At 39.0% G+C, this 57,354-nt stretch overlaps 1 protein-coding gene and 2 pseudogenes across 1 annotated transcript; 2 read left to right on the top strand and 1 right to left on the bottom strand.

Moving 5' to 3' along the window:
- Positions 1-7,574: 7,574 nt before the first annotated feature.
- LOC122741555 (cytochrome P450 2C44-like) lies at positions 7,575-23,353 on the top strand. Its single transcript, XM_043985140.1, has 9 exons — positions 7,575-7,758; positions 13,958-14,120; positions 14,434-14,583; positions 14,947-15,107; positions 17,024-17,200; positions 19,029-19,170; positions 20,349-20,536; positions 21,926-22,067; positions 22,663-23,353. The coding sequence occupies exons 1-9, from the start codon at positions 7,579-7,581 to the stop codon at positions 22,842-22,844; spliced, it is 1,485 nt and encodes a 494-aa protein (XP_043841075.1). The 5' UTR covers positions 7,575-7,578; the 3' UTR covers positions 22,845-23,353.
- Positions 23,354-36,796: 13,443 nt separating this feature from the next.
- On the bottom strand, positions 36,797-38,165 carry LOC122743187 (annotated as a pseudogene).
- Positions 38,166-39,563: 1,398 nt separating this feature from the next.
- Positions 39,564-57,354, top strand: part of LOC122738219 — a 21,578-nt pseudogene continuing 3,787 nt past the window's right edge.

The raw sequence follows: 57,354 nt of genomic DNA, 5'->3' as shown, positions 1-57,354 counted from the left end.
ATGAATATGTTGGCATATTGCTGTGCTGTAAGGAAAGAAAAGAGAGATTGTCTCAGAGAAACAAACATAGGACATGTTAACTGGTATAAAGTCAAATGAGCAAAACGAGAAGATCAATTTGCATAATTAAAACAACTAGCTTTGAAAAACTTAGGAAATTTAATTAGCATACTGACAAACCAGCAGTGCAGGGGTCTCTTGATGAAATGTGCTACCCCCCTCCTGACAAAGAACTGATAGACTCAGGGCACAGACTGAGGCATAGTTTTCTGGACATGGCCAATGTGGGAATTTGTTTTGCTTTACTGCATATTTTTACAAGGCTTCATTTTTTTCTATAGGATCTGGAGAATTGAAGAGGGAGGGAAAAAGGAAAGATTTTTGTTCATTGAAAAAAGCAGGGGCAGCTAGGTGGCACAGTGGATAGAGTACTCGCCCTGGAATCAGGTATACCTGAGTTCAAATCCGGCCTCAGACACTTGACACTTACTAGCTGTGTGACCCTGGGCAAGTCACTTAAACCTAATTGCCTCAAAAAAAAAAAAAAAAGAAATTACATCTCTGTCCCTTCTCTGTTGTTGCCATTATTGTTGCATTATACTCTAAGCCAGAGTTGATCTCTTGCTTGATCCTGCTTTTCCCCCAAATAGAACTTCCAGAAACAACCCTCTCTGTTCTCATCTTCCCTAACCAGACATTTTTGTAGAACAGTGCCATGTTCTTAAAACTGCTCTCTGCTACCTAGCTTTACTTCTGGCCATTTTTTGAGATTTCTTTTTAAAATTATAGTTTAAACCCAATTCTTCTGCTCTTCTACCACCTTCCATACTTCTTTCAAAGAAGGAAATGAGGTTAGCCTGGCATTATCTGTTCTAGATGAAGACATGGGGACTCTTTGTAATCATTGCATCCCTTGGTGTTTATCAGATGTCTTTTTATTGATCTCTTCTCAAATTTTCCCAGGAATTAACATAAAGTTCATTAGTCTTGATTTTACATACTTCTTTTCTTTTCTTTTTGAAAATTTCCTTCAGAATCATATGCCAGTTCTTTCAGGACCAACTAATATAGTTCACCTGGATAAAGTGGCTTGAATTCATAGAGAGCAATTGGGTTTTCTTTTAGCCATTCCCTAATTGATAATTGGTCAAAGGATATGAACAGATAGTTTTCTGTGTGTTTCCTTTTAAAGTCTAAGTTGGCTGATGAGTTCCCTGTGCATCAACATTGGTCTCTTTAGACAAGTCCCAATTTTCCTTCTCATTGGAACTGTTTTCTATTGTTTCTTTATTTTATGCTTGAACATCTCCCATCCCTCCTGGACTGACATCCTCTATAGAATGTTACTCTGTCAAATCCACCCATGGGGAACCAGAAGTCTATTAATTTCAAACCTGCAGAACTGACCAGTGGACTAATAATGACTAAAGCCAGCAATATTTTACTGAAACTTCCATCCACACACAAGGCAACTGACCTAGTTCTGGGGCAAGAATTTCCAGAGGTGTGATCTAGTGATACCTCCTTCTTCCTCCACCCCTCCCCCCATCCCAGTTTAGAGATTAGGAAATTTGAGTACAGAGATCAATTTACACAAGGTGATACAACCAATGTGTATCAGATAGAGTTGTGATCCTTTGTGAACTATTGACTAACCTAAATCAAGATGAACTTTTTTTCTTTATATTATAGAAGGAATGGACCCTGGTGACCACACATGGACTGTTTTGAACCTGGCATGATCTTCTGATCTGTGTATCTAATCCAGCACTGCTATTATTTAATTCCTGCTCATTGATTCCACACAGATGAAAGATACATGGTTCAGGGACAAGAAAGAGTGACCTGGGTTCTGGATGGAGCTCACTTTAAAAAATTTGATTCTTCTCCAATTACATGTAAAGACAGGAACTCCCTTTGAATCAACCATCTGATACCTTTTATCAGGAGAGACCCCCTACGGGGAGACATATTCTCAGGAACAATTTTTGGTGCTGACATGGTGAGGAGCCAGAAGGATTCCATTTGGGTGGTGAAGTCTTCCAGGTGTTCCCATTTGAGGATAATGGCACTGGGGCATTGAACCTTGCAGAGCATTCTGGACAAGATGGAATTCTACTTCATTCCAAATTTTTCCATGCTGAGGTTCAGTGAGCTACATCATTATCACAACTCTATATAGTTTTTTAAGCTCGTACACAAGGATAATTATGGTGGCCAGCAGTGCACATAGTGAAGAGGCTTGGTATCCTGGTAAGGAACCTGGACTTAGAGTCAGAAGATCTGGTTTCAAATACAAGCTCTGCTGATGACTCCCTATGTGACCTTGGTCAAGTCATTTGCCCTAACTAGGGCTTCAGTTCTTCATATGTCAAATGAAGCCATTGGGCTCAATGACTCCCAAGTTCCTGTCCAGCTCTAGATCAACGATCCTATGATTTTCTTTAGCACTTCATGGTTTATCAAACTCTTTACAGACATTATTTCCTTCAAGTCTCACAACAATTCTGAAGGAAGAATTTCAAGTATTATTAACCTCATTTTGCAAATGAGGCTAATGGTTTAGTGACTTACCCAAGTATGTATAGTCAGGAAGTAGCATATCAGGATTTGAATCCACATCTTCCACCTCTACAAAAAGCTCCTGCATTGAAAGGCATTCTGCACTAATTCAGATTGGCACTTTCTATACAACAACTCACTCTCCTAGAGTTTTCTATAGGCACTAAAAGGGTAATTGACTTTTCCAAGGTCATACTGCAAGTAAGTAACCCCAGTTTTCCTTGACTCCAAGGACAACACTTTATCCACTATGCCACACAAGAATAAAATGTGGGATTGAAAGTATAAAAAGACAAGAAAAGAGCTAGCAGTTTAAGGTAGCCTGGTGGTAAGCCTATCAATCACAGAGAATTTATCAGCTCCTCATCCTGTGGCAATTCTCTGTCAACAAATAATGAGACACAGCTTTCATTCATGGGGAAGCTAAAAGAGCTAACCTGCTTAAGACGATTTGATATATGATTAGATTATGTAAATACTATTATCTGTCCCATTGTGCAGGTGGAGGCACTGAGTCTCAGATCAAATGACTTGCCAAAGGTCATTTAAAAGTGTTGGAGATGAGAGTAGAACCTAGGTCTTTAGACTCTAAAAACCTACTTTCCAGGGGTACTAAATAAACATTGATTGAATGAAATTGAATTAGATTGAAGTTTCCTAGCAATGGCTCAGCAGAACTATTCTCCCTTAAAGAAAGGAGAAGGGAGCACCCCACCTAAATTCACATTTCATATACCCCACTGAGAGCATTGTGTAGTTCAGATTATCAAGGCTTCAAAAGGAACCTACTTTGTGAGACTTGTTGGGCCAAGTGCTGTTGACACAAGGCAAGAATAGGACAGTATTGGACATTGAGGACCTTTGCTTCTAATGATACAACAATGCCCACTCAAAGTATTATTTCATTCCTTCATACCCAAGCTGTGCTTTGAGTAGCAGAGGGGCTTCCTGCTAAAGAAACCTCCTCAGGAGGAAGCCTGGTCTGCCCCTAGAGGCTTTAAGTCTTTCTTGAGCTATTGATAATTCACATGTCCTGCCCAGAGTCACACATGCAGAAGGTGTAGACATGAAGTATAGACCAGGGAACTAAACAGTGAGAGAGCTGAGGTCTTAAGAGCCTAAGCTCAGGGCCTTCACCAAGGCTTTTTGTAGAAGGTCGTACCCAAGCCAATCCTTGAAGAAATTTAGATTATTCTAAAAGGCTGAAGTGAACAAGGAGTGCCTTCAAGGCATTGAACATAGCCCTTATACAGGCATGAAGACCAGAGAGGGGATCTTATGGAAGGGGGACAACAGTTGTACTAGTTTAGCTGGAACCCCAAGGAAGGAAGAATGGGGACAGTAATGGTGACATCAACCTAGAAAGCTATCCTGGAGCCTTTGCAGATTCTCAGTGCCTAGACATTTCAATCTATACTATACACAAAGAAATGTACACTTGGTATTAGAGACAATCAGGAGCCACTGAAGATTCTTGGGACTGGCATATGATGGATATTCATGATCATAGCTGATTCTCCCCTGGAATTTCTTCCCTCTAGGGTACAACCATCTTTGCACTGCTCTCCCCAGTCTTGTGTGACAGCAAAGAGTTTCCCAACCCAGACCAGTTTGATCCCCAGCACTTCCTGGATAAGAATGGGAAATTCAAGAAAAGTGACTACTTCGTGCCTTTCTCCATTGGTAATAAGAAACCCTTCCCATCTCTCCCTCTCATTCTAATGGGAGAATTCTGTTCCCTTTCTCTCCCTCCTATGACTGAGCCCCCTTATGGTAGTTTTAGGGACACCCTGCCCAACTGTCACATGTGATATACTTTCTTTTCTAGCATTTCCATGGCCTGGCTTTTTCTCAGACCCCTCAACAGATGATCTGAGCCTCTTGGCTGGTTTACCTGCCTCCTTTTTAGTGAAACTATGATTACATTGCAAGACCCACTGTGCAAGAGCTCACTATGGCAAGAGTGCTGTGAAGAGGGAATCCTTTCCTTCCCCTAGTGACCATCAGTGACTAAACTATGACTCATAATAATATTTCTCAACATTTCTGTTCATTTACATCCTTCATTTTTACTATTTCCCACACTATTGTTCTGGTGCAATGAGTCTGTTTCACTTTGGCTTACATTGTGATATTCCATGAAGATTTCTAAGCACAGTTTTTGTTTCTTTCCAGGAAAACGTTCTTGTCTTGGAGAGAGCCTGGCAAGGATGGAGTTGTTTTTCTTCCTTACTACCATTCTACAAAATTTCACCCTCAAACCAGTTGGAGATTCAAATGAACTTAGCATCAAGACCAGTCATGTTGGGTTCACCAATGTTCCACCACATTACCAACTATGTTTTCTTCCTAGCTAAGGAAGAATACAAAGTTAATTTGATAAATTAGTCATATGTTTTCATTTTCTAAACTTAATACTCTCATGTTTTGACTGGAATCCCCTTGAGGGAAAAAATTCTATTGGATTAATCTATTGATTAAAATGAGTCTTAATTTCTAGAGATAAGAGAAGTTGGCAGATTGCAGTGTGGTGACCCATCTACTGTTTGAAAGGGTTTATGAATTGTGAGTCCAATGGCATTTTGGTCTTTGGTCACAAAGAAACAGCCAATGACCATCCTTTTATTAATAACCTACTGACCTTATCAATAAAATCTTTCAATTACCCAGAAACTGTGTTTCTCATATTTTTCCTTATCACACTTGGAGGCTGTGGAATTTAGCCATCACATTCTTGGGAGTTTTCATTTGAGGATTTCTTTCAGGAGGTAATCTGTGGATTCTTTCAATTTCTATTTTATGCTCAGGTTCTAGAATATCTAAAATATCAGGGCAATTTTCCATGATAATTTCTTGAAAGTTGATGTTTAGGGGGCAGCTAGGTGTTGCAGTGAATAAAGCACTGGCTCTGGATTCAGGAGGACCTGAGTTCAAATGCAGCCTCAGACACTTGACACTTACTAGCTGTGTGACCCTGGGCAAGTCACTTAACCCTCGTTGCCCCACAAAAAAAAGAAAGTTGATGTTTAGGTTCTTTTTAGATCATACCTTTCAGATAGTCCAATACTCTTAAATTATCTCTCCTCCATCTATTTTCCAGGTGATTTTTTCAAATGAAATATTGAATATATTCTATTTTTTCATTCTTTTGATTTTGTTTTATTGTTTCTTGATGTTGTATATAGTCATTAGCTTCTACTTGCTCAATTCTAATTTTTAAGGTATTGTCTTTCTCAGTGAGCTTTCCTACTGCTTCATCCATTTGGCAAATTCTGCATTTTAAAGAATTCTTTTTTTCAGTGAGTTTTGTACATTTTCCCCCATTTGGTCAATTCTACTTTTAAAAGAGTTCTCTTCAGTGCATTATTGGTCATTTTTTCCAGTTGGAAAATTCTACTTTTTTAATTTTAATTTTTAATTTTTTTGTGGGGAAATGAGGGTTGTGACTTGCCCAGGATCACACAGCTAGTAAGTGTCAAGTGTCTGAGGCCATATTTGAACTCAGGTCCTCCTTAATACAGGGCCAGTGCTTTACCCACTCTGCCACCTAGCTTCCCTGAAAATTCTACATTTTAAAGAATATTTTCTTTAGTAGATTTTTGAGTGTCTTATTATTTGGTCTGATATGTTTTTAAGGTATATCGAGGACATAATTATTGTAGTTTTACTGTGTATTTCTATCTGAAACCTATTTAGCTTTTCCTTTAAGAACATATATGCTATGCCATTTAATGGATATATGTTATTGATATTATTTAAAATTGGATATTAGATCATAAATCTTCCCTCTTTAACCTTTCCTTTAATTTATCTCCCAGACTAGTAAATGGAAGAAACCTCTGGTCTATAGTTAGAGCTTTTATTGTGTGGTAGTTACCAGATGATGTTGATTAGAGGGATAGGAAAGTAGAAATACAAAGCAAATAGTCTTAAGTCTAAGCTTAGTCTATATTCCGTATAAAACTCACCAAAAGCCCAAGGCCACCTTTGGGGGGAGAGAGAGAGCCGAGTCAAGCACGTGCTGCTAACGGTGAGCCGGGCCGCGTCCAGCTCCAGTCCACATCTGTCTGTGTGTCTCCCAGTCATCAGACCAGGAGAGCAGGCAAGAGATCCCACTTCCGTTCTGTAATGATTGGAATGATGCCACCTACTGGAGACTTGCTGTGGGAAAGCTCCGCCATGAGGAAAATGCCTCAGAGGGCAAGGCCATGTGGCTTTTCCATGGTGTCAGGAAATGATGCTTGCTCATGGGTGCTGCCTATCAAGGCTACCAGCCAGTCAACTTGAGGAGCCTCCTATTTTCTGGGAGGAGACAGGAAGGAGGAAAGAGAGCCTGCACGGAGAGCTCTGGCTCCTTTGGCTTCCTGACTTGATGGTGGTGGTGGCGGCAGAGGACTTCAAAGGAAATTTGAGGAAAGATAGGAATGCCAGGATAGGCCTTTTAAGCTCGCACCCCGGAAGTGGAGTACTTAGCAGCCGGGAGGGCGTGCGTAGCCCATGCACGGCCACCGTCAGTCTCCTTCCCGAAAGGGTGGTCCTTTAAAAACTGGAGTCTTTCCATATTCACTAACCGACTGTTAAAAAACTTTTTACCACAGCACCAACCCTGGAGTCAAGAGGACCTGAGTTCAAATCCAGCCTCAGACACTTGACACTTACTAGCTGTGTGACCCTGGGCAAGTCACTTACCTCCAAGTGCATCACACCCCCCAAAATGGACATCCTCAGACTGCCAACAATGTGAGTTAGACAAAATTCTTCCCTACTCCCAATAGTCCCTATAAAATTTAGTGCCAAGTTAGGGTCAGGGACAGATTCTCATGCAACAGCTCAATGGATATTTCTACGATTGCTTATCTAATCAAAGTTAATGAAAAACAAACCTTGTTTGCCAAGGAGGAATATAAGCTTATTGGCTGGGCATTCCCACCCCCTTTTTTATTTTACCAGTGACTATAAATTTCTGGCTTCTCTGAGCTGGTACCTCTGAGATCTGTAAGATCATCCCTAAGGGCAATGGATCTTTGGGGACTCTCCTCTACTATCCTCCTCGCTTGTGTCCTTTTCCTCATCTTCTTGTCCCTATGGAGCCAAGGATTCAAAAAAGGAAAGCTCCCACCAGGTCCCACTCCTCTCCCCTTTGTTGGCAACATCCTGCAATTGGATTTCAAGAACATGACTGCAACATTCTCAGAGGTACAGGGATTGGATTGGGGGTTTAGATCCTACCTTCTTGGGTTGTGGAGGGAGGCACAAAGGCTTTATATGAATAAGTGCCTCAGGAATCATGATGATTCAGAGTCCTAAATCATGAATTGTGTGAGTTAAGGCCTCTAAGAATGATATCTCCATTAGCAATGGTGTCAGACATGCATTGACTGTTTTGTCAAAACTTTGGTAGCAAAAGAAGAAACTCAAAAATAGGATCAAAAATTCATCTTTTGTAATGCATCCTCCTTAGCTCTGGGGATAGAGGGACTTCTTTAGTATCTACTTACTATGTTCCATACCCTGCACCAGACTCAGGAGAGAAATGTAGGGTGAAGGAAACAATCTTGCCTTGAAAGGAAATAGTTCCTGTCCTCCAGGAGCTTACCTTCTACTAGAGGGATACAACAAATTCATAGATAAGTAAATACAAGGGAATTAGAGAACAGAAAAAGCACCAGATGGACCTTGAAGGAAGTAACAGATTCTGATTGGAAGGAGGGTGGGAATGACTAGGAGGCATGGAAGACATTCTGGGCAAAGGCAAGGAATTGGGAGATAATACAGCTAGCAGGGTAGTTTGGCAAGAATGTAAAGTTTGGGATGACGGGTAATGCAAAATAAATTTGTACAATTAACTTGGAGCCAGCTGTGGAGGCATTTAAGTGTCAAGTTAGGGAGGTAGTAGGGAGCCCTTGCAAACGTTTGAGTGGAGGAATGACATGGTCAGAACTGTGCCACAGGAACATTAAGGTGTTATTTGTGCTTATTATTCGTTGCAAAGGAGAAATCCAAGAAACATGTCATTGAACTTGGAGACCATTAAAGAATGTATTAAGATATTATTTATTAAGTACCTCTTATGTGCTCATTATTGTGGAGATAAGAGAGAGTAAAGGATTTCAGCTGCCTGTCAGTTGGAAAGGCTTTGTGCTTCTTAAGGTAAATAAAACAGTTGTTAATATAGCACATTTAATGCCAGTTCCACAAATAAAAATCATCTCTCTTCTGATACTGAACCATTGGACAGTGCCCAGGACTTTGGTGGTGGAACTTTTCTTTTCTAGTCTTCAACAGTTGTGGCTTTAGCATATAAAGAAGCAGTTGTCAAGTGTTGCTTCCTAGGCTTGTACTAGGGGATTCTGGGATAAAAGTAGGAACACTAGTGTGCAGGGCTGGGCTGTCACTGCCAAGAAATTTGGGCTTACTTGCCTGCCAGGCTCAGTTGTTTATTAATTGGTTCTGGTGGTGGTGCTGAGGATGGTGGGACTCTTCTCCACAGTGATTGCTCCTCATTTAAAGGATGACTTTTTGGCCTGGGTAAGAAGCAGAGCCAATGTTCTCCAGGCTGGAATCATTGACATGAAAGGGTCAATCATAAAGAATCTTGAATATCAGTTCTGGGCTATCTCCATCAATTTCCAAGGGAACTTTGAGATAACTTTGATTTGTCTGTCACACTACATTTTCGCTTTCCCTCAGAGTGACTTATTGGGTTACCTAGTTGGGGTACCTGTCTCACAAATCTATTATCGTATTCTAAGCAAGGGGGGAACCTAATTTGCTTATTGGAAATGTAAGGAGACAAGATGGAATAAATGTGGGATACAAGAGGATAGAAACTACCAGATTCGACCATAGCTAATTGTATATAATAATGAAAAGTCAATTTTAAATTCATGGCTATAAATCAGGAATGATGGAGGTACCTTCAAAAGAAATGGGTAAGTTTCAAGGAAAGGATAGTTTTAGGGGAAAACAAATGAGTTGCATTGTGGAAAATATGTAACCAAGAAAAACAAAGTCCTGCATTATCCATGTCTGAAAAAATTTCTCCATCTGAACCCTGAGTCTATTTAATTTCTTTCAGGATGTGGATATCATGTTTCATCATAAATCCTTTGGAATGTTGGATTCTTCATATGCTAATCTTAGTTCTCAAGTTTTTCAAAGCTCTTTTAAAAAAGATTATTATTAATTTTTTTGTGGGGCAATGAGGGCTAAGTGACTTGCCCATGGTCACACAGCTAGTAAGTGTCATGTGTCTGAGGTCCTCCTGAATCCAGGGCCAGTGCTTTTATACACTGTACCACCTAGATGCCCCCAAAGCTATTTGTTTTTAAAATTTGTTTTTAAAATATTGGGTTGGTTTTTTTGGTGAGGCAATTGAGGTTAAGTGACTTGCCCTGGGTCACACAGCTAGTAAGTGTTAAGTGTCTTAGGGTCGATTTGAACTCAGGTCCTCCGGACTCCAGACCCGGTACTCTAGCCACTGCACCACTTAGTTGCCCCTACAATATTGTTTTTATTACATAAATTGTTCTTGATCTGCTCACTTGATTCTAAATCAGTTCACATAACTTTTTTCATGTTTCTCTGAGGTCATCCTTTTCTTCATCCCTTATAAATACAGTAACATTCCCACACTTACATATACAGTTATTCCTGCAATAACATGGAACATGCTTTCCCCCAAATCAGCCCACTATTCAAAGCAGACAGGAAGACAGAGAGAAATAGAGAAATAGAGAGACAGAGAAAGAGGGAATGATATGAACAACCCAGAGAGAAGAGCATAGATGGAATAGGAGGGTAGTCAACAGAATAAAGATCTATAGAAGAATGTGGATTGAGATAAGGCCATTAGATTTGGCAAAAGACCATTGGTAAATAACCATAGGTATCAGTTAGAGTTGACCATTAATGACTGAAAAAATACTGCAAAAATTTAAGAAAAGAGAGGAGAGGCAACAAGAATAGATACCTTTTGTAAGAAGTTAGCATCCTTGGGGCAGCTAGGTGGAGCAGTGGATAGAGCACTGGCCCTGGATTCAGGTGGACATGAGTTCAAATCTGGCCTCAGACACTTGACACTTACTAGTTGTATGACCCTGTCAAGGTACTTAACCCCAATTACCTCACCAAAAAAACCAAAAACCAAAAAAAATAAAAAAAGGGTTATTGAAACCTATTGCTTGATTTACCAATGAACATATCGAATGTTGAGTCTTGCTGATTGAAGTTTTATTTCTTTTTGATAAATTGATTATTACTTTAATTGTCTCTTATTGTCATACTAGATAGAGAATTCATGTACGAGATGATGTGGTTTACTTGCTACAAGAAGATTATGTAATAATGTCTAATATTATCAGTCATTTACATTCATTTATTATTTATATGTCATTGTGACTATGTATATTCTGGGTATGGTTTGGAATCATTGCATATATTGCAAGTATATCCTCAGTTATGCAGCATAACATGCATTTTTACCATCAAGCAGATGCTAAGGAGCAAGAAATCCTAACAATAGCAGCTGTTAAAGAACATGTTGCTAATTTGAGACAACCAGGTATGTGGAGTGACAGTGATGATTGTAGCCTTTGCCAAACATAACCAGCTGAATGTGATCATTCATTAGTTGAATAAGCCCCTATGGCAAATTTGTGGTAGAAACAAAGCCAATGATGAAGAACTCCACATTTTCTACCATAGAGAACATTATGACAGCATTAGAAAAATCAATGACAATTCAGAAACCCCTGCCACTTCGGCGTGCAGAGAATTGGTGAACCAGTTAAAATGATGTGGTATACCCCAAACTCTAGCAGCATAATAATTTAACTTTAACAAGCTTTTCCTTCTACAGGTAACCTTTGAAGCACATGGCCTTGTTTTCTGTCCTACCTCCCCCACCCTTTCCCTTCCCCCTATTTAACCCTTGTTCCTTAAAACTATCTTTTTTTTGTTTGTTTTTTGTTTTTTGAAAAGCATTGAAAGGGCATGGAATTCACCACATACTTAAGTTTCCTCATGAGCACAAAAGGATACTTAGCAAACTTTTTGGTTTTTTGTTTTGTTTTTGTTTTGCTTTTGACTTTTGTTTCTTTTGCTTTCTTAACTCAATCTTGTAAACTGAGTGAATTTCAAAGACATTTTAAGTATATACTTTGGGGCCATTGGGCCTCAGAATCTAAAGAGAACCATGGGTTTAATGAGTTTGTTTATGGTGTTGTTTTTTTTCAAAGGGTTATTGAACCCTATTGCCTGGTTTATCAATGAACATTGAATATTGAGTCTTGGTGATTGATGTTTTATTTCTTTTTGATAAATTGATCATCACTTCAAGTATCTGTTATTGTCATACTAGATAGAGAATTCATGTACAAGATGATGTGGCTTACTTGCTAAAAGAAGATTACGTAATAATGCCTAATATTATCAATCATTTACATTCATTTATCAGTTATATGTCATTATGACTGTGTATACTCTGGGTATGGTTTGGAATCATTGTATATATTACAAGTATATCCTCAGTTATGCAGCATAACATGCATTTTTACCATCATGCTGTCTTTGGTGAAATTAATATGAGATTTATGAATTATGGAAACTTATCATTTCAGAGACTAATTGCTCTTGCAATGAGAATGAGGCAGGCCCTGGAGAGAATATATGTACAATAGGAGGAGAGATGGGTACATGTAAGTCCATGGTTTGCTTATGATGGTGATTATGTAGACCACAATTGCTGGACATAGTTCAGTTTCTTCTTCTCTCCCTCCTAAAATAGCCTGGTGTCATGGAAGCTCCAACACATGCACCTAGTTCAACTTAACTTGTTTTGTTTTCTTTCATTCAGTCTGATGGCATGGTCAGAATCCATCAACCTGTGGCCTAGCACCATTGTTGGATGTCTCAGAACCATGAGATGTGGTATGTTAACCTTTGCATAACATTTTCAGGTGTCATCATAGACACATTACAAAATTTGGCCTTGATACAGACACATGGTGTGTCTGTATCATATGCATATAAATCCTCCAAAAGGGGGGAACATTATATATATATAGTTTGAGTATGAGTTATATTGTGAAGAACTCTCACAGTTTAATTTGATTATTGACAATGCTAAGCTAAGAATTAGTGAAAATCCAGCAGTTCAACAGCTAAAGAAGTGAGTCCAGAGACAACTAGAATACAGACCAGAGTCCAAGTTTTCCTGAAGACATCCCACCACTCCAAGAACACAAGATCTCAAAGACTTTGAATGAACAGTTTCATTTTGTTGTTTTTCTTTTGCCCTTTTGTTATTATATACACCATTTGTAATATGTATTCTCTGCAGAGGTCCTCCCTCTGCAGAGGTCCTCCCTCTGCAGGCTGTGTCAAAGTGCTGGTTCATGAGGGACTGCCTCTCTGGACAAAATTTCCTCTTTCTTCTTTTCCTATATTGTTATTTACGTATTGTTTGTTAGCATAGGGTGTGTTTCATCAAGGAACACCCTGTTCCTAGAAGAAACAAAGGGGGGGGGGAATTTGTCAAGATAATGGAATGCGATAGATGAGATTTAGCAGGTATTCAGGGGCCCACCTGGAGACTGAGTTAAACAGAATGAATTGGATAAGGCAACTGACTCTTGACTGCTTACTAGATTGTAAGTACATATGGCTGGTACTTAAGGGTACTTAAGAAAGTAATTGTTCTTAGAAGCTAAAAACTTTGAACTTTACAGCGCGATCGCCTGTGGGTCCAGTGAACCAATGAATTTAAACGACACTAGCCAAACAGCTTGAAGAACATCCCATTTCTGGGAGGGGAACTTGAAGTAGGAAGCAGATGCTGGGGAGAGGCTTCTGGTGCTTTTTGGTGCCTGGTGGCAGAAGACTTCAGAACGGGGAGTTTAGGAAGGTTAGGATTGCCAGGTTATAGGAAATCTGTTCTCAATCTTTCTCTTTCTTTTACTATCTTTCAATAAACCCTTAAAAAACCAAAAAAAGAAGAAGTTAGCAATCACCTTTGCATCCTGTATGGCTTTTCCCCATGTCCTCCTACAAATCTTCCATGGATTATCTACCCAACATCTACTCCAAGCCTTTTTCTCAAATTTTTAACAATTGATAGGTACCAATGTATCACAGAGGGAAGCCCCACCTGAGAGAAATACTGTGCTATACGATTACTGGGATTCTGAAAAGAGCAAAACTAAAATGATTGAGAATGCTACTACCACAATATCCCACAGCTTATACTTTTGTTGACACAGAATTCATTAATTACATATGGTCTCATGCATGCACACATGCATATAGCATGTTATGAAGTAGTTGTGGGGGTACATTCCAGCTTTATAAAGTTTCATACTGACCATAATCCTATTTCTTAACATTCTTTTTACAGCTGGCTGAAAAATATGGCCCTATCTATACTCTTTATATGGGAACTCAGCGTGTTGTGGTGCTACATGGATATAGCATTACCAAAGAAGCTCTAGTTGATCAAGGAGATGTTTTTATGGAGAGAGGAGATATGCCAATATTTGATGATATGTTGAAAGGACAAGGTAAATTCCATTTACTCAAAAGTGTCAGAGAAAAGCAAAAGCATATGGCAAAGTATATCCAGGAGAAGGGACCCCTCTGGAGCATAGTTACTGTTTTCCTTTTTATTGTTCTCTTCCCAGCACTTAGCACAGGGCCTTCATGTGGAAGCTACCTGACATTTACCATGATATCATTGCAGTATTTTGGGTTGAATTGAATAAAATGAAACTTGATCAATGCATTAAGCCAGAAACCCCACCATTATCATGCACACTGTGCCCTCCTTCTACCTCCAATGTTAGAATGACCATTGTCCCATTCTCCTTTGTCTAGGAGTTGTTTTCAGTCATGGAGAGAGGTGGAAACAAATCCGTAGATTTTCCCTCATGACCCTAAGGAATTTTGGGATGGGAAAGAGAAGCATTGAAGAAAGAGTTCAAGAGGAAGCCCAATGTCTGGTGGAAGAGCTCAGGAAAACAAAGGGTTGGTTTTCACTTCTTTCCTCCTGGGAATGTGGGGTCCAACTGCTCACCCATTCCCAGTCCTAAATGCTACTTGTTTTGGGAATCATTCTAAAAGTCTCTGCCCTGATCCACTGACTAGGTAATCACTCTGCTGGGCCAGAGAACTCCCATTCCCTCTTCTCACACTCAAGTATTATAAGCTTATCTAGCTTCCCTGTACTCAATAAAAGAATTTGTTCAGGAGAACAACATTTACTAAGATTAAAGGAACTAAGCACCATATTAAAGTATGAGCAGAAGAGATGTCCAGAACCCACCTGCATGGAAAGATTTCTATTAAAGCTAGCTTTTTTCCTCCTTTGGTAACTTTTCTCTACATTAGGTCAGCCCACTGATCCCACCTTCATCCTTGGCTGTGCCCCATGCAATGTGATCTGCTCTATCCTCTTCAATGATCGATTCCAATACAATAGTGAGAAATTTCTCTATATTATGAACTTGTTAAATGAAAACTTTCATCTGTTGAACAAACCATGGAGCCAGGTAAGGCCCGAATTGTCTTATTCTGTGGCTGTTTAGTTTCAACAATAGGATCAGCATGCCATATATTCTCATTTCTTAGCAAGGTTCCCAACACCCATGAGCCCACACATGCAACCATACACTGTATACTCAAGGACAAAAACATCAGGCAATGTCTTTGTCTCTCAAATAATATCTGAGTAGGTAGTCTGTGCCCAGTCAGCATCTGAACTATTTCTAGGCCATACAAAAAGGAAAATAATAGTGAGAAACATCTTATTGTGATTTGGGATATCCCAATTAGGGTAATTTTCATAAATGTGATTAAGTAAAATAGTTATCAACAAAGAGCCAGGAGGGAATAGGGAAGACAGATGGCCAAAGCTAAGTGGGCAAGCCCCTTAGGCCAGTAGCCTATGGCCCATCCTCTACAATGAATGGACATATCACAGGATCCAACCCCTTATCCAGTGAATCCAGAACTAAGGAAATCATATCCAGCCAAAACCAAACTTTCTTTTCCTTTGTTCATGTTTTGTTCCACTCAGCTCATTCATTCCCTTTTGAAACAGGGTCTCTTTTTCCTGTATGAGCAGGACAATGAACAATAGCTAGAGCAGATGGGAGTTTTAAGGCAGATAGGAGATCTTTAATAAATTCTCCATCAGCAATATCTTTGCCAGCTGGGGTTTATAATCCTCTCTGTAGCCATAACATTCCTATAGCATGGTAGACACTGAATGTTTATCTGGAAACAGTGTAAATAGTAGCACTTTTTCCTCTGGCTAGAGAACAGGCTTGTGTGAGAGCTACAAGTTCAGCAGCCTGTGCACTAAGGTGTGAAGGCAGAGAAGCTGCCCAGATAGCAGCATAATCAGATACTACAGAAGCCCCAGTATAACTGGTACCCTCAGACATAAAAGAGGGACCATCAGTATGGAAAATGAAATCAGGGTTCTCTAAGGGTGTGTCAAAAAGATCATCATGAGTTTTGTGTTATTGTTTGTTTTTTGGTGAGGCAATTGGGGTTAAGTGACTTACCCAGGGTTACACAGCTAGTAAGTGTCAAGGGTCTGAGACCAGATTTGAACTCATGTCCTCCTGAATCCAGGGCCAGTGCTCTATCCACTGCACCACCTAGCTGCCCCTAAGAGTTTAGACTTTTAAGGATTTATTAAAGAGTAAAGACAACACATGGGATCCCGCAATGCCAGAAAAGTCTATCTGCTTTCTGCTTTCCTCTCTTTCCCTGTCCACCTTTTCTCTTTCTCCCACCAAGCTGAAGTCCCAAATGACAAGAGGGATGCTCCTTTTTCCATTTCCCACCACTCCGGGTTCCTCCACAAAAAGAGGGAGATCCAGCAAGCTAACTTCTGTTTCCTAATTCCTGTCTCACTCCCCAAAAGGGGAGGTCCTTCAAGCTGATTGGTTGAGGGTGGTCTCTTGCTGATGTCAGTAGTACACAGCCTCTGAGAACAACACATCACTCAGGGCCAGCCAGGTGTGGTCTTGATCCAATCACTCTTAAGTAGGTACTCAGTCAGTTTCTGTCTCACCCAATTCAAACAATTCTAAATCAATCTTCAGGTGGGGCCCCTGGGCATCTGTCAAATCCCATTATTTTATCACAATAGAGAGGGGATACTCTCAGAATGGAGAATGTGTCACACATTTCTGGCTATTGCTAAGGTGGAGATTTGTTTTGCCTGCCTGTATATTTGTTTCAAGGGTTTTGTTTTTCTTTCTCCCACCGCCCCACCCAATGGGTAGTGAAGATGAGAGAAAAAAAAGTTTGTTGTGAAAAATTTAATTAGATTTAAAAAGAAATGCAATGTTTTTGAATAAAACATAATGATTTATAGTTAGAAATTTAAAGTTGTTTCTTCATGAAAAAAACTCACATGTATTTGTTTCGGTTGGGGTGGTGGATCATGTAGCTCTACAACTTTTTACCAGCATTCAGAGTGCACCTTCCTGGAGAACATAAAAGAATTTCCCAAAATGTTAAGGAAATGAAACATTTCATTTTGGAAAGAGTGAAGGAGCATCAAAAGAATCTGGACCCCAATAACCCTCAAGACTACATAGACTGTTTCCTCTCCAAAATGCAGCAGGTAAGATATATGGGGGATGCACAATGCTTGTTGAGTAAGGCTAAAATTCCAAGGATCCTTACAGGAAAAAAAGCAGAGGAAAGGACACCAGAGAGAGTCTTAAGGTAACTGTGTCCCCAAGAAAGACACTGGCTTTCTAGGTAACTGGGTTTTGTTTGGTCTGACCCTGTAGTTTATCTCAACTCTGTATCAGAAATGAGTTTGGAAAAGTTCTCCTTTGCTGGGTGATGAGCTATGGGCTTTCTTGATTTGAGAAGGATGGTTTTTTTATATAATGATAATGGGAATCAATTAATAAACATTTGCCAAGCAAGTACTATGGGCCAGGCACTTTTCTAAGTCCTGGAGACACAAAAGAGGAAAAGACATCCCCTAACGCCAAGAAGCTTATGATCTAATGGGGGAGAAAATACACAAAAACATGCTAAGGAAGTTATAAACAGGGAAATGGGGTGCAGAGCAAGACTTGGAGTAAGGAAAATGATTTCAAAGACAGCTTCAGCCACGTCTTGGTTGTGTAACCCTTGACAAGTCATATCACCACTGTCTACTGCAGCTTCCTCATTTGTAAAATGGGGATAATAGCATTTATTTCCCAGTGAGGTTATGAAGATAAAATAATATGTTTGGAAACTAAATTATTAACCTTAAACCATTATATAAGTGCTAGCTATTACTATAAATTATAATATTATATATTGTTATTATATTATATATTATGTTTATCATTATAAATGATAATGTCCTATAACTGGCTCCCACAAAACACTGAAAATTAATTCATTTCAGGCAGAGAGCAGCCTTAATTTTGCCCTACAGGAGAATGTAAAAGATACAAAAGGCTCCTAGAAACCCCAAAACTAATTCAGAAAACAAATAAAGCACTTATAGTATCCCATACTTTCTCCTGATGATGAAAATTGACTCAGAGTTGCCATCAGGGCGTCTGTCCAACACTCCCCGTAATCCTTAACTGTCCTCTAGTCCTACATAGCTCTACTCAAACTGAAGGTGGTGGTGATATAGCTAAAGTACTGAGCCTGATATCAGAAAGATGTGTTCAAATCTGGATAAGAGAAGTTGATATCAGTATAACCCTGGGCAAGTCACTTAACCTCTGCCTGACTCCATTTCTTCAACTATTAGATGGATAAAATCATATCTACCCCCCATGATCATTGTAACAGTTGAATGAGATAATATTGGCAAGGTATTTAGCTTACTGTAGATGTTTGATAAATTCTTATTTCCTTCCTTTCTTTGCGGTCTAAGCCAATGAATTAAACACCCCCTAGAAAGAAAAATCATTTGGGGAGTGCAGAAGAATGTTAAACCAAATCTGAACTGTCCAAATAACTCCTGATAATGTACAGGTAGGGTGGGGGTGGGGAGGAGAGGGTAAATGTGTTCTCTCCTCCCCAACGCTATCCTGGCAGTATACTTAACTCTTTCTTCTTTGTATTGACACCACAACCACCCAGGTTCAGGTCACCTTTCTCTCTCACCCAGACAATTATATTTCTCTCCTAACAGCTCTCTAAACATCAAGACCCTCAATCCATTTTCCACAAAACTACAAAGATCACATGAATAAAATTCAGGACTCAGTGGGGGCACTCCCACGTTCAGGAAGTTTCAGGGTTCCTAAGACAAAACACAAACTCGTCTCTTTGGCATTAAAGCCCTGCACAATTTGGCTCCAGCCTCTCTTTCTAGGTAGGGAAATGAAGGCTAGGGTAGGTTTCTAGGATGGACTTTATGCATATGGTTACTAATGACTTTCCTTGCAGTCTCTCATTACTTTATCTATTTTGTACCTCTCTTTTAGGAGAAAGACAATCCCCAGTCTGAATTTGACTTGGAGAATCTTGTAATGACTGGAGCAGACCTATTTGGTGCAGGAACAGAGACTACCAGCAGCACTCTGAGACATGGCCTGCTGCTCATTCTGAAACATCCTGAGGTCCAAGGTAAGGTACAAGAATTGCCATGCTTGTAGCCAATCAGGCTTGCTTTCCCAGTCCTGTGTCTTGCTCAGGAGCTGGCCCCACTTTCTTACCTTCTGGATCTGTATGACTCACATACAGATCAGTAGGAGGTCAGCCAGTAGCATATTTAAGAAATCAGAATACTTGGGCAAGACCTGATAGTTATTTGAGTATGTGAAGGTCTATCGTGGGGAATTCAATTCATTTGAACAAATATATAAAGCTCCTAATTTGCACACCCAGTTCTCTGCTTAGGATACAAAGACTCCAATGAAATGCCCCCTTTGCCCAAATTGCTTATATCGGAACAGGGCTGGTTCTGCTGGGTCCAAGGAGGCAGAACTAGGAGCCATGGTTAGAAGTTACAAAGTGAGAATTGGAAGCTTCATGTAAGAAAGACTTGCCAACTATTAGAGTTCTCCCAGAGCCCATTTAGCTGCCCTGGAGCTAGTGAGTTCTTCCTTCCTGGGGGTTCTCAAGCAAAGGCTAGGTGGCCCTTTATTCATTCCATTGGAAACAGGATGCTTGTTCAACTGTGGATGGCCCTAGATGAAAATGATTCCTTTCAATGCTGATTCTATGTCTCAGCAGCTTACAATAATTTGGTACATACTATATGAATAGGTTAAATCAATAGGATGTCACCATTAGCACTTTCAATTTCAAATGAAGATTTCTACTTTTATGACAATAATATTTGGCATTGATAGAAAGGATGTAAGGCTTGCAAAATATGTTTATATATATATATAATAGGTATATAATTTCATTAGATGCTTTTTAAGGGAGGTTCAGTTATCTCCATTTTAGAAATCATATGTTACTAGATTTAGAGATGGAAAAAACCTTAGTGATTCTCACTTTTCATATGAGGAAAATGATGCTTTGATAGGTTCAAAGATCTGCCTAAATTAACACAGATAGTGTCTAAAGAGGAATGCAAATACAGCTTTTCCTGACTCATCTCCACTAAGACACAGAAAATTATCCCATTGCTGATGCAAAAACCTTTATACCCTCCAGTGAGTAGAAGGAGGACATTGAGCCCATATGAGAATTATCTAAGGCCATATGATCAGTCAGACACTCCATACAGGCTCAGTTGGGCAGTCCCAGGAGACCAGGGAGCTAAGTGGTTGTTCTTGGTTTTGTCCCTGCAGCAAAAATTCATGAGGAAATTGATCGTGTGATTGGACAAAATCGAGTTCCTTCCATAAAGGACAGACAAGATATGCCCTATATGGATGCTGTAATACATGAAGTGCAAAGATTCACTGACCTCATACCACTCAACTTGCCCCATGCAGTGAACAGGGACATCCAGTTCAAACAATATGTTATCCCTAAGGTCAGTAGTCATGGGCCATGGGGGTCCAGTGTTGGAAGAAATCTTAGATATCATCAGGTCCAGTGATCTCATTTTAAACATGAGAAAATCAAGTGCCATTGTCATGATCTCATGTGAAGTTTTCCTTAAAGCAGTTTTTTGTTAGATACAACTAACTTGGACACAGAGCTGAAAGTAGAATGAGAGGAAAGTGAATACTTATCTTGGTTCTCCTTGCGTCTTATTCACTACAGCAGCACTTTGGAAAGAAAATGTACAGAAAAAATAATAGAGTGAGACTCTCAAGCAAAACCTTTTTATATTATTTTCTCTTCCTAGAGAGTGAAATGGATTTTGTAAGTACTATCATCTGTCCCATTGTGCAGATGGAGACACTGAGTCTCAGATCAAATGACTACCCAAGGTAATTTAAAAGTATTAGAATTGAGTAGAAGAACCTAGGTCTTTAGACTCTAAAAACCTGCTTTCCTGGGGTACTAAATAAGTATTGATTGAAAGAAATTGAATTAGATTGAAGTTTCCTAGAAATAGCTCAGCAGAACTATTCTCCCTTAAAGAAAGGAGAAGGGAGCATCCCACCTATTTTCACATTTCATATACCCCACAGAGCGCATTGTGTAGTTCAGATTATCAAGGCTTCAAAAGGAACCTACTTTGTGAGACTTGTTGGGCCAAGTGCTGTTGACACAAGGCAAGAATAGGACAGTATTGGACAATGAGGACCTTGGCTTCTAATGGTACAACAATGTCCACTCAAAGTATTATTTTATTCCTTCATACCCAAGCTGTGCTTTGAGTAGCAGAGGGGCTTCCTGCTAAAGAAACCTCCTCACAGGAAGCCTGGTCTGTCACTAGAGGCTTTAAGCCTTGCCTTGGCTACTGACAATTCACATGTCCTGCCCAGAGTCATGCATGCAGCAGGTGTAGACATAGAAAAATAGACTAGGGAGCTGAAGGGAGAGAGAGCCCAGAGAACTCAGGGCCTTGTCAAGGCTTCCTGTAGAAGGTGGTACCCAAGTCAATCCTTGAAGAAATCTAGGGATTCTAAAAGGCTGAAGTGATCAGGTCGTGTCTTCCAGGCATTGGACATGGCCCTTATTCAGGTATGAAGACCAGAGAGGGGGCCTTGTGGAAGGGAACAGCACTTGCTCTAACTTAGCTGGAATCCCATGGAGGGAATGATGGGAACAATAATGGTGACACCAACCTGGAAAACTAGTTTGGATTCTATGCAGAATCCCAATGCCTGGATATTCCAATCTATACATACACAACGGAGTGTGCATTTTCTACTAGGGACAATAGGGAGCCAGTGAAGATTCTTGGGACTGGCATATGAAAGGTATTTATGATGATACCTGACTCTCAGTTGGAATTTAATCCTTCTAGGGTACAACAATATTTCCACTGCTCTCCCCAGCCTTGCATGACAGCAAAGAGTTTCCCAACCCTGACCAATTTGATCCCCAGCACTTCCTGGATACGAATGGGAAATTCAAGAAAAGCGACTGCTTCATACCTTTCTCCATTGGTAAAAAGAAACGTTTCCTGTTTTTATCTCTCTCTCTCTTTTTTTGTTTTTGTCAGGGCAATGAGGGTTAAGTGACTTTTCCAGGGTCACACAGGTAGTAAACGTCAAGTATCTGAGGCTGGATTTGAACTCAGGTGCTCCTGAATCCAGGGCTGGTGCTTTATCCACTGTACCACCTAGCTGTCCCTCCTTTTACCTCTCACTCTAATGAGAGAATCCTCTTCCTTTTCCCACTCACCTCTAAACACCCCCCCCCCCACTGTAGCATATGGTACACTTTGTTTTCTAGCATTTCCATGACCTGGGTTCTTCTCAGATTCCTCAACAGATGAGCTGAGGCTCTAGGCTGTCCTCATTTTAGTGGAACTATGATTTTATTGCAAGATCCTCTGTACAAGGAATTGGCATGGGAAGCATGGTGTTAGGAAGGATGAAATCTAACTCACAATAAAAGTTCACAACAGTTCTGACCATCTACATTCTTCATTTTTATTCTTTTACCCACTATTGTCCTGGTGCAAAGAGTGTGTTTCACTTTGGATTACATTGTGATATTCCATGAAGATTTCCAAGCACAATTTTTGTTTCTTTCCAGGAAAACGTTCTTGTCTTGGAGAGGGCCTGGCAAGGATGGAGTTGTTTTTGTTCCTTACTACTATTGTACAGAACTTCACCCTCAAACCAGTTGGAGATCCAAATGAACTTAGCATAAAGACCAGTCGTGTTGGGTTCACCAATGTCCCACCAAAATACCAAGTACGCTTTCTTCCTCGCTAAGAAAGAAGACAAACTTGATTTGGCAAATTAGCCAGATGGTTTCGTCTTCTGGACTCAATACTCTCATGCTTTTGACTGGAATTCCCTTGAGGGAAATAATAATTCCCATATATTGATTAAAATGATTCTTCATTTCCAGAGACAACAGAGGCTGGCAGATTGCTGTTTGATGAACCACCTGTTGTGTGGAAGGGTATATAAGCTGTGAATCCACCACCATTTGGGGCTTTGTTAAGATAGAGACAGACAATGACCAAAAATTAATTTGAATCTAAATAATCGCATCCTAAAGAATGAGTGGGTTAAACAACAAATCATAGAAACAATCAACAACTTCATTCATGAGAATGACAGCAATGAGACAACCTACCAAAGCCTATGGGATGCAGTCAAAGCAGTACTAAGGGGAAATTTTATATCTGTAATTACCTATATGAGTAAAATAGAGAACGAGGAGATCAATGAATTGGGCATGCAACCAAAAAAGCTAGAAAAAGAACAAATGAAAAGTCCCCAATTAAATACCAAATTCAAAATTGTGAAAATTCAAGAAGAGATTAATACAATTGAAAGTAAGAAAACTATAGAATCAATAAATAAAACTAAGAGCTGGTTCTATTAAAAAACTAATAAAATATATAAACCTTTGGTTGATTTTATTTTGAAAAAAGAAAGAAGAAGACCAAATTACCTGTATCAAAAATTAAAAGGGTGAATTCACCATTAATGAAGAGGAAGTAAAAGCAATCATTAGGAGCTATTTTGCCAAACTATATGCCAATAAATTTGACAATCTAAATGAAATGGATGAATATTTATACAATATAAATCACCCAGATTAACGGAAGAGGAAATAAAATCCTTAAATAAGTCCATTTTAGAAAAAAGAATTTGACCTAGCTACCAATGAACTCCCTATGAAAAAACAATTCTTGGGCCAGATGGATTTGCACGTGAATTCTACCAAACATTTAAAGAGCAATGAATTCCAATACTATACAAACTATTTGGAAAAACAGGTGAAGAAGAGATCCTACCAAATTCCTTTTATGTGACAGATATTGTGATGATACCTAAACCAGGAAGAACAAAAACAGAGAAAGAAAATTATAGACCAATATCCCTAATGAATATTGATTAAAATGCTAAATAGAATATTAGCAAAGAGATAAAAGCAATTTATCACTAGGATAATACACTATGACCATATGTGTTTTATACCAGCAATGCAGGGCTGGTTCAATATTAAGAAAACTTTCTACATGATCAACCACATCAATAATAAAATTAACCCAAATCATATGATTATTTCAATAGATGCAGAGAAAGCTTTTGACAAAATACAGCACCTATTCCTATTAAAAACATTAGAGAACAAATAAATGGAGCTTTCCTTAAGATGATACACAGTATCTATCTAAAACCAATAGCAAGCATTAGATGTAATGGAGATAACTAAGAAGTGTTCCCAATAAGATTGGGGCGAAACAAGGATGTCCATTATCACCACTTTTATCCAATATTGTACTAGAAATGTTAGCCTTGGCAATACAGAAGAAAAAGAAATTGAAGGAATTAGAATAGGCAAGGAGGAAACAAAGCTCTTTGCAGATGAAATGATGATATACTTAGAGAATCTTGAAGAATCAACTAAAAAACTCCTTGAAACAATTAAGAACTTTAGCAAAGTTGCAGGATATAAAATAAACTCACATAATCATCACTAATTCTATATATGACCAACAAAGCCCAGCAGCAAGAGGTAGAAAGAGAAATTCCATTTAAAATAAATATGGGGGCAGCTAGGTGGCACAGTGGATAGAGCACCGGCCCTGGAGTCAGGAGTACCTGAGTTCAAATCCCACCTCAGACACTTAACACTTACTAGCTGTGTGACCCTGAGCAAGTCACTTAACCCCAATTGCCTCACTAAAAAAACAAACAAACAAAAATAACTGTGAACAATATAAAATATTTTGGAGTCCACTTGCTACTGGAACTATATGAACACAACTACAAAACACTTCACACAAATAAAATCAGATCTAGACAAAATGAAAAATATCAATTGATCATAGGTAGGCTGAGGCAATATAATAATGATGACAATTATATCTAAATTAATTTAAGTATTCCATGCCATAACAATAAAACTACCAAAAATTATTTCATAGAGCTAGAGAAAATAATAGCAAAATTCATCTGGAAGAACAAAAGGTCACGAATATAAAGGGAATTAATGAAAAATGCAAAGGAAGATTGAAAACATATTATAAAGCAGTAACCATTAAAACTATTTGGTACAGTGGTGGATCAGTGGAATAGCTTAGGCACACAAAACACAGTAGCAAATGAATATATCAATCTCCTGCTTGAAAAACCTAAAAACTTCAGCCTCTGGGATAGGAATTCACCATTTGACAAAAACTACTGGAAAAACTGGAAAACAGTATGGCAGAAGCTAGGCATACACCAACATCTTACACTGTACACCAAAGTAAAGTCAAAACGAGTACATAAAGGGTGATACCATAAGCAGAACCAAGAGAACATTGTACACAGTAGCCACAATATTGTGATGATCAACTGGGATAGACTTAGCTCTTCTCAGCCAATACAATGATCCAAGACAGTGCCAAAATACTCATGAGGGAAAATGCTCTCCACATTTAGAAAAAAAATTATGTAGTCCTAATGCAGATGGAAGCATACTATTTTCACTTTTGTTGTTGCTTTTTTGTTGTTGTTTCTCCTTTCTTATTCTTTTTTCCCATTTCATTCTGAGTCTTCTCTTACGATGTGGCTAATGTGGAAATATGTTTTAGATAATTGTAATGTATAACTTATATCAGATTTCTTGCTGGCTTCAGAAGGAGGGAGGGAAGTGAGGGTTTGAGAAAAATTTGAACTCAAAATGTTACAAAAGTGAATGTTGACAACTATCTTTACATGTAATTGGAAAAATAAACGTCTAGAAAAAATAACCTGGTAGCCTTATCAATAAAATGTTTAAATTACTCAGAAACTATGTCTCTCACATTTTCCATAATCACACCTGGGAGCACTGGAATTTGGCCATAATGTTGCTGAGAGTTTTCATCTGAGGATCTCTTTTAGGAGGTGAACAGTGGATTATTTTCATTTCTATTTTACCTTCTGGTTCTAGAATATCTAGACTCTCAGGGCAGTTTTCCTTGATAATTTCTTGAAAGATTATTTCTTGAATCTTTTTTAGATCACACCTTTCACATAGTCCAATAATTTAAAAATTATCTCTCCTCCATTTATTTCCAAGGTCAGTTTTTTGCAAATGAGACATTGCACATATTCTTCTGTTTCTTCATTCTTTTATTTTGTTTTATTTTCTTGCTGTTTCATGGAGTCATTACCTTCCACTTGCCCAATTCTAATTTTTGAGGTATTATTTTCCTCTAGCAGTTGTCCTGCTTCCTTCTACATTTGGCCAATTCTACTTTTTAGGGAATTCTTTCATTCAGAAAGTTTTCTACATTTTCCCCATTTGGTCAATTATGCTTTTAAAGGAATTTTTGCAGGGCAATGTGGATTAAGTGACTTGCCCAGGGTCACACAGCTAGTGTAAAGTGTCTAAGGTCAGATTTGAACTCAGGTCTTCCTGAATCCATGGCTGGTGCTTTCTCCACTGCACCACCTAATTGCCCCCATTAAAGGAATTTTCTTAGGTGAATTCTTATACATCTTTTTCCATTGGGAAAATTCTGCTTTATAAAGAATCTTAGATTTTTGAGCCTCTTTTACAATTTGGTCTGATCTGTTTTTTATTTAGAACTTATTTTTCCAAATTACATGTAAAAACAAATTTTTACATCAATTTTTTTTAAACGTTGTGTTCCAACTTCTCTTCCTCACTTCCTCCTCAATCCCCCCCTCAAAAGAACTCAAGCAATTCAATATAAGTAGTCATGCAAAACATCTCCACATTAGCCAGGTTATGAAAGAAAACAGACAAAAACAAAACTTCAGATTAAGAAACTATCTAAATATTACTCTTCAATCTGTTATCGGATACCATCTGAGGGATTGCAATTTTCATAAGTCCTTCAGAGTTATCTTGGATCATTGCATTGCTGAAAATAACCAAGTCATTCACAGTAGATCACCTTATAATGTTGCTGTTATTTTGTATACAGCACATTTCACTTTGCATCAGTTCATGTAGGTCTTTCTAGATTTTTCTTATAGCATCTTACTCATAACTTTTTTTATTATGATAAAGGGACTAACAAAGAAAATTTATGTTTCAATCTGTATTCAAGTACCATCAGTTCTCTGTGGATGGATTGCATTTTTCATAAGATCTTCTTGGATTATTGCATTGCTGAAAATAACCGAGTCATTCACAGAAGATCATCTCACAATCTTACGATTATTTTGTTTACAGTACATTTCACATTGCATCAGCTCATGCAGGTCCCTCCAAGTCTTTCTGATAGTATCCTGCTCATCATTTTTTTATAGTAAACTACATTTATATAGTACTTTAAAGAGAGATTTCCTTACAATGAACCCATGAGATTGATTATTGCAACTAGAGTAATAGATAACATTTATATAGTACCTTAAACTTGACAAAGAATTTTCTTCACAATAGCCCAGCAAAGTGAGTGCCATACTTTTTGCCATCAATCAATCAATTAATCCTCATCACCATCCTTAGTCAATCCTCATCACTGTCAATCAATCCTCATCTTCTTAATTCAGTCCTCATCATTATCAATCAGTCCTCATTGTCAATCAATCATCTTCCTCCAATCATCATCATCACTCCATCAATCCATCATCATCAACCATCATCTTCTTCCATTACTTTTGCCTCTGCTTCAAAATTTTTTGACAATTACTATTAACTGTTTCCCTCCATCCTATTTCCCTCCCATGATATTTACTTTATTTTCTATCTTCTTTTGTTTCTGACTGCCCCCTCCCTCATTCTGCCATCCCTTCTTTCATCCCTCCCTCTTTATCCCCTTCCCCTCTTACTTTCCTGCAGGGTTAGCTACAAAAGCTCCAATTAAATGAACCCACAGACGTCAACTTAAGAAGGGAAAAAAGCCCAATAAGGCCTAAATTTCAAGAAACATGATGGGAAAATTTTGCAACTGTAATAGAAAAAAAACCAATAAATTCTCCAATGCACTAGAACTTCACATACAAATGAAAGGAAGTTGAAATAACATAAAACTATACTTCACTTACAAGAAACTGTAAAAGAGAATAGAATAATATGTTCTGAAAAGCAACAGAGCTTAAGATGCTACCCTCAGTGATATATTCTGTTAACCTGAGATTAATCAGTAATGAAAAATAATGGAATTCAATAAAAAAGAGCAACTTCAGCTCCTCTGACAAAAATATTAAAACCCCAAATGTATTGTTGAAAATTAAATATAGTTTTTATTTTCCTGTCTCCTACAAACAGATCAGATAAATTAGTTTTATAATATCTCCTACAAAAATTAATAATAAACAATAAGACATATCTCCCACAGAACAAAACCAGATCAGAGAACATAATGTCTCCTACAGAATAAACCAGATCAGAGACAGACAGGAAAAACATAATACCAATTGATTTTGTCCTAAGAAGAAAGAACATGATCATGTGCAGACCTTTTCAAAAAGGGCCCAGGGACTCCCTCTTTCTGAGGGTATATAAGGTGTTTTTTGTCCACTGGTTTTAGGGTATTGTCAGTTTCAATGGTATGATACAAAAATCAACCCAAAAGCAGTTTAATGATTTCAGTTATAATAAGTATGGAGGAAATACATAAGCATCATGATAAGAATACAAGATTCCAAAAAAGGGTTTGGCAAGGATGAAGATGCTGAGATGTGCCCATAAGATAGGGACTTGCTATACTTAGGGAAAATTAGTTACCAAGTAGGGTATTTTATCTGCTAGCTATCTGGATTCAGTTTGGAGTTCAGTTGAAGGAAATTTTGCTCCTATTAACTTAGGGTTTCATAAAAAATACTTTTGGATAATAAGGCACCTCCATCAAATCCAGGTGATTCATACATTCATATTAACAGTTTACATATCATTCAATTTACAAGCACTCTGGACAAGAGGAAGACAAGAAAGGTAAATTAAATAAGCTACCAAGGACAGCACAAAAAATGAAGTAGATTACTATATCTCCAGAAAGTGCTAAGAGGAGGAAAAAAGTAGAAAGGGAAAGAAAGCTATTGGGTTTTGAAAAAGAAAATAGCAGAAGGATCATTAAGAGGTTTCTTACCAAAAGTATATAAGGGGATAAGACTGGAAGCAGAATTTGAAGAAATAGTAATCATGCTGGAGGAATAGGCCTGAAATGCCATGGCCTAACTCTGCTTCCCCTCAACTGAATAAATGTTTGCTTGGTGGGACTATACATCAAAATAGATGCATTTATAAAAGGGCAGAGAGAAGGTAAAATATAGAGGGAAATGTGATGTACCATAATGAAGTTAGTGGTAAACAATGGAGGGAAGTAACTTCTGTAGTCTTCCAGGAAAAAGAAGGGCTGTGGGAAAATGAGCAATGTGGTAAAGGGAGGGATTGAAAAAGAGTAAAGGAAGGCATCTTCATTCAGTAATGGGAGGGTTCTGACTGAAGAACCTTCTAATGTGGGGAGAAATGTTCTGTTAGTTGTTTGGGAGAACCTTACAAAGGGTGTAATCTGAAACAGATTTGAGAGAGAATTGGGATTCCATGGATAACATCTTTTCTAGAACTTTTTTTGGTGTTGGCAATGAGGGTTGTGACTTGCCCAGGGTCACACAGATATTAAGTGTCAAGTGTCTGAGTCCAGATTTGAACTCAGGTCCTTATGAATCCAGAGCCAGTGCTTTATCCACTGTGCCACTCAGCTTCCCCCATGGATAACATCCTTTCAAAGAATAATGGGAATCAGTGCTCCTGGAGGAAACCAAAATACAGAAGAGGAGAATATATGGCAAAGAAGAAAGAAAATTATCAAGGCAAGAGCATATATGCTAGAACTGGGTCATTAGAGTGTGAGTTTCTTGAGAGCAGGAACTATCTTTTGCATTTCTATCTCTAGTACTTAGCCCAGTACCTGGCACATAGTGGGAACTTAATAAAGGATTACCACCTGAGTGATGTGTTCAAGGACATAGGAAAATTCCTATCATAGAACATTATTTTTATCCCCTCTATATCCTGTAGAAATTGATACATCTAAGAGTGAGTCAAAACAGAAAAAGTGACTCAAGGCAAGTCCTCCAAGACAATAAAACAGAATTGTTTAGAAGGGAGAACTCAAAACTGGTCCAGTAGATACTTTAATTCCATGAGTAATATAGAAATTAGGGAATGAATAAGCTTGAGGACTATCAGTTGAAGAATAAAAGTGGGGGCAGCTAGGTGGTGCAGTGATAAAGCACTGGCCCTGGATTCAGGAGGACATGCATTCAAATTTGGCCTCAGACACTTGACACTTACTATCTCTGTGACCTTGGGCAAGTCACTTAATGCTCATTGCCCTGCAAAAAAAAAAAGAATAAAAGGAAGAGGGACAAATCCAATAATTTAAGTAAAACTCTAAAACTAGGAAAAGGGTTGACATTTGGGTGGGGAGAGGTTTGAGGGTGAAAAAAAAAAGAGCCTTTGGGGCTAAAGTTGTCTTAAAAAGGATCAAGCAAAAAATAACTGAAGGGACAAAATATTGTCTTTAAAAAGGAATAAAAAAATCAAGTTGAGAAAAAAGTAATATTAGAAAGAAATGGAGGAAATGCAAAACCAACCCTCAAAACATTAAATGTGAGTGGATCAAATAATCTGATTAAATTAAAGTGACAGATTGACTAAGAAAATAAAACCTCATAATCTATTGCTTACCTGAAATGAAGCCAAAAAGTAAAGACCTGAGGAAATTAAAAATGAAGAGCTTGAAGGAAATATCCTACATATCAAGTTAACCCAAAATATCAGAAATTGTAATCATGTTATCTGATAAAATAAAATAAAAATGTAAATAAAGATGGATAAGGAGATGACATTATTTTCTTTTTTTCTGTTTAGAATTTTATTTTCCAAAATATATGTAAAAATAAATTTTGACATCAACTTTTTTTTAAAACTTTGTGTTCCAACTTCTCTTCCTCCCTCCCTTCCCACCTCCCACCTACAACAACTCAAGCAATTCAATATGTTATACATGAGTAGTCATGGAAAACATCTCCACATTAGCTAGGTTGTGAGAGAAAATAGATAAAAAACAAAACTTCAAATTAAGGAATTGTCAAAAAATGTTTCAATCTGTTTTCAGATACCAACAGTTCTTCCTCTGTAGATGGATTGCAATTTTCATAAGTCCTTCAGTGTTATATTGGATCATTGCCTTGCTGAAAATAACCACGTGCTTCCCAGCAGATCATCTTACATTATTGCTGTTATTTTGTATACAGTACATTTCACTCTGCTTCAGTTCATGTAGATCTTTCCAGGTTTTTCTGATAACATCCTGTTCATCATAACTTTTATATAATACCTTAAACTTGACAAAAATTTTCTTCACAATAGCCCAGCAAAGTAAATACCATACATTTTGCCATTATAGTCAACCATCACTCCATCCTATTCCTTTCCCATGATATTTACTCTATTTTCTTTCTTCTTTTACCGTATTCCTCCTCAAAAGTGTTTTACTTCTGACTGCCCCCTCCCCTGCTCTGCCTTTCCTTTTTTTCACCCTTCCCTCCTTATCCTCTTTCCCACCTATTTTCCTGTATGGTTATATTACTCCTCCCAATTGGGTGTGAATGTTATTCCCTCCTTGAGCCCACTCTGATGAGATTAAGGTCTTTGAGCTAATTCTGTGTTCTAATTTTTTCTTCCACCCTCCCTCCTCAAACCTCCCTATGAAATCAAACAATTCAATATGTCATACATGTGCAGTTATGCAGATCATCTTCACCTTCCTTGAAAGTGTTTTGCTTTTTACTTCTTCTTCCCCCAATCTGCCCTTCCTTCCTTCCCCTCTTCTCCCCCCTTATCTCCTTCATCTCCCACGTTCCCTCAGGGCAAAAATATATTACTATACCCACTTTGAGTATGTATGTTATTCCCTCTTTGAGCCAATTCTGATGATAGGAAGGTTCACTCACTCCCCCACTCCTTCCCCCTCTTCCCCTCCACTCCATAAACTTTTCTCTTGTTTCCTTCATGTGAACTACCTCTTCCCAGTCCACCTCTCCCCTTCCCCCTCCCCCAGTCCTCCTACCCCTCAGCCCTATTTTAAAGATGTCATCATGGGTTAGCTAGGTGGCACAGAGGACAAAGCACCAGCCCTAGACCCAGGAGGCCCCTAGCACAAATCCGGCCCCAGACATAAGGCATCCCACCCTGTTTGCCCCACAAAGAACAAGTATAAACAAAAAATAAATGCTTTACAGATATCATCCCTTCATTTTCAGTTCAGACCTGTTTCCTCTGTGTATTCCTTTCAGCTCCCCTCATACTGAGAAAGTTCTTATGAGTTTGAGGTATTATCTTCCCATGTAGGAATGTAAACAGTTTAATCTTTTAATATCCCTCAGGATTTCTTTTTCCCATTTACCTTTTAATGCTTCTCTAGGGTCTTGTATTTGAAAGTCAAATTTTCTATTCAGTTCAGGTCTTTTCATCACAAATGCCTGAAAGTCCTCTTTTTTATTAAAGTCCCATTTCCCCCCGGAATGATTATACTCAGTTTTGCTGTGTAGATGCTGCTAAATCTTGTTTTATGCTTACTGTAGCTCTGCAGTATTTTATTTCCTTTTTTCTAGCTGCTTGAAATATTTTCTCCTTGACCTAGGAGCTCTGGAATTTGGCTATAATATTCCTGGAGGTTTTCCCTTTGGGATCTCTTTCAGGAGGTTATTGGTGGATTCTTTCAATTTCTATTTTGCCTTGTGCTTCTAGAATATCAGGGAAATTTCCCTGTCAAGCTCTTGGAAGATGCTGTCTAAACTCTTATTTTGGTCATGGTATTCAGGTAGTCCAATGATTTTCAAATTATATCTCCTGGATCTATTTTCCATGTCAGCTGTTTTTCCAAGGAGATATTTCATATTGTCCTCTATTTTATTTATTTACTTATTTATTTATTTATCTGTTTATCAATTTATCTATCTATCTATCTATCTGTCTGTCTGTCTGTCTGTTTGTTTATTTATTTATTTTTGCTGAGGCAATTGGGGTTAAGTGACTTGCCCAGGGTCGCATAGCTAGTAAGTGTTAAGTGTCTGAGGCCGGATTTGAACTCAGGTCCTCCTGATTCCATGGCCGGTGCACTATTCACTGCACTACCTAGCTGCCCCCCCTCTATTTTTTTATTCATTCAAATTTGCTTTACTGTGTCTTAGTTTCTCATAAAGTCGCTAGCTTCCATTTGTTCAATCCTAATTCTTAGGCAATACTTTTCTTCAGATAGCTCTTTAATCTCCTTTTCCATTTGGCTTTTCAAGTTGTTGCCTTTTTTCTCATGACTCTCCTGCATCCTTCTCATTTCTCTTTACATTCTTTCATCCACCTCTCTAAATCTTCCTTCTATCTCTATTTTCTCTTCAAAGTCCCTTTTGGAGGAGTCGAGCCCAACCCCACAGTCATCCTGACACAGATCTAGTCCTAGGAAGGCCCCACCAGAGAAGCAGACCCCCAGAGCCCCTGAATCAGCTGAAGCACCAGTGTTGTCTGGAACTAAGCTCACAGTCTGGTGAGTGGGCTGAGCCCTGGGCAGGGGGGAGACTACAGGGGTCTATGCTGGTGCTGATGCAGAACTTGGGTTTTTCACCCCTGCTGAGAACCAGGAGGTAGGCTCAAGTAGCAGTGGCCCAGGTTGGGGAGGGTCACAGGCTTGTCAGAGCTAACAACCACAACACACAAAGCTGCTTGATTAGCAAGTTGATCTGGGGTCATCTAAGGACCAGGGAACAGGCCGGGCGAGTGAAGAACCCAATTCTCCTTAAATCATAACACCTGGGACTTCTTAAGCTTGGGATGCTGCATCCTGGAAACAGTGCCCCACTTCAAGGAGCTAAAAGTCAAGTAAAAGAAAGGCAAGATGAGCATACAGAGAAAGGTGAGGACCCTAGAAAGTTTCTTCAGTAACAAGGAAGACCAAGGGGCACACTCAGAGGAAGATGTCAACATCAGGGCCCCTATATCTAAAGCAAAGTCCCTTTTGATCACTTCCATGGCCCGAGACCAATTCGTATTTTTCTTGGAAGCTTTGGATGTAGGGTTCCTGAGGTTGCTATCCTCTTCTGAGGGTGCACCTCAATCTTCCTTGTCACTAAAGAAACTTTTGATAGTTCTCATCTTTCTTTGCTTGGTCATCTTGCCATCTTTTATTTGACTTTTAACTCCTTCTTACAGTGGGTTCCTACTTCCGAGCTACAGTGTCCCAAGCTTCAGAGGGTCCCAGGTGTTTTGGTTTGAGGGAGGACAGGTTTTTCTCTCACCTAGTCTGTTCTCTGGTTTGAAGATAACCTCAAGCCAACTTGTTAATTAACCAGCCAGCAGAACTAAGTGTGCTGTGGTTTTTACTTCTAAAGAGCCTGTGCTCCATCCCCACCTGGGCCTCCTGATGCTCAGGATTTCTTCCTGGTTTCCTGCTGGTGTGGGATACTCCAATTCCTTCTTAGACCCCCAGACACTGTTGTATTCTCCACCCCCCCACCCCCCCACCCCCACCAGCTATTCAGCCCTCTCTCCTGACTGTAAGATAAGTTCCAGAAAATGCAGGTGCTGAAGCTGATTTGGAGACTTTGGGGTGGGGGTAAGTTCCTCTTGCACAGTGTGTCTGGGGTCTGTGTTGGCTAGATCATGGTGTTGGACTCTACTTGAAGCCCAGCATGGCTCTGTTTAATCTGTAAAATAATCTCAGCCCATCTTTTTGTGGGTTTTGCAGCTCCAGGACTTTTTTTATTGCTGTTTTGGGGGTAATTGTTTCAAGAGCTCTGTGCATTTAATGTCTTTCCTCCACCATCTCGGCTCCACCCCTCAACATTATTTTCAATGGAAGAGAAACAAATTTTAGTGTCCAACATATATTTTCCAAATACTATAGCATCTAAATGAATAAAAGATAATTAATGTATAAGAAGAGATATACCTCCCTGCAACTCTAGCTCAGCTGGGGTACTGGCCCTCATAGTTCTGGCACTTTGATTTCAATCTATTCTATTCATTTCAACTCAATTCAACACTAGCCACTGGGAACTGTTGAAATACCAAGTTTCTGTACCATCTAAGACTTGTGGGGTCTAGTGTATATAAAAACACCTTGAAACTGGTCATATTTTCCTCCTATACATAAATAACAGCCAGACTCCATTGCCTGTTGTCAGAGAACTGCCATAGGTTACTCAGTGACTAGGAACTGGTATATTGTCTATGATTGGTAGGGATCCAGAAGGCTCATCAAAGCTGCTCACTCTTTGTTTTTTCTTTTATCCTTGCATTCCCACATTTCATTACTATGTGGCTGAGTAGTTAAATTGTTGCCACTGAGGTCAGGAAGACTTGGTTTCACTTATTGGCTGTTTAACCTTGGACAAATCACTTATCATCTTAGTATCTCCATAACACTCTCTAGCAGATTGTTTCAGAGGAGGTGCAAATGTGCATTAGTATAGGATGTTTATCAATAACAGTTCATGCCCTGATGAATTACACATCTAATTAAAATAAATTTAATGAACATTTTTATTTGAAGTTTTGTGGGCCAAATTCTATCCCTCTGTCCCCCTCTTCCTCTCCTCCCCCTTCCCTGAGGCTGTAAGCTTCAGTTATAGGTTATACCAGGCATATAATTTCTTTTTTTTGGCAGGGCAATGAGGGTTAAGTGACTTGCCCAGGGTCACACAGCTAGTAACTGTCAAGTGTCTGAGGCTGGCTTTGAACTCAGGTCCTCCTGAATCCAGGGCCAGTGCTTTATCTACTCTGCCACCTAACTGCCCATCAGGCATCTAATTTCTTGGATTGACAAGGCCCATAATTTTCATGATCATAGGAGGTTTTTGTGGTAGAAGAAGCTTTATATGGAGCTAAAAGACATGGGTTCAAATCCTGCTCAGAGACTTCCTGCTTGTATATATTTGTGTAAATCACTGAACTATTCATGTTCTTGGTTCTTGTATTTGAAAAATGAGGTGAGTAATTCTTGCACTACTGACCTCACATGAGAATGAAAGGACACAATATCTCTGAAGAGCTTGGTAAACCATAAAGTGCTAAAGAGAGCTCTAGAGCTGGGTGGGAACTTGGGAGTCATTGAGTCCAAGGGCTTTATTTGACATACAAGGAACTGAAGCCCTGGTCAGGGAAAATGACAAGACCAAGGACATACAGGGAGTCATCAGCAGAGCTTGGATTTGAAACCAGATCTTCACAGGATACTAAGCTATCTCAGTATGTATACCACTGACCTCACAGGATACTTGCAGTGGTGAAAGGAAATGGTGCACACAATTAGTATTTTACACTATCAAGTGCTATAATCATGGTTGTGTATGATTTTAAAAGGTACATAAAGATCTGAAAAGGATGTAACTCATCTCATAATTACCTCCAAACTGAACTTCATCATAGAGCAAATTGGAATGAAGTAGAATTCTATTTTGTCCACAATGCTCTGCAAGGTTGGATGCCCCCAGTGCCATTATCCCCAAATGGGAACACCTGCAAGACCTCACCACCCTAATGGAATCCTTCTGGCTCCTCACCATGTCAGCACCAGAAAGTGTTCATGAGCACATGTCTCCCTGATAACAAGGGTCAGAAGGTTGTTTCAAAGGGAGCTCCCTCTAGAATCCACATCACTTGTTCTTGTCCCAGCACCATGTATTTTTCATCTGTATGGAACCAATTAGCAGGAATTAAATAATAGCAACACTGGATTAGGCACAAAGAAAAGTATTTTTTTAACAGCAATAAAAAGGTTTAACATTGAAAGTCACCCGAGAACAGTCTATGCCCACCATCCTTTGCCCACAAGCCACACAGCCCTCCCAGATAGGATCCTGCAGAGACACCTGAGCTGTAGGTGTGGGCCTAGACTAAAAGTTTCTCAGTTGACTGCTGGATGGACTGAATCTGAGGCTTCAGTTGGGAGCTTTCTTTGATGGTGACAGAGCATGCGGTAACCTGCCAGGAGATGCCACAAGCCTGCCCCAGTGCCTTCTTGGAGCGCACAAACACGTAGGGGATGTTCTTGTCTTCACACAGGAGCGGGAGGTGGAGGATGATCTCCAAGGGCTAGGCATCAGCAGCTATCATGATGAACTCAGAGATGTCTCTGTTGAGGCTCTTAGTGGTTTCTTTGGTGCCCTTCTGCTGCTGCTTGTAGTTACAGGACTCCTGTACCAAGTCCAGGAGCTTTTTGGTGAGCTAGGCATCTGCCAATGGGTAAGCTTTGGTGTTCCCTTCGGCCTCAGTCATTCTCACGATCATGCTTGGAAGAGCCCTAGGATCATAGGGCATGATGAATCCTCTCAGCTTAGAAAGCTTCACAGAGGATGCCTGGAGTAGAAAAGCCACAAAGAAAAGTATTAAAGAAATTTAAACCTGCCCAGAAGTTCATGCCACATTCAAAAGAGTCCATGGGAGGTCACCAGGGTCCATGTCTTCTATAAACAAAGAATTTCATCTCAGTTTGGGCAAGTCCACAGGTCAGGCAGGATCCCAGGTCTGCCTCCCACCCATCAGGTCTTATGCCCTTGTGTGAAACTCTTCAGAACTCTGTGTTCAAATTTCCTAATCTGTAAACTGGATGGGAAGAATTTAGAAGGGAGAGTCAGGGACTGGAATCACAAGATCACAATGGTTCACTGTTTGAGAACGAGGTCTTATAGTCCAACATTCTCAGTAACCAAGGAAGGAAACTGAGATCTAGAATCCAAGGTCAGAATTGGTGACAGGGGGTAGAGCCATAATGCTAATTGTCTATTATTCTTAAGTCACTAAACCATCAATTGACTCAGTTTCCTTATCTGTAAAATGGAGATAATAATAATAACTACTTATTCAAGTTGTGTGGATTAAATGAGATAATAATTAAAGAACTTTTAGCACAGTCTGGGATGAAGAAAGTGTCATATAACTATTATTATTATTATTATTATTATTACTACATACTTCAAGGGTTCAGTGATCATATCAAGGGAAGAACACCATCTAACAATGGAAATGGTAAACCAGTAATACCTTTGAGGGCTAGATAGTTCTTGTATTCGTACTTCTCAAGAGCCACTAGAGGGAAAGAATTCAGGAGTGGACTGGTAAATGTTTCACAGTGAGCTTTCAAGAAAAAAAAAATTGTACAACTGTCACAACTTTGAATTTCATCTGCACTATTAACATTTCTTTCCATTGCTTCCTTAAACCTAAAAATAAAACAATAAATCAAGCTCTGATTTGTAGCATTTGTCACATGTCCAAGGTATAAATGGTTACACTTATAATTGTTTTTCTTCTTTTCCTTTGTATTTCCTTTTCTCTTCCTTTCCTCAGACTCCAACCAAGGAGAGGCTGTCCCTGGTCTTCCGCTGCAATCAGCCCCCTTTTCCTTCTTCCGAGGCCTAGATTGTTGGCTTTCTGTAGAGGAGGGAGCAAATGGAGATTTTCCCCCATCGTGGGCATCAGGGGCCCAGTGCCAGGCTCCTCAGTGCTTGGCTTGTGGGGGTTTTAGAGAGCGCCTGAAGTTGTGTCCAGCCCCTCAACGGACCCCCAGTGAGGGCAGTAGTGAGGCTTCCACCTCGCCCCTGCCCGCCCTTTGACCCCATTTGCTCCTCCTGCCCACAGAATGTCTTTCTTCATTTTATTTTAGTCCCAAATGTCTGAATGTTTTGTCTTGGGTGGGAGGGTCCTCCCTCTGCTCCCTCCCCCTCCCCTCTCCTTTTCATGGAGTGATTATGTGGACAATGATGTGTAAAATGCGCTCGCTCTTCTCACCACTTTCTCTGCAGAGATTTCTTTTGGCCTTTTGTTGGGTGTACAATAAAACACTGCATTAAAAAACAAAGAAAGGGATAGATGGCGGGGGGGGGGGGGGGGTGGCCCCTGGGGCTGGGAGGGCACTACACAAAGAGGGCAGAAAGTAGGCAGAGCATGTTAATGCCTATTTTGCTGCCATCTTCTCTCTCAAGAAGAATGTTCTTTAAGATGGAGAAATAACAATCATAATTATGAAGTCATTTAAGCCCAAGGAAGCTTATGAGAGAAGAAAATCACACCTGACCTCTTTAATATGAAGTTCAACCCACAGGATCTGGAAATCTGGAATCCATAACCCCTTTCTCTCAGGATGAATTTGGTTATTTGCTCACTCCTTAACTCGACACACATCCATAGGCCAACAGAAATTTGATTGTTGACATCCCCTGACCCCAACAAGATGAGCTAGGCAAAATCCTTCCCTACTCCCACTATCCCTATGGAATTTAGTGCCAAGTTAGGGTCAAGAACAGATTCCAAAGCAAGATATCTGTGGACATTTCCCCAATAACCTCTTGGTTGCTAAACTAACCAATGTTAATGAAAAACAAATCTTGTTTGCTTAAAAGGACTATCTGTTTATTATCTGAGCATTCCCACCCCCTTTTTTATCCTACCAATGACTATAAAAGTCAGGCTCCTGAGCTGCTCCCTCTGAGAGTTGTAGGACCATCTCTAAGAGCAATTGATCTTTGGGGATTCACCACTACTGCCTTCTTGGCTTGTGTCCTTTCCTTATCTTCTTGTACCTATGGAGCCAAGGATTCAAAACAGGAAAACTTCCACCAGGTCCCACTCCTCTTCCCTTTATTGGCAACATCTTGCAATTGGATTTCAAGAATGTGACTATGTCCTTCTCACAGGTAAAGGGACTGGATTTGGGGTTTGGATCCTGGTTTCTTGGGTTGTGTGTGTATGTGAGGGGAGGCACAAAGCTTTGACATGAATAATTGCATCAGGACTCATGATGATTTAGAGTCCTAAGTCATGGATGGTATGAGTTAAGGGCTCTATGAATGATATCTCCATTAGCAATGGTGTCAGGAATGCATTGACTATTTTGTCAAAACTTTGGTATCAAAAGAAGAAACTCGAGGGGCAGAACCAAGATGGTGGAGAGGAATCAGCAAGCTGCCTGAGCTCTCCTTCTGTTTCCTCAAAAAGAACATTAAATCAAGCCTCTGGATGGATTCTGAAACTACAGAACCTGAAAAGAGCCAGAGAGACACAGTCTTCCAACCAGAGATAATTTAGAAGACTTCAGGAAAAGTTCGGTCTGACTCGGGCAAAAGGGAGGCCCAGCACATGGCCTTAAAAAATTCATCTGGCCAAATGGAAAAAAAAAAGTGCATAATTTCACTGAAGAAAACAATGCCTTAAAAAATTCATTTGGCCAAATGGAAAAAAAGGTGCATAATCTCATTGAAGAAAACAATGCCTTAAAAAAATTCATCTGGGGGCAGCTAGGTGGTGCAGTGGATAGAGCACCAGCCCTGGATTCAGCAGTACCTGAGTTCAAATCCAGCCTCAGACGCTTAACACTTACTAGCTGTGTGACCCTGGGCAAGTCACTTAACCCCAATTGCCTCACTAAAAATTAAAAAAAAATTTCATCTGGCCAAATGGAAAAAAAAAAAGGTACATAATCTCACTGAAGAAAACAATGCCTTAAAAAATTCATTTGGAAAAAAAAAAAGAAGAAACTCGACAATAGGATCAAATGTTTACCTTTTGTAATGCATCATACTAGGCTCAAGGCTAGAGGGACAAATACTAGCAAATGACAACTTCTTTAGCACCTACTATATATGTGCCAGGTGCTGCACCAGACATAGGAGAGAAACATATGGCGAATGAAACAATCTCGTCCTGAAAGGAAATAGTTCCTGTCCTCCAGGAGCTTACCTTCTACTAGAGAGATGTAAGAAATTCATAGATAAGTAAATAAAAACAAATTAGAGAACACAGAGAGAAAGCACCAGTAAGTATTTGAGGGCCAGAAAAAAAAACCCTTTCAAGTAGGGGAGAACATGTTGGATGGATCAGATTCTGATTGGAAGAGAGAGTGGGAATTAATTCCATGCATGGGAGACAGTGTGGGGAAAGGCAAGAAGTTGGGAGATAATATAGCCAGCAGAGTAGTTTGGCAAAAATGTAAAGTTTGCAATGAAGGGTAATACAAAAATAAATCTGGACAACTAGATTGGAATTAGTTGTAGTGGCATTTAAGTGCCATGTTAAGGAGGCAGTAGGGAGTCCTTGCAGATTACTGAGTAGAGCAATGACATGTTTAGAAGTGTGCCACAGGAATATGCAGGTGTTAGTTGTACAGATTATTCATTGCAAAGGAAAACTCTGAGAAACAGGGGATTTAACTTGGAAGGTATTAAAGAATGGATTAAAATATAATTTATTAAGTACCTACTCTGTGCTCAGTATTGTGGGGATAACAGAGAGTAAGAAATTTCAGCTGCCTGTCAGTTGGAAAGGCTGTGTGCTCCTTAGGGCAAATTAACAAAATATATGGTAATGTAGCACATTTAATGTCAGTTCCACGAATAAAAATCATATCTTTTCTGATACTGAACTATTACACAGTGCCCAGGAGTTTGATGGTGAAATTTTTCTTGTCTAGCCTTCAGTAGCTATGGCTTTAGCACCTATAGAAGCAGTTGCCACCCATTTTGAGGCTGGTGTAGGAGGATGCTGGGATAAAAGTAGGAACAGTGGTGTGCAGGGCTGGGCTGTCACTGCCAAGAAACTTGGGTTTATCTGCCTGCCGGGGTCAGTTGTTTAGTAATTGGTAGTGGTAGTGGTGAGGAAGGTGGGACCCTTCTCCATAGTGATTACTCCTCATTTAAAGGAAGACTTTTTGGTCTGGGTGGGAAGCAGAGCCAATGTTCTCCAGGGAGGAGTCTTTGACATGAAAGGGTTAATCACAAAGGCCCTTGAGTAGCAGTTCTGGGCTATCTCCTCCAATGTCTTTCTTTTTTAAATAATAAGAGTATTTTATTATTTTCCAGTTACATGTAAAGATAGTTTTCAACATTTGTTTTCCTTTTTTTCTTTTTGGTGAGGCAATTGGGATTAAGTGACTTTCCCAAGGTCACAGAGCTAATAAGTGTTAAGTGTCTGAGACAAGGTTCAGGTCCTACTGAATCCAGGGCCAGTGCTTTATCCACTGCACCACCTAGCTGCCCCTCAACATTTGTTTTCATAAGTTTTTGGTTCCAATTTTTTCTCCCTCCCTTTCTTCCCTCCCCCCTTCCCAGGACAGAAAGCAATCTGATATAGGTTATATATGTACAATCATATTAAACATATTTCTGCATTAGTCATATTGTGAAAGAAGAATCAGAACAAAAAGGAAAAACCTCAAAGACAAAAAAACAAAAGTAGAAACAGTATGGTTCAATCTGCATTATGAAGCCACAGTTCTTTTTTCTGGATGTGGAGAACATTTTCCATCATGAGTTCTTTGGAATTGTCTTGGATGAATTTTTTTTGGGCAGGGCAATGAGGGTTAAGTGACTTCCCAGGGTCACACAGCTATAAGTGTCAAGTGTCTGAGGCCAGATTTGAATTCAGGTCCTCCTAAATCCAGGGCCAGTGCTTTATCCACTGCACCACCTAGCTGCCCCTCATTGCATTCTTGTACCACAATCTGTTCAGCCATTCCCCAATTGAGGGCATTCCCTCAGTTACCAATTCTTTGCCACCACAAAAAGAACTGCTATAAATATTTTTGTACATGTGGGTCCTTTTCCCGTTTTTATGATCTCTTTGGGATATAGACCTAGTAGTTGTATTACTGAGGCAAAGGGTATGCACAATCCCTTTAGGCATAGTTCCAAATTGCTCTCCAAAATGGTTGGATCGGTTCACAAATCCACCAACAATGCATTAGTGTTCCAATTTTTCCATAGCTTCTCTAACATTTATTATTTTACTTTTTTGTCATATTAGTCAATCTGATATCTCCTACAATTTCCAAGAGAACTTGGTGGTATTTTAACTTATCTGTCAAATTCTGTTTTTTCATTCCCTCAGAGTGACTTATTTATTTACTTAGTTTGGGTGCCTGTCTCACAATTCTATTACATTAGTCTAAACAAGGAGGGGAGGAGGGTCTTACTTGGGTCACTGGAAATGTAAGGAGTCAAGATCGAATAGATGTGGAAGACAAGAACATAGAAACTACCAGATTTGACCATAGCTAATTATATATAAGAATGAAAAGTCAAATATAAATCCATGACTGTAAATCATGATTGATGGAGGTGCCTTTAAGGGAAGTCTAATTCTTTTGTGCCCTCAAGTGAAATGGGTAAGTTTGGAGGAAAGCATAGTTTTAGGGGAAAATATGAGTTTTGGCAAATATGTAACTAAGGAAAACAAATTCCTACATTATCCACATCTGAAAAAATGTCTCCCCCTGAACCCTGAGTCTATCCTATTTCTTTCAGGGTATAGGATATCATGTTTCATCATAAATCCTATGCAATGTTGGATTCTTAGTATGCTGGTCATAGTACTCAAGTTTTTAAAGTTACTTGTTTTTATCATTTTTTTTATCACCTAAGTTGTTCTTGATGTGCTCACTTGATTCTATATCAGTTCACAGAAGTTTTCTCATGTTTCTCTGAGGCCATCCTTTTCTTCATTCCTTATAACTGCAGTAACATTCCAATACTTTCATATTCTGTTATTCCTGCAATTACATGGAACACGTTTTTCACCAAATCAACCCACTATAGAGAGGCAGATAGAGAGACTAAGAGAAATAGATAGATGGAAAGAGAGAGACAGAGACAGACACAGAGAGAGAGAGAGAGAGAGAGAGAGAGAGAGAGAGAGAGAGAGAAAGAGAGAGAGAGAGAGAGAGAGAGAGGAGAAACCCAGAGAGAAGAGAGTATATGGAAGAAGAGGGTAGTCAACAGTGTCAAATGCTGTAAAGAAGTCTAGGAGAATGTGAATTAAGATAAAGGCATCAGGTTTGGCAAATGATCATTGGTAACTTTGGAGGTATTACTTGGAGTTAACCATGGATGACTAAAGAAATATTGTAAAAATTTAAGAAATGATAGGAGAGGCAGCAAGAATAGCAATCCCCTATGCATCCTGTATGGTTTTTTTCTCATGTCCTCCTAGAAATCTTCTATGGGTTATCTACCCAACAATATACCCCAAGCCCTTTTCTCAATTTTTTTGACAATTGATAGGTACCAATGTATCACAGAGGGTAACGCCTCCTGAGAGAAATACTATGTGATATGACTCAGATTCCAAAAGGAGCAAAACTAAGATGATTGAAAATGTTACTACTACAATATCCCATGGCTTATACCTTTGTTTACACAGAATTCATTAATTACATGTGGTCTCAGACATGTACACATGCATATGGAATGTTATGAAGTAGTTGTGGGGGTACATTCCAGCTTTCTAAAGTTTCACACTGACCTTCATCCTATTTCTTGGCATTCTTTTTACAGCTGGCTGAAAAATATGGCCCTATCTATACTCTTTATATTGGGACTCAGCGTGTTGTTGTGCTACATGGGTATAGCATTACCAAGGAAGCTCTAGTTGATTGAGGAGATGTTTTTCTGGAGAGAGGAGATATCCCAATATTTGATGATTCAATCAGAGGACAAGGTAAATTCCAGTTACTCAAAAGAGTCAAAGAAAAGCAAAAGCATATGGCAAAGTATAACCAGTAGCAGAGACCCCTCTGGACCATAGTTACTGGTTTCCTTTTTATTCTTCTCTTCCCAGCACTTAGCACAGGGCCTTCATGTGGAAGCTACCTGACATTTACCATGCTGTCATGGCAGTATTTTGGTTTGAATTGAATAAAATGAAACTTGATCAATACATTAAGCCAAAAACCCCACCATTATCATGCACACTGTGCCCCCCCCATCTACCTCCAATATTAGAATGACCGTTGTCCCATTCTCCTTTGTCTAGGAGTTGTTTTCAGTCATGGAGAGAGGTGGAAACAAATCAGCAGATTTTCCCTCATGACTCTAAGGAATTTTGGGATGGGAAAGAGAAGCATTGAAGAAAGAGTTCAAGAAGAAGCCCAATGTCTGGTGGAAGATCTCAGGAAAACAAAGGGTTGGTTTTCACTTCTTTCCTCCTGGGTATGTTAGGTCCAACTGCTCACCCATCCCCATGCTACTTGTTTTGGGAATCATTCTAAAAGTCTCTCCCTTCATCCACTGACCAGGTAATCACTCTGCTGGGCCAGATAACTCCCTTCTGTCTTCTCACATTCAGTTATTATAATATTATCTAGCTTCCCTATAACCAGTAGAGAAATGATGCAGGAGAACATCATTCACTAGCCTTAAAGGAACTAAACACCATATCCAAGTATGAGCAGAAGAGATGCCCAGAACCAACCTGCATGGAAATATTTCTATTAAAGCTGTTTTCCCTGCTTTGGTAACTTTTCTCCACATCAGGTCAGCCCACTCCTTGGCTGTGCCCCATGCAATGTGATCTGCTCTATCCTCTTTCGTGATCAATTCAAATACAATAATGACAAATTTCTCTATCTGATGAACTTGTTAAATGAAAACTTTCATCTGTTGAACAAAGCATGGAGCCAGGTAAGGCCCAAATTGTCTTATCCTGTGGCTGTTTGTATAGTTTCAGCAGTAGGATCAGCATGCCATATATTCTCATTTCTTAGCAAGGTTCCCAACACCCATGAGCACACACACATGCACATACATCCTCATACACTCAATCATACACCATGCCACTCAATGACAATAATGTCATGCGATATATTTGCCTCTCCAATAAGATCTGAAGTAGATATTCTGTTCCTAGTAGGAATCTGAACTAGCTCTATGTCATACAAAAATGAGACTTATATTGAAAAACATCTGATAGTTCTTGGGATATCCAAAGTAGGATAGCGTTCATAGATATGGCCAAGTTAAATAGTTATCAACAAAGAGCCTGGCCAGTCCATTCTGGAAGGAATAGGGAAGATAGTTGGCCAAAGCTAAGTGAGCAAGCCACTTCAGCCAGTAGCCTACACTGATTTTTAGGGTGCCGTGGCCTAACCTCTACAATGAATAGACATGTGTCTATTTCAAAGGATCAAAGCTCTCATTCAGTGAAACCAGAAGTAAGGATCCTCATCCAGACAAAAACAAGTTTTCTTTTCCTTTCCCCATGTTCTGTTCCACTTATAGTTTGGGATACATATGCTACCTAAATCCTTCTCCAGTAGAATGTAATCATTTTGAGGATGAAGACAGCTTAATTGTTGTCTATATCACTGTAGCCTAGCTCACAGTGAGTACTGAATAAATGCTTGATGCATTTCATTAACTTGTTGTGAATTGAATTGAATTGATCAGATGCTTTGGTATCTTGTTTGCCTTCTTTTTTAATTACAATGCAAATAGATTTCCCTTTAACTCAAATATCAGTTTCTTTTGAAGAAGAATGAAATATTCTGCCTTCTGGTCCCCTCATTTGGTAGCACAGCACTGGATAAATTAGTTTTGAGATATTTTCCAATTTAAGGGTAGATTTGAGAGGACTTATGAAACTCTTGGGATTTGTGTAGAGTACCTCACTTCTTCTGAGTTCCCAGGAGGGCTATTCCTTTGACTGTTCCTTGGATCAGGGTATCACAATATCATAGGTTTTAGAGACAGAAAATAAAATAATGAATAGAGGACAATATTTGGAGTCAAGAAAATGAGTTTGATATTTACCTCATACACTTAACAGTTGCATGGCCCTTGAAAAATCACTTCATTTCTCCCATCCTCAGTTTCCTTAGCCATAAAATGGGGATAATAATAACACTTACCCACCAATGTTTTTGTGGGACTCAAATGATCCTCATATGTAAAACACTTTGAGTACTTATACAGATCTATATGAACACTAGCTGTTGTTATTGTTATTATTATTGTTGTTGTTATTTTAATTTTTTATTATTATTATTATTACTACTGGAGGAAACTGAGGTACTGAGAAGTGACATGATTTACCCAAGATCACCCTTTGTGTCCCAGGGCATGCTCTTCTGACTCCATATCCCACAGTTTTTTCACTTAATCATTCTCTGTTGAAGAACATATGATCTCATCTTTACAAAAGAGACATGAACTAATCTTAGCAAGAAACATGAATCATTAACATCTCTAAGTCCTTTTGCTGATATTCTGAATTTCAGCACCCTGGTCAGTCCAAGCCTCCTCAGTCTTGGCAAGGAGAGTGAGTGGTGAGAATTTCATGAAATGTTGGCCTCAGTTTCCTTCTCCAGTTTTATAGGAGCCAGAGACTATCCTGCTCTTCACTCACTGCTCTTTCCCTTTTTATCTGAAAACCATTAATGCTACCTGGAGGCTGGAAATGCCTTAGATTGGGGATGTGATCCTTGCAGATATAAACAAATCAGGCTTTCCTAAGAAGTAGAAAAAATTATCCAGTTTGTCTGTCATTCCAGACCCTCCAAATCTGGCACTACGTTAACTCTCTAGCTTGATCCACATAGGACTCACCTCTTTGTCCTATGACTGATCCAACCTGGAACATTCTATGTCTCACAGTCAAACCCTGTGCTGCTTTGACATTGTGGCTTTGTTTCCCCTATCTCCAATTCCTAGAGTGTCATCCAGGTCCCCTCTTTATCTGTTGGATTTCTACCCACCCATTAAAGTTCCACTTGAATGCCACCTGCTTCTTAAACCCTACTTTGTTCCCTGAAATCAGCTATGATATTATATTCCATAGGATCTCCCATAGGATTTTATATGCATATTTCTGATGCACCAATAATATTTTAATTATTTGAGTTATCTATGTGTATTTATCTAATTCTACTACTAGAAAATAAACTCCACATGAGCAGGGTTTATATCTTTTAGAAACTTTGTATCTCTCTGAACACTTCATATTCTGCTCTATATTGATTAAGTACTTTACAAGTATTCATGGAATTGACCTAAATGGATTAGTAATTGATTAGCACAAATTCATTTAGCTGAACTTATAGTGAGAAAGCTATATACAGCATATTCCCTGATTCCCCTCCCCCACCAAAAAACACACAAAGAATGATAAAGACATGTTATGGCTTCTCTTGAAATCTTTTCCACAGGGATGAGAGTTTCTAGATCCTTTGATATCTCAGGATCACCCCCATCCCAGAACCAGGAGCAACAGGAAAACTGATAGAGGAAATGTATCAATCACTGCTTAACTCCTAACTAGCTTTTCAGTTAGTAACTCCAGGAAAGTCATTAGGTGTCAAATAAATTCATATTATTCACCAATATTTCTGTATATTATCAACAAAAGCAAATTGGAAGAGAAAAAAGAAGAAATGCCATTAAAAACTATAGAACATACAAAAAACCAGGGATTCTAATAACCTGCATGCACATAGAAACTGTTTCAATACAACTACAAAACTCTCCTTGTGGAAATGAGGAGTGACCCAAATAACTAAAGGAATATTAATCACTCATAGGTAGGCTGAACTAATATAAAGACAGGGGCAATACTACCTCAATTCATTTACTTGTATAATGCCACGCAAATTGAAGGATCACTCGATAGATAGTACTAGAAAAATGATAACATTTATATGGAGGACAAAATGTCAAGAAGCTCAAGGAAAATCATTTTAAAATGGAGGAAGAAGTGAGCATAGCAGGACCAGACCTCAAAATGACTTGTACCAATTGAAAAAAAGAGAAATTGATCAGCTACATTCATGGGGTATACTGCAAATAGAAATAAGCTAATTTAGTTATTTGTGTAGGGAGTCAATATTTGACAAAAAAAATACTAGAGAAACTAGAAATTATTCTGGCAAAATGTAGTGAAGACCAACAACTCACACCCTATATACAAAGGTTAGCTTCACAGTTTACATGGCATATATAAAAGATCATATCACATCCAACTTGGAGATACAAGGACAAAATTCTCTTTCACATAAAGGAAAGTGGAAAGACTTAATGACAAAACAATGGACTTAGACAATCTCAGAAGATAAAAGGAGCAATTTTGATACATAAAATTGAAAATGGTTGGCACACACAAAATCAATGCAGTTAGAATTAGAAGGGAAACAGTTACTTGGTGAAAAATTTTCTGTGATAAAGTTATTGTTGACAAGATTTATAAGGAATTGATGCAAATTTATTGTAGCCATTTTCCAGTTGATAAATGGACACAAGATATGAACATGAATTTCTCAAGGAAAGACATCTAGGTAACAAGCAAGCAAATGGAAGATTGTTGCAAATCATGACTAATTCGAGAAAGTAAAAATTAAAGCAAATATTGCTTTCATTTGGCAAAGATGGTAAAAGAATAAAGTGACAAACATTGTTGGAGGTGCAGCAAGATTAGCATATTAGTATGATGTTGGTGTAGTCATTTTGGAAAGTCTTTTGGAAATGTGCCTCAAAAGTCACTAAACTGTATACTCTTGAAACCTTTTTTTGTGAGGCAATGAGTGTTAAAGTGACCTGCCCAGGGTCACACAGCTAGTAAGTGTCAAGTGTCTGAGGCTGGATTTGAACTCAGGTCCTCCTGAATCTATGGCTTGTGCCTTATCCACTGCACCACCTACCTGCCCCAGTCTTGAAACATTTTAACCCCTACAGAGAAAAATGAAAAAGATTCATACTTTAAAATATAACCGTAGTACCTATTTGTTGTGCTAGAAATTTCAGAATTGAGGTGGGTACCCATCAGTTTGGGAATGGATGAAAAATTATATTGTATTTATGTAATGTAATACTATTTTAATGAAAGAACTAGTGAAAAGAATGTGTTCAGAAAAGCCGGGGAAGAAATGTGTAATCCAATAGAGAATGAAATGAGAAGAAACAGATCATTTTATCTAATGACAAAAATGTTGTAAACAAACAAAAAAACTTTAAAAGACTTAATTATTCTTGTCAATGCAATGTTCGGTACTTATTCCAGAGACTCCATGATGAAGTATGCTCCTGTTTTTCTCACAGAGAGGTGAATGATTCAATATGCAGAATGAGACATACATTTATGGACATAGACTATGTGGAAATTTTGTTTTGCTATGATATTCATATTTGTTATAGCAGTTCATTAAATTGTACATTCAAAGGGCATGGAGAGACAATGTTTATTAATTGAAAAATAAAAGAAAATGCAAAGAAGTTGATTTTACACTTTTTGCTCTAAAGAGAATCTTTCTCTTCCTCTCACTTCAAGTGCTGAGCTAGCCCGATGGTCATAGCTTTTCTTTTTATAAAATCTCTAGTTAATTGTTTTCCCCCCTATCCTAAATCACCCCTGTAAGAATTTGGGAATGCTGTGATCTGCCAACATCCTATCTCTAGAGGGGAAAGAAGCATTATCTTCTGTCCAGGTTTTTCTCTCTGCTCCATGATCAGTTTCAACTTGAGAAATGAGACTGTTACTCCCTGAAATTCAATGAGGCCAATGGCTTCTGCCTTCCCTGGTTCGGTTGGGTATAACCCTGAAATTTGCTGTCTGATTAGGGTAAAATGTTCTGTCTTCTGGTGGCTGCTAGAAACTCCCCATCTTTCATAACTAACATCAAGTCTTTCCTGAATGCAAGTCTTTAAAAACATTCTGCCAGTTTAAAGTAATTTAGAAGTTGTCATAAAAGTTGGCCTCAAGTGACTTTCTTAAAAACAAGGAAAAGTCCTGACCTCTTTCCACAAGTTTCAAAATGCATTTAAACAAAGGTAAATAACACATTTTGGAGGAACTGTGGGAAAACCAGCACACTGACATACTGTTGGTATAGCTGTGAGTTGGTCTAGCAATCTATCCCACAAAAATGAGTATCTTTTGAACCAACAATACCACTACTTGGCCTGTACCCAAGAAGAATTTTTTTAATAGAAAAAAATATGCAAACTTGACAACTATGTGCCAAATACTGAAAGTAGCTTTTGTGGTTGTAAAGAACTGGAAACTAAGGAGCCACTCATCAACTGGAGAATACCTGAAAATATTATGTTATTTGAATACAATGTTGTGAAAAATGGTGAAAGTGAAAGTTTCTGACCTAGAAAGACATTATGAATAGACCAAGTAAAGTGAGTGGCTAGGTGGCATCATGGATAGAACACCATGCCTAACTTCAGGAAGACTCATTTTCCTGAGTTCAAATTTGGCCTCAGACAACTATGACCTGTGTGACCCTGGGCAAGTCACTTCACCCTGTTTGCCTCTGTGCCTCATCTGTAAAATGCGCAGGAGAAGGAAATAACAATCCAGTTCAGTATTTTTGCCAGGAAAATTCCAAATAGGGCCCTACACAGTCAGATATGACTAAAACAACTGAAGAACAACAATAGACTGAGCAGAAACAATTTGTACATTATCAAAATGACTAGAGCAAGGGGAAGCAAAATGAACTGTGCTACCCACCTCATGACAGAGAGGGGATGCACTCAGAATGGAGAATGTGCCATACATTTCTGGCTACTGCCAAGGTGGGGATTTGCTTTGCCTGCCTGTATATTTGTTTCAAGGGTTTTATTTTTCTTTTTCTCCAATGGGTAGTGAATATGAGAGAAGCATACATTTTGTTAATGAAAAATGCAATTAAATTTTAAAAGAAATGCAATGCCTTTGAACAAAACATAATAAGTTATAAGTAGAGATTTAAAGTTGTTTCTTCATGACAGTAAACTCACTTGTGTTTTTTTGGGTTGGGGGGTGGATGGTGTAGCTCTACAACTTTTTACCAGCATTCAGAGTGTACCTCTCTGGAGAACACAAAATAATTTTCAAAAATATTGAGGAAATGAATCATTTTGTTTTGGAAAGAGTAAAAGAGCACCAGAAGGTAGTGGATCTCAATAACCCTCAAGACTACATAGATTGCTACCTCTCCAAATTGCAGCAGGTAAGATATATGGGGAATGCACAATGTTTATGGAGTAAGGCTGATAGTCCAAGGATTCTTATAGGCCACTCTCTTCAAAGCACAGGAAAGAACATCAGAGAGAGTCTCAAGGTGCCTGTGTCCTCCAAGGATGCCACTGACTTTCTAGTAACTGCTTTGTCTGGTCTGACCCTGTAGTTTATCTCAACTCCGTTTTGGAAATGAGATTGGAAAAGTTCTCCTTTGCTGGGTGATGAGCTCCTCATATGGGCCTTCTGGTTTGGAGAAGGATGGTCTATTTGAGAATGATAATGGGAATCAATGAACAAATATTTGCCAAGCAAATGGGCCAGGAACTTTGTTAAGTGCTGGAGATAAAAAAAAAAAGAGGCAAAAGATCGGCTCTGCCCTCAAAGAGCTTCCAATCTAAGGGGGAGATAAAATGCAAACACTACATACTAAGGAAGTTCTAAACAGGAGAAATGGGGTGCAGAGTAGGACTTGGAGTAAAAAAAAGATTGCGTTCAAAGCCAAACTTCAGGCACTTCTTGGTTGTGTAACCCTAGGCAAGTCATATCACCACTGTCCACCTCAGCTTCCTCATTTGTAAAATGGGGATAATAGCATTTATCTCCCAGTGAGGTTGCGAAGATAAAATAATATGTTTGGAAAGTAAATTGTTAACCTTAAACCATTATATCAATGCTAGCTATAACTGGCTCCCACAAAACACTCAAAATTAATTCATTTCAGGCAGAGAGTAGCCTTAATTTTGCCCTACAGGAAAAAGAAAAAGATACAAAAGCCTCACAGAAACCCACAAACTAATTCAGAAAACAAATAAAGTACCTATTGTATTCCATACTCTCCCCTGCTGATGAAAATTGACTTAGAGTTGCCATCAGGGCATCAGCCCAACATTCTAGTTAATCCTTAACTGTCCTCTAGTCCTACATAGCTCCACTCAGACTGATAGAGGAAGGAGGTGGTGATATGGCTGGAGTACTGAGCCTAAGTCAGAAAGACGTGTTCAAATCTGAATCAGATATTTGATATCAGCGAAACCCTAGGCAAGTCACATAAGCTCTGCCTGCCTCCATTTCTCCAACTATAAGGTGAGTTTAATAATATCTACCTCCTGTGGTGATTGTAAAGACCAAATGAGATAAAATTTGTAAGATGCTTAGCACATTGAAGATGTTTGATAAATGCTTATTTCTATTCTAACTCAATGGGTTAAACATTCTCTAGAAGGAAAAATCATTCTGGAAGTTCTGAACAGTGCTGAACAGGATCTGAACTGTCCAAATAACTCCTGATAATGTGGAAGTGGGGATGGGGATGAGAGAGTAAATACGTTCTCTTTCACCAACCCCATTCCAGCAGTATCCTTAATGCTTTCTTCTCTGTATTGACACCACAATCATTTTAGTTCAGGTTACCATCATTTCTCACCAAGACAATAACAATTCTCTCCTGACAGCTCTCCAAGTATCAATGAGAGGGACATATGGATATGACCCTCCACTGAGATGGAAAGTGCCCCCCCTTCGGCCTAGTGATCTGATCTCAAAGTCTTAAAGCCCCTTAAAGCCCCCTATTTCTCTCTCTCTGTTTTTTCTCTAGAGAGAGGCAATAACGGGAAGCTACTATCCCCCTTTCTAAATATAGGCATATCAACTTAAAAATTGCTTCATAGGGTCTGCACTGAGACATTATGTAGATATGATAAATTGTTGCTGAAACATGAAATTTTGCAAAATAACCTATGGCTGAACCCCTGAGGTTGGGGCACTCTGACCCAGGAGAGAGGGACTTATCACTGAACATCCCAGGAGAAAGATTTATTGCTGAACCCAATTACCACATTTTTGCTCAAATTAGATGCCTGTAAAAAGTATAAAAACTGCTTGATTTCTAATCCCGGTGTGTCACACCTCCTGGTTGTCCCAGTGAGTGTGGTACACCTTTCTTTCGAAAGAAATAAAATCAATGCTTTGGCCTCCTTTCTCCTTGAGTCTCTATTACAGGGGTCAGTGAGTGTACTTCCCATCCCACTCATCAAGATCTTCAAGTCATTCTTCACAAAACTGCAAAGATAACATGCATAAAGTGCAAGACTCAGTGGAGCACTCCCATGATCAGGAAGCTTCAGGGCTCCTAAGACAAAACACACAAACTCATTTCTTTGGCATTTAAATACCTGAACAATTTGGCTCCCGCCTCTCTTTCTGGACTGGTTACACATTCTTCCCTTTCACACCCTTTATGCTCCAGCCAAACTGTTTTGCTTGTTGTTCCCCTTACACAATATTCCATCTTTTGCCTCTTTGCCTTTAAACAGTCTGACCCCCATGCCTGGAATGCTCCCACTCTCTTTACTTAACTTTTAGCAGCCCTAATATCCTTCCATACTTAGCTCCTAAGTCTTTCAAGTAGCCTTCTCTCATTTCTCCTGTTGTTAATGTGTCAGCCCAAAACCTCTGCATATTTACTTTGTATTTATGGACCAAGGAACAGACCAGGTGAGTGAAGAACCTGATCCTACTTAAATCATACCACCTGGGACTTCTGAAGCTTGGGATAGTGCAGCCTGGAGACAGTGCCCCACTTTAAGGAGCTAAAAGTCAAGAAAAAGAAAGGCAAGATGAGCAGACAGAGAAAGGTGTGGACCATAGAAAGTTTCTTCAGTGACAAGGAAGATCGAGGTGCACACTCAGAGGAAGATGTCAATGTCAGGGCCTCTATATCTAAAGCTTCCAAGAAAAATATTAATTGGTCTCAGGCCATAGAGGCACTAAAAAAGGACTTTGAAGATAAAGTTAGAGAGGTAGAGGAAAAAGTGGAAAGAGAAATGAGGGTGATGTAGGAAAGACATGAGAAAAAAGTCAACAGCTTGGAAAGGCAAATTGGTCAAATGGAAAAGGAGGTACAAAAGCTCTCTGATGAAAATAATTGCCTAAGAATTAGGATTGAACAAATGGAAGCTAGTGACTTTATGAGAAACCAAGACACAATAAAGTAAATCCAAATGAATAAAAAAAATAGAGGGCAATGTTAAAAATATCTTCTGGGAAAAACTGCTGACCTGGAAAATAGGTTGAGGAGAGATCATTTGAAAATTATTGGTCTACCTGAAAACTATGATCAAGGAAAGAGCTTAGACATCATCTTCCAAGATATTCTTATGGAAATTTGCCCTGATATTCTATAAGTAGAAGATAAAATAGAAATTCAAAGAATCCACCAATCACCTCCAGAAAAAGATCCCAAAAGGAAAACTCCTAGGAATATTATAGCCAAATTCCAGAGCTCCCAGGTCAAGGAGAAAATATTGCAAGCTGCCAAAAAGAAAGAATTCAAGTACTGTGGAGCCCCAGTCAGGATAGCACAAGATCTAGCAGCTTCTACATTAAAGGACCAGAAGGCATGGAATATGATATTCCAGAGGGCAAAGGAATTGGGATTACAACCAAGAATCACCTACCCAGCAAAACTGATCATAATCTTCAGATGAAAAAATGGGACTTTAATTGAAAAAGAGGACTTTCAGGTATTTGTGATAAAAAGACCTGAACTGAATGGCAAATTTGACTTTCAAATACAAGACCCTAGAGAACCATAAAACATTGGAGTTTGGGGGACATACCTGGGGTTGTGCTGTTGTGACTATCTTATGTCTGAGGCTGGGTTCTGCCTGGGATACCCCTGGGTCCAGGGTGGATGCTTTGTCCACTGTGTCACCTAGCTGCCCCATGATGACATCTTTAGGCTTAAATTGAGGGGTAAGGGGAATGCACTGGGGGAGGGGGAAGAGCAGATGTGAAATCCTACATGAAAGAAATAGGAAAAGGCTTATGGAGTGGTGGAAGAGATGGGGGAGGAGCAGGGCAGTAAATTAATTTTACACTCATCAGAGTTGGCTCCAGGAGGGACTAACACACACACCCAACTGGGTGGAGTAATCTATTTTATCTGGGCAGTAAATGAGCCTAACACTCATCAGAATTGGCTCAAGGAGGGAATGGAGGGAATTTGGGTGGAATAATCTCGCTAACTCTGCAGGAAAATAGAAGGGAAAGGGAATCAAGAGAGAGATGCAAAAGAAGGAAAGGCAGATTGGGGGAGGGGACAGACAGAAGCCAACCCTTTTTGAAGAGTGATAGGATGAAAGAAGATGGATAATAGAATAAATATCATGGGGAAGGGAATAGGATGGAAGGGAAACAGTTAACAATAGTAATCATGAAAAAGAGAAAAGGGGGGAAAATTGTACAAAAAATATTTATAGCAACTCTTTGTGGTGGGTAAGAATTGAGAATCAAGGGAATGTCCATCAATTGAGGAATGACTGAAGAAGCTCTGGTATATGATTGTGGTGGAATGGTCTTGGGCTATAGGAAATAACAAACAGGATGATCTCAGAAAAACCTGGAAAGACTCATGAATTGATGTGTAGTGAAGTGAGCAGAACTGGGAGGACATTGTGCTTAGTGACAGCAGTACTGTTCAATGAGCAATTGTGAATTACTTAAGTACTCTCAGCAATGCAATCATCCAAGACAACCCCAAAGGACTAATGACAAAGCTTACTATCCACCCCCAAAGAAAGAACTGATAAAAGAGCACTTCTGGATTATACATATATAACCTGGTTGCTGTCTTGTGGGGGGGGGGGAAAGGAGGGAGGGAGGGAGGGAGAAAAATTTGGAACACTATAAATCTTATGAAAATGAATGTTGAAAACTACCCTTACATGTAACTGGAAAAAGTAAAATGAATGTTTGTTGAAAAAAAAAACAAAACCAAAATCAAACTATCCTTGAAGACTCTTTTAACCACCCCCCCCTTCAGATATCTTGACACTTTGTTGTTTTTGCCTCTATGATTTTTATCTTTGTTTTTTTCAGTGGCCCTGAGCCAATGAGAGGTTTTTCAAAAATAATGTTAAGTTGAAATAAAAACATAACATTATTGATTCCATTGCTTAATCTTTTCTCATTACCTTTTTATTCATCTTATGCTTGCCTGGTTTGAAGTATTCCAGGTCAAATACCAGACTCACTTTGAGTTTCTTTTTAGAAAATGTCTGAAATCTATTCCTTTTTCTATAAGTCCATTTTTCTTTGACAAACATTTATTTCCTCGCACCCAATGAAAAAAAGATAAATAAAACCCTTGTTAACAAACAAACATAATAAAAAATAAATTTTTATATTGTCTAGATCCAAAAATATGGTCTCATTCTGCATACTTGTCCATCAGCTCTCTCAGAAAATAGCTAGCATTCTTCATCATTACTCTGTGCTGATGATTGATAATTGAATTGATATGAATTAATAAATCTTTCAAAATTGTTCATTTTTACAATATTGATGGTTGTGAGTCCATCTTGTTTTGTGCAGTATTAAGCTCATAGTTGCAGAGTTACTTTTTTGTTTTGTTTTGTTTTTGTTTTTTTGCAGGGCAATGGGGGTTAAGTGACTTGCCCCAAGGTCACACAGCTAGTAAGTGTCAAGTGTCTGAGGCCAGATTTGAACTCAGGTACTCCTGAATCCAGGGCCGGTGCTCTATCCACTGCTCCA

Source organism: Dromiciops gliroides, chromosome 2 (genome assembly GCF_019393635.1).
Source record: "Dromiciops gliroides isolate mDroGli1 chromosome 2, mDroGli1.pri, whole genome shotgun sequence".
In the NCBI taxonomy this organism is placed as follows: domain Eukaryota; kingdom Metazoa; phylum Chordata; class Mammalia; order Microbiotheria; family Microbiotheriidae; genus Dromiciops; species Dromiciops gliroides.
This window is presented reverse-complemented; position numbering and strand designations above follow the sequence as displayed.

Coding starts and splice junctions, on each gene's coding strand:
- LOC122741555 (XM_043985140.1), top strand. CDS start 7,579: ATGGATCTTTGGGGACTCTCCTCTACTATCCTCCTCGCTTGTGTCCTT. Junction 14,121..14,433: donor TGATATGTTGAAAGGACAAG/GTAAATTCCATT, acceptor TCCTTTGTCTAG/GAGTTGTTTTCAGTCATGGA. Junction 22,068..22,662: donor CTTCATACCTTTCTCCATTG/GTAAAAAGAAAC, acceptor GTTTCTTTCCAG/GAAAACGTTCTTGTCTTGGA.